At 41.4% G+C, this 70,037-nt stretch overlaps 2 protein-coding genes across 2 annotated transcripts in view; one reads left to right on the forward strand and one right to left on the reverse strand.

Moving 5' to 3' along the window:
• Positions 1–22,903: 22,903 nt before the first annotated feature.
• LOC111968115 (myomesin-2) lies at positions 22,904–60,351 on the reverse strand. Its single transcript, XM_023993669.2, has 36 exons — positions 60,263–60,351; positions 58,332–58,443; positions 55,444–55,501; positions 54,728–54,882; positions 52,889–52,975; positions 51,531–51,619; positions 51,003–51,053; positions 50,179–50,343; positions 49,897–50,058; positions 48,827–48,968; positions 48,334–48,533; positions 48,177–48,230; positions 47,038–47,165; positions 46,552–46,735; positions 46,102–46,276; positions 44,271–44,392; positions 42,535–42,722; positions 42,047–42,173; positions 41,560–41,741; positions 41,362–41,476; positions 40,012–40,174; positions 39,592–39,698; positions 39,179–39,223; positions 38,010–38,146; positions 37,395–37,539; positions 37,233–37,295; positions 36,458–36,525; positions 36,113–36,226; positions 30,186–30,273; positions 30,043–30,081; positions 29,396–29,501; positions 28,301–28,464; positions 25,594–25,630; positions 25,324–25,346; positions 25,173–25,228; positions 22,904–24,044 (listed from the first exon to the last, which is right to left on the reverse strand). Exons 2-36 carry the CDS (start codon positions 58,421–58,423, stop codon positions 23,583–23,585), a joined length of 4,293 nt encoding a protein of 1,430 aa, XP_023849437.1. The 5' UTR covers positions 58,424–58,443; positions 60,263–60,351; the 3' UTR covers positions 22,904–23,582.
• Positions 60,352–63,004: 2,653 nt separating this feature from the next.
• Positions 63,005–70,037, forward strand: part of LOC111968117 (ribonuclease T2) — an 8,892-nt gene continuing 1,859 nt past the window's right edge. The window contains exons 1-6 of the mRNA XM_023993670.3: positions 63,005–63,290; positions 68,938–69,021; positions 69,334–69,388; positions 69,521–69,570; positions 69,728–69,785; positions 69,917–69,981. Coding sequence (XP_023849438.1) covers positions 68,945–69,021; positions 69,334–69,388; positions 69,521–69,570; positions 69,728–69,785; positions 69,917–69,981 — 305 coding nt within the window. The 5' untranslated portion in view covers positions 63,005–63,290; positions 68,938–68,944. The remainder of the gene's footprint in view (positions 63,291–68,937; positions 69,022–69,333; positions 69,389–69,520; positions 69,571–69,727; positions 69,786–69,916; positions 69,982–70,037) is intronic.

Consider the following 70,037-nt stretch of genomic DNA (forward strand, 5'->3'; position numbering starts at 1 on the left):
TGCCTGCCTGTCTCCTGATAAAGCCATTGTCTGTTTATCTTTTGGAATTAGTTCCAAAATGGGCCTGGCTGAGGTGACCAATACGCAGTCACAATACAAAACTTAACTCCATGCCCCGAGGGCTGCTGGGACAGGAATTCCTCCAGCTGCCACCACACAAGAGTTGACGCTGAGTGTGTGCCAGCCATTAAATGGATCCTAATGCTGGGCGTGCTCAGGGGGATGAAGATAACAGTAGCATGCTAAAAACAACAACAACATAGGCAATGGCTTTGTGAGAGCTAAACTGTGTGTGTGGATATTTCCCCTCATTATTGTGCAAATTTTCACACATTTTCTCCCTCCATTTTTTTATGTCAATAATTTCTGGTGCACATCTGAAATAGGCAGCAGCACATTTAAACCGATGGTGTGTTTGTGGATAAATATTACAGCTGAATGAGGAAAAGGTTTTAGTAAATCAAATCATTTTAATGCAACATGAAAACAATGCATTTAACCATGTTGTATATAATCAAATACGGTGAACATTTTTCTGTCCTTTTTTCATTTCTGTCCATGCCAAATCATTATAATTTTCTGGGGCGCTCTACTACTAAGTGTGAATATACCTAGTGGCAAATCTTTCTGTCCAACCTGTGAGTGATCATTATCATTCATCTGTCAGTAATCCCATGTCAGAGGTCTTCATCACCACGACAGGCCGCCTATCGAATTCCAGTGGATAATGGGAAACCACCTCACACATGGTAAATAACTTGCTAACATCGGATAACATTCATACTCTATATTGGGAATCTCTGAAACTCACTTAGATAATTCCTTTAATGATACATCAGTAGCAATACAAGGATATAACATCTAAATAACAGACAGGAATGCCTATGGGCAGGTGTTGCTTTATATATGCTTTATGTTCAGAGACATATTCCTGTAAAGCTTAGAGAGGACCTCATGTCTAATGCTGTTGATATCACACCCTGATCTGTTTCACCTGTCTTTGTGCTTGTCTCCACCCCCCTCCAAGTGTCGCCCATCTTTCCCATTATCCCCACTGTATTTATACCTGTGTTCTCTGTTGGTCTGTTGCCAGTTTGTTTTGTTTCATCAAGCCTACCAGTGGTTTTCCTGTGCACCTGTCTTGCTCTAGTTTTCCCGGGTTTTGACCATTCTGCCTGCCCTGACCCTGAGCCTGCCATTCTGTACCTTTCAGACTCTGCTCTGGATTACTGACCTCTGCCTGGCCTTGACCTGTTTGCCTGCCCCCATGTTTTTGTAATAAACCTTTGTTTCTTCAAAACTGTCTGCATCTGGGTCTTCTCCTGAGCCTTGACAGTACGAACTGGCCATGACGGACCCAGCAGACTCGAACCAGCTCCGCAACGCCGTCTCCACCATTGGAAGGCACGAGGTGTTGCTCCGTGGTCTTATGGAAGGGTTCCACACCGTGCATTGAACACATTGCTTGAGCAATTCCGCGGGTTGTCTGTCAGGCAGCCTACCACGACGGTAACCTCCCAGCCCCTCAGTAACCCGGCTGTTAGCAGCGCCGCCACCCTGGTTTCCTGAAAACCCCACTTACCTCCCCCCCGTTTTATCGGCCCTTTCCCCATCTCCAAGATTATTAGCCCTTCTGCTGTTCGTTCCTTTTCATGTGTCTAGGATTAAACCTATGTCTCACAGCCCTTTGTCTCCTGTTTCAAGGCCCACCCCTCTCCCCCGTCTCAGACGGCCAACTGGCATACACGGTGAGGTGCCTCCTGAAGGTTTGACCGCAGGGCAGGGGATTCCAGTACCTGGTTGACTGGGAGGGTTATGGCCCGGAGGAAAGGTGCTGGGTCCCTGCTAGGGACATCCTGGACCCATGCCTTATTGCTGAGTTCCAACGCCGGCCCCCCAGGTCAACCAGGTATGCGCCCAGGTAGGACCCCAGGTTGCGCCCTTAGAGGGGGGGTACTGTCACACCCTGATCTGTTTCACCTGTCTTTGTGTTTGTCTCCACCACTTCCAGGTGTTGCCCATCTTTCCCATTATCCCCAGTGTATTTATACCTGTGTTTTCTGTTTGTCTGTTGCCAGTTCGTTTTGTTTCGTCAAGCCTACCAGCGTTATTCCCATGCTCCTGTCTTTCTCTAGTTTCTAGTTTTGACCATTCTGCCTGCCCTGACCCTGAGTCTGCCTGTCGTTCTGTACCTTGTCACACCACCCTGGATTACTGACCTCTGCCTGCCCTGACCCTGAGTCTGCCTGTCGTTGTGTACCTTTCGGACTCTGCTCTGGATTACTGACCTCTGCCTGGCCTTGACCTGTCATTTGCCTGCCCCCTGTTTTTGTAATAAACGTTTTTGTTACTTCGAAACTGTCTGCATCTGGGTCTTCTCCTGAGTCTTGACAGTTGAAGTGTTGTGGTTGCAGGTTCAAGTGCTAACAGTCAGTATCTGGATAATATGTGTGCAATGCTTGATAATGTGTGTGATGCTAACAGAGGTCTATTTTCTGGGTGACCTGAATATAGACTGGTTTTCATCGGGCTGTCCGCTCAAGAGGTGGCTTCTTACTGTAACGGGTTCCTGTAATTTGTCTCAGGTTATGTATGAATGTTATGTATGAATGAGTGTTTACAAGAACTACATCATCCATGTGTATTGGTCACATTTTTACAAATGCTTCAGAACTACTAAGCTAACATATGGAATTGTTTTAAGATGGTTATACCATGGATCTTTTAGCTACTTGATTTAGAATTTTTGCACCCCTGTAGGTATAAAACAAATATCTATTGAATTTGGCCTTTATTACTATAGCCCATATAAACAAAATGCGTAACACATTCATAAATGGCAAAAACGTATGATTATTTTTTGCCATGTCTGTCCTATATCTAGGAGATATAAGAAAGCTCAGGAAACATTTGTGTTTTTTTGGACACATATTTAACCCCTTATTTTTTGGGGCACAAAACTACTTAGACACTTCCATTCATTTGTATGGGTTACCTTCAGACAAGTCCATGACAATTGTGGGCACCATGTTCATGAGTTTCATCTTTCCATAATAGTCATATCAGTTTGTAGGCCAAACTGTTCGGACGCTACAGATGTTTATGTGAGAAGAACAATTTTCGGGATGTCATGGTCTGACAAACACCGTTGTAGCTCAGCCAACTTTGAGACGCAGCCCATGCAGAAAACATAACTCTAGCTTCAACGGACGGATTTTGATTGGGATTTTTTTTATTATGACTTAAGGATTTATTAACAAACTGACTGTTAGAACTGTTAAGGATTGATGAGGAATTTAACCATGTTATAGTTGAGAGAGATCAAGCAAAAGGAGTGGCTAAGTAAATTGAGAAATGATGTGACTAACCTGAACAAAAATAAGAAACTGTATGAAACTAAGAAATTATGTAAATTATGATGGAAAAAAGATTTGGAGTACATTAAATGAAATTATGGGCAGAAAGACATTCAAATCGTATTTCATTGAATCAGAAGGCTCATTCATCACAAAACCTTTGATATTGCCAATTTTAATGACTATTTGGTAGGTAAAGTGGGCAAACTCAGACATGAAATGCCAACAACATTGTGAGCTATCATATTCATGCATAAAAGACAGAATAGTTAAAGAAAACATACATTTTGAATTCTGTAAAGTTATTATGGGAGAGGTGGAAAAATGATTGTTGTCCACCAATAATGAAAAAACACCTGGTATTGACAACTTGGAAAGCAACTGAGGATGGTAGCAAACTATATTGCCACTCCTGTTTGTCATATCGTTAATCTGAGCCTGGAGAAAAGTGTTTTTCCTCAGACCTGAAGAGAAGCTAAAGTAATTCCGCTACCCAAGAATGGTAAAGCGCCCTTGGCTGGTTCTAACAGCCTACCAATCAGCTTGTGTTTGACCAGATACATGCTCTTAGCAAACTTTGGGGAAAAGTTGTTTGACCAGATACAATGCTATTTCTCTGTGAACAATTTAACAAGACTTTCAGCGTGCTTGTAGAGAAGGGCACTCAACATGTACTGCACTGACACAAATGACTGATTGGCTGAAATAAATTTATCAGAAAAAGATTGTGGAAGCTGTATTGTTAGACTTGAGTGAAGCTGTTGATATTATTGATCATAATCTGTTATCGGAAAAATTTATGTTATGGTTTTACATCCTCTACAACGGGTTGGTCAAAACAAGCATTGTGATTGGTTGAGACACGTTATAAGCCATACTATAAAAACGGTTTAGCACGGGAGTAAACATTTTTTTAACGAGTCAGATAATAAGTTGCATGGACTCACTCTTTGTGATATAATAGTGTTTAGCATGATTTTTGAATGACTACATAATTTCTGTACCCCAAACATACAATTATCTGTATGGTCCCTCAGTCAAGCAGGGAATTTCAAACTCAAACACAAAGAGCAGGGAGGTTTTCCAATGCCTCTCAAAGAAGGGCAACTATTAATAGATGGGTAAAAATAAGAAAAGCAGACAATGAATATCCCTTTGAGCACGGTGAAGTGATTAATTTCACTTGGTGTATCAATACATCCAGTCAAACACAGATTCAACTACAAAGACCAGGGCCTGGTGGCATACTGTAAAACATCTTAAGTGAATCCCTTAAGGGTTTACCTTAAGTAATGACTGTTGCATAGAGCCCCACAAACATTTATTTAGCTACGGGTATCATTTAAGGGTTTTACGTTAGTTTGAAGGCATTTACGGCAAAGAAAGAGTCTCTGGTTACCATGAAGATGATTTTATTCACTGAATGAATGTCTCCTCAAAGAATTAGCATTTGTTTTGGGAGATTGCAGGAGCTCGCCGCCCGGCCAAACTGAGCAATCGGGGGAGAAGGGCCTTGGTCAGGGAGGTGACCAAGAACCCGATGGTCACTCTGACAGAGTTCCAGAGTTCCTCTGTGGGGATGGGAGAACCTTCCAGAAGGACAACCATCTCTGCAGCACTCCACCAACCCAAGAAGACATGAGGCTGTAATCGCTGCCAACAGTGCTTCAATAAAGTACTGAGTAAAGGGTCTGAATGCTTATAACAATGTGAAATTTCAGGGTTTTTTTTTCAATCAATGTTTTTTTTTATCTAAAAACCTGTTTTTGCTTTGTCATTATGGGGTATTGTGTGTAGATTGATGCGGGAAAACAAATGATTTAATCAATTTTAGAATAAGGCTGTAGTGTAACAAAATATGGAAAAATTAAGGGGTCTGAATAATTTCCGAATGCACTGTGTATATATATATTATATATATATATATATATATATTATATATATTATAATATTATATATATATATATATATATATATATATACTGTATATATATGTATATACAGTGGGGAGAACAAGTATTTGATACACTGCCGATTTTGCAGGTTTTCCTACTTACAAAGCATGTAGAGGTCTGTAATTTTTATCATAGGTACACTTCAACTGTGAGAGACGGAATCTAAAACAAAAATCCAGAAAATCACATTGTATGATTTTTAAGTATTATTTTTAAGTATACATAAGTATTTGATCACCTACCAACCAGTAAGAATTCCGGCTCTCACAGACCTGTTAGTTTTTTCTTTAAGAAGCCCTCCTGTTTCTCCACTCATTACCTGTATTAACTGCACCTGTTTGAACTCGTTACCTGTATAAAAGACACCTGTCCACACGCTCAATCAAACAGACTCCAACCTCTCCACAATGGCCAAGACCAGAGAGCTGTGTAAGGACATCAGGGATAAAATTGTAGACCTGCACAAGGCTGGGATGGGCTACGGGACAATAGGCAAGCAGCTTGGTGAGAAGGCAACACTGTTGGCGCAATTATTAGAAAATGGAAGAAGTTCAAGATGACGGTCAATGAACCTCGGTCTGGGGCTCCATGCAAGATATCACCTCGTGGGGCATCAATGATCATGAGGAAGGTGAGGGATCAGCCCAGAACTACACGCAGGACCTGGTCAATGACCTGAAGAGAGCTGGGACCACAGTCTCAAAGAAAACCATTAGTAACCACTACGCCGTCATGGATTAAAATCCTGCAGCGCACGCAAGGTCCCCCTGCTCAAGCCAGCGCATGTCCAGGCCCGTCTGAGTTTGCCAATGACCATCTGGATGATCCAGAGGAGGAATGGAGAAGGTCATGTGGTCTGATGAGACAAAAATATAAATTTTAGTCTAAACTCCACTCGCTGTGTTTGGAGGAAGAAGAAGGATGAGTACAACCCCAAGAACCCATCCCAAACGTGAAGCATGGAGGTGAAACACATTCTTTTGGGATGATTTTCTGCAAAGGGGACAGGACGACTGCACCGTATTGAGGGGAGGATGGATGGGCCATGTATCGCGAGATCTTGGCCAACAACCTCCTTCCCTCAGTAAGAGCATTGAAGATGGGTCGTGGCTGGGTCTTCCAGCATGCAACGACCCGAAACACACAGCCAGGGCAACTAAGGAGTGGCTCCGTAAGAAGCATCTCAAGGTCCTGGAGTGGTCTAGCCAGTCTCCAGACCTGAATCCAATAGAAAATCTTTGGAGGGAGCTGAAATTCCGTATTGCCCAGCGACAGCCCCGAAACCTGAAGGATCTGGAGAAGGTCTGTATGGAGGAGTGGGCCAAAATCCCTGCTGCAGTGTGTGCAAACCTGGTCAAGAACTACAGGAACGTATGATCTCTGTAATTGCAAACAAAGTTCTGCTACCAAATATTAAGTTCTGCTTTTCTGATGTATCAAATACTTATGTCATGCAATAAAATGCAAAGGAATTACTTAAAAATCATACAATGTGATTTTCTGGATTTTTGTTTTAGATTCCGTCTCTCACAGTTGAAGTGTACCTATGATAAAAATTACAGACCTCTACATGCTTTGTAAGTAGGAAAACCTGCAAAATCGGCAGTGTATCAAATACTTGTTCTCCCCACTGTATGTATATATATATATACACAGTGCATTCGGAAAGTTATATATATATATATTCTGTAATGTTAATGTTTTAAATGTATGTAAATTGTAAAAAGTATTTTCGTCTGTAATGTGTTTTTTGTTATGTGTTGGACCCCAGGAAGACTAGCTGTCACCATTGGCGTCGGCTAATGGTGATCCTAATAAAAATCATAAGTGTAGTCACTCACAAACCTCACACAAACTCTTATCCCTCTGTTAGCCCTCTGAGCAAATGAAAAAGCATTAGCATGGAAAAGCCATCTCACACATTGCGGCTAAGCGTAGCCACTCACAAACCTAACACCTATTCATCATATCACATTGGCCCATTCCTCTTTGATCTCTGTAATGCCGTTTTACTTGAATCCTATAGAGACTACTGTCTCCAACCATTATTTTACGTGAAAAGCCTGCTAATAAACGCATCTGCTTAGTGTCTCAAGGTATATCCACAGCTGTTCTGCTCAGCATCCTGCCATGGTGGAGGGAGGCTTTTGTTTTGGATGTGTAAGTAGGACAACTGTGAACGGCTCATTTCAACACAGGTTTGACTGCCTTTTCCCCCCTCTGTGCTCCTGGCATATGAAAGGCTGCCTAGCTGATAGAGACGACGACCCACATTGTTTAATCCCCTGTATTGTGTAGCAGTGCTGGGAGGATTCGGAAAGCGGCAAAGCAGGGGAAACAATGGTGCAGGACATTCTCCATTGCTACACTCTTAGAAAAAAAGGTTCTATCTAGAACCTAAAAGGGTTCTTTGGCTATTTCCATAGGAGAGCCCTTTGAAGAACCCTTTTTGGTTCCAGGTAGAACCCTTTTGGGTCCAGGTAGAATAATTTTCAAATCAAAATGAATTGGTCACGTACACAGATTTGCAGATGTTATTGCAAGTGCAGCGAAATGCTTGTGTTTCTAGCTCCAACAGTGCAGTAATAATACCTAGCAATACTTAAATAATACGCTATTAATCCAAAAAAGCTATGTTCCCTTACTGATGTCACTTGTTAAATCCTCTTCAATCAGTGTAGATGAAGGGGAGGAGACAGGTTAAAGAAGGATTTTTATTTCTTGAGACAATTAAGACATAGATTATGTATGTTTACCATTCAGAGGGTGAATGGGCAAGACAAAAGATGTTAAGTGCCTTTGAACGGGCTATGGTAGTAGGTGCCAGGTATCGCTTGTTTGAGTGTGTCAAGAATTGCAACACTACTGGGTTGTTTGAGTGTGTCAAGAAAAGTCCCCCACCCAAAGAACATCCAGCCAACTTGACACAACTGTGGAAAGCATTGGAGTCATCATGGGCCAGCATCCCTGTGGAATGCTTTCGACACCTTGTAGAGTCCATGCCCTGACGAAATGAGGCTGTTCTGAGAGCAAAAGGGGGTGCAACTCAATATTAGGAAGGTGTTCCTAATGTTTTGTACACTCAGTGTATATATAATGGTGTGCATATACAGTACTACCTTTTTGTACTGAATTCAAGGTGTTATGTTTGGGGAAAATCCAATACAACACATTACTGAGTACCACACTCCATATTTTCAAGAATAGTGTTGGCTGCCTCATGTTATGGGTATGTTTGTAATCGTTAAGGACTGGAGAGTTTTTCAGGAATAAAAAGAAACAGAATGAAGCTAAGCACAGACTAAGTCCTAGAGGCAACATTACTTTAAAATGGCTGTCTAGCAATGATCAACAACCAACTTGACAGAGCTTGAAGAATTTTTGTAAGAATAATGTGCAAGAAAATATTGTACAATTCAGGTGTCCAAAGCTCTTAGAGACTTAGACATATTTACAGCCGTAATCGCTGCCAAATATGATTCTAACATGTATTGACTCAAGGGTGTAGATGTGTGAGAAAAAAACATATTTAATACATTTTGAATTCAGGCTGTAACACAGCAAAATGTGGAATAAGTCAAGGGGTATGAATACTTTATGAAGGCATAATTGGCCTGGCCTACTCCAAAATTAAACACATTTTAGTATTCGCCTTTCAGTGTGTACTGTATTATTATGCATACTGGATGGACTGGTTACCTTATGCTCCAATCTTTATATCCATGAGTCTGGGAGAGAATGTATAGGTCTACTGTAGGTGATACTGTTGGTTCCTTGGTTGTGCAAGGTGGCTTACAGTTAGTCTACAATTATAGCGAATTTGTATTTGATTTTGAATAGCCCAGAAATAGGGAATTTGTTATATTTTCATAACTAATAGGCTGACACATTACCTTTAGCAACAGAATCTCACCCTCATGAATTTCCATCTCCTCTCTCTCCTTCATTCCTTTCTCAAGCATGCAGAGAGAGGGGCTTTCAACATTTTAATTAAATATGTTTAGTTGTGAAAATATATTACTATCGATGTCCCTAACAGATCTCACTTGGTTTCCCAAATGAAGCACTGGGTAGCTGCAGAAACAAGGTTGGAGAGTCCATGGCATACAGAGTTTGGGCAGAATATCAGCTATCGCGCAGTGAGAGGCTGCATTCTCCTCAAACAGTGGTTGATGCATGGAGTAAAATAACCAGAGTAGCCTACCCAGCATGATTGAAAAACGAACAAGCGGGAAAGCGGCCTTCATTCGCTATTTGAGTGAATATGGCTGACGTCTTTTTTCCCCTGCTCCTGTCCATTTGATAATGGACCATTCTAAAACAAAACAAATTTTACATATTAGTAAAGACAAGATTCAATTGAGAATAGTCTGATGGGTAAAAATATGATCACCTGATGAGAGAACAGAATGTGCAGCCTGAGGCAAGGAACAGAGAGCAAGCTTTTTTTGTGACTTTCTCAAATCATCAGTAGCCTTCAGTCGCACCATGCAGCCCATATATGTTTTGATTTCTAAGACATTCTAATGTTCATGTCATTCACAACTAAAGTTGAGAAATAACTCTAAATCTAGGGTATAGGACCTGTTTCAAATGCTAACTTTTATGTTCAATATAGCCGCTTCAAATGCGCACTCGCTCCAGAATGGGAAAAATATCCTTATTATTTTATTCAGCTAAGTTCAATTATATTATTCTTACTATAAAATCACATAATATAAAATAATGGCACAGGACTTATAAGTATATCTTGTCTGCTAAATGAACAAGCCTACAACCTATGGCATGGCGCATAGCCAGATAGTCTAACATACAGTAGGCCAACTCATTCTGTTCTTCTGAAGTATATTTTCTTCATATCATAATTTCTTTAGACCTGCATGAATTCAATAATGGTTGTATTGTGATGGTGTATATTAAATTGATTTATTCAACTTTTTTTAATATAGATGTTCCAAAGGTTCGCATCAGTGCCTTGTATGCACGGAGGCCTGGAGATGCTTAATGTGTTTATGTTAATTAACAGTCATATAACGGACTCTTATCCAGAGCAACTTAAAGTAGTGAGTGCATACATTTGAATTCATACTGGTCCCCCATAGGTATCAAACCCACAACCCTGGCGTTGCAAGTGCCATGCTCTACCAACTGAGCCACACGGGACCAATTACCGTAAGACCGGCAGGCTTTTGCAAAGCAATAACTGGCTGACCAAATTTCATGACTGCCACAGCCGTACGGGTGAACAGGCCGTGGCTCAGGAGGCTGAGGTCCTTGATGATATTCTTGGCCTTCCTTTGACACCAGGTGCTGTGGATGTCCTGGACGGCAGGCAGTGTGCCACCAGTGATGCATTGGGTCACTGGAGAGCCCTGTGGTTGCAGATGGTGCAATTGCCATACCAGGCGGTGATACAGCCCAACAGGATACTCTCAATGTTGCATCTGTAAAAGGCCAAGGCAAATTTCTTCAGCCTCCTGAGGTTGAAGAGGCGCTGTTGCATCTTCTTCACCACACTGTCTGTGTGAAGGGACCATTTCAGGTCGTCAGTGATGTGCACGCCGAGGAACTTTAAGCTTTTGACCCTCTCAGCTGCGGCCTCTTCAATGTGCATGGGTGAGTGCTTGCTCTGCTGTCTCCTATAGTCCATGATTAGCTCCTTAGTTTTGTTGAGGGAGAGGATATTTTCCTGGGCTCTCACTTCCTCCCTGTAGGCTGTCTGGTCGTTAATCAGGCCTACCACTGTTGTGTTGTCAGCAAACTTGATGATTGAGTTGGCCACGCAGTCATGGGTGAACAGGGAGTACAGGAGGGGGCTAAGCACGCTCCCCTGTGGGTCCCCCATGTTGAGAATCAGAGTGGCGAAGGTGTTATTACCCACTTTCACCACTTGGGGTTGGCCCGTCAGGAAGTCCAGGACCCAGTTCTGCCGGCAGCCTTGCGAGGCTTAACACGCTTAAGTGACTTACTCACATCGGCCATGGAGAATGAGAGCACACAGTCCTCGTGAGCGACGTAGACCTGTGTTGGCGGTTGAATATTGTTTTCCTTGTCCGGGAGCGAGGCGTCAGTGTCCGCGACGTGGCTGGCTTTCCTTTTATAATCCGTGACTATCTGGACTCCCTGCCACATATGTCTCGTGTCTGAACCGTTGAATTGCGACTTCACTTTGTCCCTGTACTGTCGTTTTGCCTCTTTGATTGCCTTACGGAGGTCATAGCTGATCTGTTTGTAACCGTCCATGTTCCCAGTCACCTTGCCGTGGTTAAATGCGGTGGTTCGCACTTTCAGTTTTGCGCTAATGTTGCCATCTATCCACGTTTTTTGTTTTGGATAAGTTCTAATCCTCACAGTGGGAACAACATCCTCTATGTACTTCCTGATGAACCCAGTCTCTGGGTCAGTGTATACGTTGATACTATCCTAAGAGGCGACCCAGAACCTTTCCCAGTTTGTGTGATCAAAACAGTCTTGAAGCGTACATTCCAATTGGTCAGACCAATGTTGATCAGTCCTTACCACACGTGCTTCTTGTTTAAGTTTCTGCCTATAGGTGGGGAGGAGCAGAATGGAGGCATGATCTTATTTGCCATCCCTGAAGGGAGAGTAGCAATGATCCAGAGTTTGTTATGCGGGTATAGCACAGGAGATGTGTTGATAGAATTCTGGTAGCGTTTTCCTCAGATTCCCTTTACTAAAGTCCCGAGCTATAATAAATGTGGGCTCCGGATATGCGGTTTTCAGTTTGCACATACTGTAGTCCAGTGTAGTTCGTTGACCCATAAATGGTTCTACCTGGAACCAAAAAAGGTTCTCCTAAAAGGTTCTCCTACAGCCGAAGAACCCTTTTGGAACCCTTTTTTCTAAGTGTACACTTGTCTTCTTTCCTGCTGTAGATTGTCTCCTCTCGCACTGCTGCAATGTCTGTTCCACATGATGTTATGTCATTTGCTGGAGAGCAAAGTCAGCTTTTTTTTCATACTGTATAGATCATAAACAAATGCAAAGGCTGAGACTGAAGGACTTTATGATTTTCAACTTACATTTTAGTGAAACATAAGTACACATTAATCTATTACATTGGTGCTAGAAAGTTATTTTTCTTTATGACCCCTCAACTGAAGGAGAATTTCCAGATTAATAGCAAATAATCCCCCTATCCAAAGCCTATATATTACCACCACAAGGGAAATAGGCCTAAATCTAATAGAGGAAATCCACTTTGGTGGTATGATATTGTTTAATGCAATTACCATCATACTTGAAAACAAAGCATAATTGGTTTCTTTCATCAATCTATTGAACTGCAACAGTTTAATCAGTTGGGCTTTAAAAGTGCTGTAGTTGCTGATTCTTGAATTACCCATCTGAAATATGCACACTCCCAAAAGCCTAAAACACTGTCTGAATATTGGCTTCATCAAATCCTGTAAGGTTCTTTATAATACAGGGTCAATATGATGGGCAGAGTGAATGAGCTGATGTTAACAAAGAGTAGAAGAAAACATGAAAATACAATTATTTAATATCAATTACAGTATGATGATGACTCGTTTATATTCCGCAGGGGATTAATTAGATATCACATTTAAATAACTACAGGGATATTAACGTCTTCAGGTGTAGCTATTGATCATCCAGGCATATTATTGTCTCACAAAGGATTCCTTTTGTTCGTGTCTTAAAATGTTATTTTGGCGGAGGTCCGCCTGTCTGAATTTGGAGAATAAATGTGTCAATGACTCGTGAATTGTTGATTCGATTTTTCTCCACCCTGCTGTGTTGAACACTTTAATCTGTTGCTTTCACTTCTCAAGTCTCGCCTTTGGAGACCTTGGGTAGGTCTATTACAATAAGACTTTAAATAATTACAAGAAAAGCATTTAGCAATTTGTAAAGTCAAAGAATTTCAATGTTTTTGAGGACATTTGTTCTTCTCATCTTTGGATCAGAGAAGTAGTTGTAGTGGCTTAGCTAGAGAGGGTGAGTGTTACCTACCCCTTGACACTGATGGAACATGTCAGCAAAGTGCACTGGCCCCATCCCTGTAGGCGCTATGGTGCTGCCAAAGCTTGTTTGCAGTATGATGTTCAAACCATATTTGAACAATGTTTTGAGCAGACCTCATAAGTCTCTATAAAAAAAGTCTGTGTGCATTCCCTTTGACTGTAGCCTAGTTTATCCCTGTTTTTTACTAGATGTAAAGGTTCAAGCCAAGAAAATACTTTTTAATCTGGCACTTTTTTTCCCTCACCAGCCAAGATAACAACCCAATGAAGCTCACAGCAGGGACTGGCAGATGACTGTTAAAAGAATAAATAGGCTTACTGTGGCGCCCCTTCTGTTCGGTGGCAGAAAAGAGAGGTTAACGGGGAGGATGGGGCGACTGAACATCTCTGAGCAACAAAATAACAGCTGAGATAACTGCTCTCACTCCTACCTTTAAGGATACTGAACTTCTATGTCACCAGTAAGGAGGTGCACTTCTTTGACCACTTACTGTAGTTTCAGTTTCAGTATCATTTTCTCTTGTCTGCCAATTGTTCCCACCTGGGGGCGAAGATTAGATCTCCGGAATGTGGATTAACTTGCATCGGTTGTTCATCACACACCCCAACTACGGGAAGTTCAACTTTCTGGACAAACTCTCTACAGTAAGTGAACCGAGTTTGATGGTGTGTTTGGACCTCATCTTCCTGTAAGGAGCCTCTTTTGCCCCTGCCCCACTGTGGATCATCAATTTTTTTCTCAAAGCCTCTGGAACTGTCTCTGTACGTTTCAGCTGGTGCTGATATTGGTATCCCTGACTGCTCAAGTCCTTGTTACCTCATTAAACTAGTGGTAAAGCTGCAGTATTCAACAATGGTATTGAGCAATGGCTGAGCACACCATAAATAGTGATTTTCCCTCTTATAAACACCCTCAAACTGTCCTTTACTTGGAGGTGAACTCAAATGGATGCTGGGGTTACTGTTATCGATACACTGCAGATAGCCCTGCAAATTAAATGATCAACAGAACAAAAAACCTGGCCATTAGGCGTGTGTTTGCAGATGGTAAATCCCGGTCACCTGGTGTGTAGGCCTTTGTTCCTGGAGAGGAGGCACAGCGAGATTAGAAGTGCAGTAACCGTGGGAGACCGCTCTTTGCCAAGCCAGACATGATGTCAGCACGTCGCTGGCTGAGAACACTGTTAAAAATCCCTAGAGGTGGCCGCTTGGAGCACAGGACTGGAGGCTGTGTCAGGTTTGATTGGCTCTCCCCTGAAGGCGATGGTTGCATGTTACTTCAGCAGTTGCCGTTTGCACATTGAAGGGGAGTGTTCTGTTTGCCACAGCATCGGGTATCCACAAAACAGCACCACCCACCAACACATTATTTCGTGTTTATCTGTTCAGGAATCTTTACCTTTTCACTCCTATATGGCTGGGTAGAAGTTTATCTTTGTTGTTTAACTTTTGAGTAACATTTAAAGTGTAGAAAAAAACAGCTATAATGATTTACTGCGGACCATTAGAATCAGTATTTCTCTCAAGGTAAAAACAGAATAGGATCAATAGCTGCTAGCCATAAAGGTAAAAACAGAATAGGATCAATAGCTACTAGCCATAAAGGTAAAAACAGAATAGGATCAATAGCTGCTAGCCATAAAGGTAAAAACAGAATAGGATCAATAGCTGCTAGCCATAAAGGTAAAAACAGAATAGGATCAATAGCTGCTAGCCATAAAGGTAAACACACAACAGATCATAGCTTGCTAGCCATAAAGGTAAAACACACAACAGGATCAATAGCTGCTAGCCATAAAGGTAAAAACAACAGGATCAATAGCTGCTAGCCATAAAGGTAAAAACACAAACAGGATCAATAGCTGCTAGCCATAAAGGTAAAACACACAACAGGATCAATAGCTGCTAGCCATAAAGGTAAACACACAAACAGGATCAATAGCTGCTAGCCATAAAGGTAAACACACAACAGGATCAATAGCTGCTAGCCAATAGGTAAAAACACAACAGGATCAATAGCTGCTAGCCATAAAGGTAAACAACAACAGGAATCAATAGCTGCTAGCCATAAAGGTAAACACACAACAGGATCAATAGCTGCTAGCCATAAAGGTAAAAACAACAACAGGATCAAAGCTGCTAGCCATAAAGGTAAACACAAACAGGATCAATAGCTGCTAGCCATAAAGGTAAAAACACAACAGGATAAATAGCTGCTAGCCATAAAGGTAAAAACACAAACAGGATCAATAGCTGCTAGCCATAAAGTAAAACACACAACAGGATCAATAGCTGCTAGCCATAAAGGTAAAACACAAACAGGATCAATAGCTGCTAGCCATAAAGGTAAACACAACAGGATCAATAGCTGCTAGCCATAAAGGTAAAACACACAACAGGATCAATAGCTGCTAGCCATAAAGGTAAAAACAAACAGGATCAATAGCTGCTAGCCATAAAGGTAAACACACAACAGGATCAATAGCTGCTAGCCAAAAAGGTAAAAACACAACAGGATCAATAGCTGCTAGCCATAAAGGTAAAACACACAACAGGATCAATAGCTGCTAGCACATAAAGGTAAAAACACAACAGGATCAATAGCTGCTAGCCATAAAGGTAAACACACAACAGGATCAATAGCTGCTAGCCATAAAGGTATTGTACTCATGGTGGTTAAATGCCTCAGACTGGTTAAATGCAGTAACATCGGCTACTATAGGTTTGAGGAACAGTGAACTCATCTGATGTCCTCCTGAAACAGTCACCACAACACCACATCATTATAAACAGGAGTGCCCTAGAGTTACAACACCACACAGGAACAGTATAAAGCATTCCCATATAATATCATTGGTCAACTGAGAATCTGAGCACAAGTAAATCCTATAAATAATCTCGCAGAGAGGAATCGTTCTTGTCATGGTGACCATATGGCCAATTAATTATGAGATGCAGAGCATGTCTTAATGAGATAAAACCTTGGCTTTTCCTTGGGATATTCAAAAGCTCTAATACTTCAGATGCAACATCTCAATAGTGTTCGTTTTACTATGTCACCTTCACTTGAACATGTTGATTCTAGTTTCCCTAGAGGATATCTAATAATTGTCTCAACTCTTCTCCTGTTATTGCGTGTGTGTGTTGTTTGTGTTCTGTGACTATCCCTAACCTGAAATCGTTTCGAAAATATTACTCATCAAGATTTGCTACTCAACTTGTCAGTATGGTTCCAGGTCAGTATGGTTCCAGGTCAGTATGGTTCCAGGTCAGTATGGTTCCAGGTCAGTATTGTTCCAGGTCAGTATTGTTCCAGGTCAGTATGGTTCCAGGTCAGTATGGTTCCAGGTCAGTATGGTTCCAGGTCAGTATGGTTCCAGGTCAGTATGGTTCCAGGTCTGATCCTGTAGACTGGACCTGTATGGGTGTTTTAGGGTCCCAGTCTATTCTCAACAATCCCAGACACTAAATAGGAATCCCCAAAATGCAATCCATTATTCATGTGTACTGAACTATTGGGAATTTTTGTATTTTGGCCTTTTATTCTTTCCATTTTATCACTTTTGAAACCATGCATTGATACAGAGGAAGAAGCTTCAATCTATTTTGCCATAGCTCAAAGAACTAGAGCCATGTCACTGCTTGCTGGCATATTTCCATTAGCATGCAGGGATCAAATCCACTTGAATGGGTGAGGGGTGTGCACCATTGAAGCGCTGTTGAATCATTTAAATTGGTTTGAAATGCAACAGGGAACTCGCCAGTGATTCACCTCAAAGAAAACTTTGGTGAGTTGAACTACGATGACCTTGACTCATAGAGAGGTAACAGCATGTCCAGGTATGCAAAGCACAGCTCAATTTCAGCTTTGGAAATAAGAAACKCCGCCAAAAATATTCCAATGAAGTAGGTCTCTATTAACAACATCAAACATGATGTAATTTGTGGGTATGACCACAAAGCCACCCCAAGCACCAAGTGTCCCTGCACCCCTTGAAATTCCTGACATGTTGTTGAAAAAAATCTAATTATAAAATAATTTTGGTAATACCTCACTTGAAGTGGTCTGAAAGAGGGCATTTATAGCAACCTGACATGATCCTCTTATGTTAATACAAAGCATCAACGTTTCTGGTTTCCGATGAGCTTTCACAACGGTTGATGTGATGTTCTGGCATGTTAACAGTACATTACCTCTGTCAAAACAGTGAGGCGATGCGCCACCTCAAGACTGAACAGAATCCAAGTACCTTCGTCTGCATCCCTGCATCAGTCAACTCTGCTTCGGTCAATATATTGTCTTGAACAGTAACGTTCAGCAAAGACAACAAACTGATGAGAAAACATCCCATTGTTAGGTAGTGTGCCAGTGTCTATTGGTATTAAGAAGAGTGCAGATGTGTCACTCTGAGCACTCATTGAAACTGGTCAAAAGTCCCTCAACTTGATACATTTAAAAATAAATATATACAAAATTTACAAAGAATAAATGCAAAGATACTGACTTTGGCCATCAACATGTTGGTGCATGACACCGCTGGGGGGGTAGTGTATGAACTAAACTCAGTAAAAAAAGAAATGTCCCTTTTTCAGGACCCTGTCTTTCAAAGATAATACGTAAAAATCCAAAATACTTCACAGATCTTCATTGTAAATGGTTTAAACACTGTTTCCATGCTTGTTCAATGAACGATAAACAATTAATGAACATGCACCTGTGGAACGGTCGTTAAGACACTAACAGCTTACAGACGGTAGGTAATTAAGGTCACAGTTATGAAAACTTAGTACACTAACGAGGCCTTTCTATTGACTCTGAAAAACACCAAAAGAAAGATGCCCAGGGTCCCTGCTCATCTGCGTGAACGTGCTTAAGGCATGCTGCAAGGAGGCATGAGGACTGCAGAAGTGGCCAGGGCAATAAATTGCAATGTTCGTACTGTAAGACAGCGCTACAGGGAGACAGGACGGACAGCTGATCGTCCTCGCAGCGGCAGACCACGTGTAACAACACCTGCACAGGATCGGTACATCCGAACATCACACCTGCGGGACAGGTACAGAATGGCAACAACAACTGCTCGAGTTACACCAGGAACGCACAATCCCTCCATCAGTCCTCAAACTGTCCGCAATAAGCTGAGAGAGGCTGGACTGAGGGTTTGTAGGCCTGCTGTAAGGCAGGTCCTCACCAGACATCACCGGCAACAATGTCGCCTATGGGCACAAACCCACCGTCTCTGGACCAGACAGGACTGGTAAAAAAGTGCTCTTCACTGACGAGTCGCAGTTTTGTCTCACCAGGGGTGATGGTTGGATTCGCGTTTATCGTCGAAGGAATGAGTGTTACACCGAGGCCTGTACTCTGGAGTGGGATCGATTTGGAGGTCCGTCATGGTCTGGGTCGGTGTGTCACAGCATCAACGGACTGAGCTTGTTGTCATTGCAGGCAATCTCAATGCTGTGCGTTACAGGGAAGACATCCTCCTCCCTCATGTGGTACCCTTCCTGCAGGCTCATCCTGACATGACCCTCCAGCATGACAATGCCACCAGCCATACTGCTCGTTCTGTGCGTGATTTCCTCCAAGACAGGAATGTCAGTGTTCTGCCATGGCCAGCGAAGAGCCCTGATCTCAATCCCATTGAGCACGTCTGTGACCTGTTGGATCGGAGGGTGAGGGCTAGGGTCTTTCGCCCCAGAAATGTCGCAGGAACTTGCAGGTGCCTTGGTGGAAGAGTGGGGTAACATCTCACAGCAAGAACTGGCAAATCTGGTGCAGTCCATGAGGAGGAAATGCACTGCAGTACTTAATGCAGCTGGTGGTCACACCAGATACTGACTGTTACTTTTGATTTTGACCCCCCCTTTGTTCAGCGACACATTATTCCATTTCTGTTACTCACATGTCTGTGGAACTTGTTCAGTTTATGTTTCAGTTGTTGAAACTTGTTATGTTCATACAAATATTACACATGTTAAGTTTGCTGAAAATAAACGCAGTTGACAGTGAAAGGACATTTCTTTTTTTGCTGAGTTTATATGCCTCTAATGGACTGTGAGACTTTAGTATGCAGAGGCCCTGCCATGTCATTTCACGGTGCAGAGTGGACCAGCTTCAAAAAGTATAATGTGATTGCCATCCTCCCTGGACTGTCATTAAATCACCTTGGAAGTACACTACTGGTCAAAAGTTTTGAACACCCACTCATTCAAGGGTTTTTCTTAATTTTTGCTATTTTCTACATTGTAGAATAATAGTGAAGACATCAAAACTATGAAATAAAAACACATATGGAATCATGTAGTAACCAAAAAAGTGTTAAACAAATCAAAATATAGTTTATATTTGAGATTCTTCAAATAGCCACCCTTTGCCTTGATAACAGCTTTGCACACTCTTGACATTCTCTCAACCAGCTTCATGAGGTAGTCACCTGGAATGCATTTCAATTAACAGGTGTGCCTTTTTAAAAGTTAATTTGTGGAATTTCTTTCCTTCTTAATGCGTTTGAGCCAATCAGTTCTGTTGTGACAAGGTACGGGGGGTATACAGAATATATCCCTATTTGGTAAAAGACCAAGTCCATATTATGGGAAGAACAGCTCAAATAAGCAAAGAGAAATGACAGTCCATCATTACTTTAAGACACGAAGGTCAGTCAATGTGGAAAATGTCAAGGACTTTGAAAGTTTCTTCAAGCCCAGTCGCAAAAACCATCAACTGCTATGATGAAACTGGCTCTCATGAGGACCGCCATAGAAATGGAAGACCCAGAGTTACTTCTGCTGCAGAGGATACGTTCATTAAAGTTACCATCCTCAGAAATTGCAGCCAAATAAATGGTTCACAGAATTCAAATAACAGACACATCTCAATATCAACTGTTCAGAGGAGACTGTGTGATTCAGGCCTTCATGGGCGTTGACCAGAAGTTGACCATTTCTGTCTATTTTATAAAATATCTGTGAAATTATGTACTTGTCCTATAACACAAAATATGTTTAAGTAAAATTGCACGGTGTGAGAAAGTAACCTTCCATTGGTTTAATCAACGTTGTTTCCACATAATTTCAATGATATGACGTTTAACTAACGTGGATTAGACGTTGAACTGACATCTGTGCCCAGGGGGCTATGTTTCAGACGTGTGCAGCATTACAAAATTAACACTGATATGATTTATCTTCTTTATAGAGTATCAGTTCTGTAAGCCAGTTACTTCTATCAAATAACACTGATGTCTTTCCTGGCATGTGCCAAGACGAGGGCCTAAATCCTCCATTGTCTGTATCTATCCATCACTATGGATATTAAAAAAGGTTCTGGGACACTTATCGTAGAAGGAAAAAGGTATTAACCCTGGTGTCCTGGCCATATTCCAAACCAGATTTACTGACCACATAGTCATTCCCTGTGATGACTACACACAGTACAGCCAACTCCCCCGTGGGCAGGTGAACAATACAATACAATAAATCAATTTCACGTTTAAATACAATACATTGACGTATGCAGCAAAGCAAAGCAAGGCATAGAATTAGCTATGACTTTACATGTAGTCAGATCAAAAAAAATCTGGTCAAGTTCACAATATTAAGACTTATCATTTCAAAATAGTTTGTCGTTTTGCTGTTGTATTTATGAAAGACTGTTGGCAGCATTCCTTTGTTCTGTATAGAGAAAGTTAGCATATCATCAAAGGGATATCACCCACACTCACTTTATCTGAAAGTGAAAAATGCCTCCAATGATAACAATGGCAGTTTCTACTTCAAAGTAATCTCAAATCCTATTTTCTTTATTCTCATGTGCCGAGAACCAAGAGATACTTCTGTTCTAAACCGAACTGTATCACAGACTCAATATAAGTTACTACAGTAGATATGCTCTCTTTGTTTTGGGATATTAAGTCAAAGAACACATATGGCCATTTTGAAATCATTGATAATAACCAGTCATCAAAACAATTTAGTAGCACCAAATTGTATGGTACAGGAAGGACCAGGTATTTACTTGATTTAAATAAAATTAAGAAAATACATAATAAAATTGTAATTATACATGAATAACATGGATTATATATTTGTTTCTTTGGGATTGACCCAGCACTGTTTCGTTACAGGTAGTTACCAATTGTGTTGTAAAATGACCCAGAAACAACCCAGTGTTAACACATACTTTCCTAGTAAACACTTGGTAAATACCAATTTAAGCGGAACCATTAAGAATAAAGTGCTACCCACAATTCTTATAGATAATTCCCATATTCCCATATTTTTGGTCAGCAATCACTTGTGTTTGATGATTGTGTCTGTTGAAAAAAATAACCATTCCAAATGTAAAAATGTATGATTTAAACATTTATGATTTAATGTGCTTATCTTCACGTTTGTTGAATAGCCCCTTTGGGAGCAGCAATTACATAAATCCCTTGCTTTTGTGTGTATTTGGGGTGGTAATTTGTCCACAATGTCGTTTTGTAATTCATCCACCCACAGCAAATCGATGTATAAAAGTAAGCCACATGATTCAGTGTCTTGACTGGTGGCTCCTATCGGGTTTAGTGGTTGTACATGGGCTGTGACTGTATGAAGCACCAGTGTCACCATGTGGTCATGTGTAATGAAATAGCTATTCAAAACTGTATTTCAAGGAATGGCTACAATATTATACTGTATTTGACTTGAAATGCACATTTAGGTTATTGATGGGATTTAGAAAATACAGTTCTTCAGCTTGTCCATTTAGCCCGTTTGTGAGTAGCAATAATCAATATTATGAGCATTTCTCAGAGGACGACTTTTGAGTGATAGAGGGGAACTACAATACGTACTGAGTTGATTGATATAAGTTGCTATGGAAAACTATGATTTATATAGGAAATAATGTTCAGTGATTAAATATGTGTGATTTAATTCAAGTCACATGTAGAATGATTTCAAAAGCTAAATAAGACCAATTTCCTCCATTTTAATTATTCCAATCAAATCCCAACTCCAGTGTAATCATTACTGGAGCCAGTTTATCACTGAAATGAGAAAAAACTGTGCCGTTGAAAATGAACTTTTTGACAGAATAGGGCTTTGAAGTATGTCAAGCTGAAACAGTTTATCAACTATGAACTCGGAAAAAGCACACAACCCAGAAAGTGTATGATGCAAATAATTAATTGGCTTGCACTCATATTTGGCTTTTTGAATTGAACATACTCAATTAGGTTAGGAGTACACAACATGAATAAAGTGAATTCCATTCCTGCCAAAACTAGACATGTGATTGTGATTTATTAACAATATCCTTGTGGAGATACTTGATTAACAACTCCTATTGAATAGTGGGGAATCTGATGGCAAGTTGTCAGTGGGCAAACAGCCATAGGTGCTCCATATACATGAATTGATTTGTGGAGTTGAAAATGAAAGTGGGCAAAGAGGTAGTGAAAAGTGCTGATGTGATTCAGATCGGCCTATAGCCACTCTAATCGCTTACATATTTTACATTGCGACTGCATTCAGACACCTTGGGTGAGTGTACGCTGGAACCCAACAGTAAACAGCTCAGGGACCACACAGTGAGAAGTGATTTTTGCTCCTTTTTATTAGCACAAAAGCAGGCGGAGACATGCGGCGGCGAGAAGGGTAACGTGATTTATTGGGGACAGTGACTAGAATCGCCGCGCCTGCCGCTGTGGGCTAAGTGGAGGTCCAGCACTTTGGGGTTATCCATCCGTAGGGACAGCCAATACCTCAACATTGCACCAACTAATTGAAAGTGCAGCTTTTAAAACAGAGATGTAATAAACTAAACATCAAAGCTGGTCAATTTTTACCAAAGCGCCCAAAGTGAGACAGAGACAAGTTCATTCTAAGGATTCCAACATTAAGACTAGATATCTCTCATTTTTCACTGGGGGGGTTGTCATCAAGGTTTACTAAGCTGAATGTGCCTTCTAATGCAACATACATTTTTGGACTTGTAAATTAATGATATATACCTGATTCTCAATGAAAATAAATTATAAATGCCTCATGATATTAGTTTAACTGTCATAACCTATCAAAACCCAAAAGCTTGTTTTAACACTGTATAACCAGGCCCATCCCATAGCTTTTTACCAAAACAGAGACGGGGTGTTGCTATGTTATTGTTTCAATAAAGGATTCTAGCTTTAAATAAAGTTATATTTCATGACTCATGCAAAAAGATCAATCACTTTTCATTGTCTTGTCTCTCTTTGGAATTGAAGTGCTTTGGTTGTTTACTTTCTCTTTGTTGGGGTAGGGGACTTCATGCTACGAGCTGGGGTGGGAGACTTCAGTCCCTTAGGAGAGGTGGGGGACTTGGCACCGGCTGGAGAAGAGACATGGGAAGGAGCTGGGGAAGGGGCAGGGGTGACAACCTTGGGACCTGGGATCTCAATAGGACGTTTAGGTGSGATGATGGACTTGGGCGTTAGCGTTGGTTTGGCCTGTGGAATCGTGTCTCCATGCTTGTAGGCGCTCACAATGATATCCACGGACTCTCCTCCATATTTGTTCTGCACCGTCATAGTATACCTGCCACAGTCTTCCAGGGACACACGCTTGATGGTGAGACTGGCGAACTTCCCGGACTCGAGGGACACCAAGTACTGGTCATCGGTATACACCTCTGCYCCATTTTTTAACCAGGTGACTTGAGGTTTGGGGTCACCGCACACTGTGCAGGTCAAACTCAGMGTCTACCAAGCAGGGCAAAGGAATTGAAACACCGTTGGTTATCAACACAGATATAACAGAAGAAGATGGAATGTTGGAGTGCTGTTGTTTGATTTAATCAGAGTTTACTATGCTTATCGTGTCTTGTTAAATCCCTAGTCTCTCCCCTCTTGCAGCCCCAAGGTAAAATAACCAATCACACTACAAACAAGCGTGTGTAGTCACTTTGGAGAGAGGTGCAGTTACAGTGACCTTTACAAGTAGCTCTATTCTGCCATTATGCAAACCATATACCTCTATGACATGTCTACACAGTATTCCTATCATATACATCATGCTGCATGTGTTTCATAAGGACCCCAGTTTATGTTTTTCCCGCAATATATCATATGCTGTATGAAATCTGACATGAGGTGCTGTGAAATGCAATATAACAATCTTCCACCTAAGGGTGATTTTCCAGTGCTGTGCAGTGCTGTAAAGTACTTACCGTAAGTAAAAATACTTTAGAGTACCTCTTAAGTAGTTGTATTGGGTATCTGTACTTTACTATTTCAATTTTCGACAACTTTTACTTTACTACATTCTTAAGGAAAATGATATACTTTTTACTCCATACATTTTCCCTGACACCCAAAAGTACTCTACATTTTGAATGCTTAGCAGAACAGGAAAATGGTCCAATTCACGCACTTACCAAGAGAACTTCCCTGGTCATCTCTACTGCCTCTGATCTGGAGGACTCACTAAACACATGCCCCTGGCTATCCATAAATAATAAATAAACAAGAAAATGGTGCCATCTGGTTTGCTTAATATAAATAATTTGAAATTATTTAAACTTATACTTTTGATACTTAAGTATATTTTAGTAATTACATTTAAAACCAAAACTTTTTTACTTTTTCTCAAGTAGTATTTTGCTTGAGTAGTTTTCAATTACTTTGACTCAAGTATGACAATTGGGTACTTTTCCCACCACTGGTGCTGTGTATAATGCAACAGTAGGTTACAGTGGACATCAGCTGCGTCCATCTGGTTATGATAGTTGACACTGACCTTCGCGTGTGTTAAACCATGTCTGGTTACCTGTTCTAATGTTAAATATATTCCCATCATTGTATTAAATTGCAAAATAAAAGGTAAATTACCTTCTTCTCCATGATGGTAACAACATCAGGGAGACCGCCCAGCACTTTGCCACGGTCTAAAAATGAAGATATTATATAATCACAATATTGTCCGAATCAGAAAATTCCCACAGAGCCACAATCTAGCATTATGACAAGAGAATGTACTCACTGGCTTCAGCATATGCTTCCACCCTGGAAAACAAGAGAAAAATGGCAGTGAGTTCATTAGCACAGTGAGGCTTGGTATATTTCACCCCAAGACTGTGACTCCATACACATGCTCTGCATTACCACAATACATTAACACTATGTAGGAATTCAAGCTGTGTTTTAGCTGTATAGAACATTAAATGTATATAGTATTATTGACCTGCATACATGTGCATGAAATAACACAGAAATGAATACACTGAACAGAATTATGACGTGATTATCTTACTTGAGAGTTGTGAATTCCGCAAAGGCTTTATCGTAGGCTGTGAAAAAGAAAGAAAATATTGGCTTTTCATGCATGTAATAATTAAACCGCTCTAATTACATTATTTATTATTTATTATAGTTAATTAGCACGATGCAATGTGGAGTGCCTGSACACAGCCCTTAGCTGTGCAATACCGTGCAGCCATATTCATCGACCTGGCCAAGGCTTTCGACTCGGTCAATCATCGCATTCTTATCGGCAGACTCAACAGCCTTGGTTTCTCAAATGACTGCCTCGCCTGGTTCACCAACTACTTCTCAGACAGAGATCAGTGTGTCAAATCGGAGGGCCTGTTGTGCGGACCTCTGGCAGTCTCTATGGAGGTGCCACAGGGTTCAATTCTCGGGCCGACTCTTTTCTCTGTATACATCAATGATGTCGCTCTTGCTGCTGGTGACTCTCTGATCCACCTCTACGCAGACGACACTATTCTGTATACTTCTGGCTAACTATGTGTGTGTTAACTAACCTCCAGACGAGCTTCAATGCCYTTACAACTCTCCTTCCGTCGCCTACAACTGCTATTAAATGCAAGTAAAACTAAGTGCATGCTCTTCAACCGATCGCTGCCCGCACCTGCCCGCCCGTCCAGCATCACTACTCTGGACGGTTCTGACTTTGAATAAGTAGGCAACTACAAATACCTAGGTGTCTGGTTAGACTGTAAACTCTCCTTCCAGACTCACATTAGAATTGGCTTCCTATTTCGCAACAAAGGATCCTTCACTCATGCTGCCAAACATCCCCTCGTAAAACTGATTATCCTACCGATCCATGACTTCGGCGATGTCATTTACAAAATAGCCTCCAACACTACTCAGCAAATTGGATGCAGTCTATCACAGTGCCATCCGTTTTGTCACCAAAGACCCACCCGATCTGTATGCTCTCATTGGCTGGTCCTCGCTTCATATTCCTTGCCAAACCCACTGGCTCCAGGTCATCTATAAGTATTTGCTAGGTAAAGCCCCGCCTTATCTCAGCTCACTGGTCACCATAGCAGCACCCACCCGTAGCACGCGCTCCAGCAGGTATATTTCATTGGTCACCCACAAAGTCAATTCCTCCTTTGGCCGCCTTTCCTTCCAGTTCCCTGCTGCCAATGACTGGAACGAATTGCAAAAATCACTGAAGCTGGAGACTCTTATCTCCCTTACTAACTTTAAGCATCAGCTGTCAGAGCAGCTTACAGATCATTGCACCTGTACATAGCCCATCTGTAAATAGCCCACCAAACTACCTCATCCTCATATTGTTATTTATTTTTTGCTCCTTTGCACCCCAGTATCTCTACTTGCACATTCATCTTCTGCACATCTATCACTCCAGTGTTAATGCTAAATTGTAGTTATTTCGCCACTATGGCCTATTTATTGCCTTACCTCCCTAATCTTACCTCATTTGCATACACTGTATGTAGACTTTTCTATTGTGTTATTGACTGTACGTTTGTTTATTCCATGTGTAACTCTGTTTTGTTGTTTGTGTCGCACTGCTTTGCTTTATCTTGGCCAGGTCGCAGTTGTAAATGAGAACTTGTTCTCAACTGGCCTACCTGGTTAAATAAAGGTTAAATAAATAAATAAATAAATAAATAAATAAATATTGGCAATATATCACAAACCCCTGAGGTGCCTTATTGTTATTGTAAACTGGTTACCAATGTAATTAGAGCAGTTAAAATACACTTTTTGTCATACCCGTGGTATACGGTCTGATATACCACGGCTGTCAGCCAATCAGCATTCAGGGCTCAAACCACCTGGTTTATAATTAATGTTACACCATACAAAACCAATGTTGAAGTGTAGATGGAGTAACCTACTTTCTTTCTATTGCCGTTCTTACTGGTACTTGTCTTGGAGACATAACAGCAGAAACATATCGTACCTCATTATTGTAATGTTGTTCTGTTTTGCCTGAAATAGCTCATCCTCGCTCACTCATTACTGTTTCCAGCCCACACATCGCATGACCTGTCAGGGACCAGCCCTTGATTATGTTTGTCATCAAACAGTCTGTTGACTAACTGAAGTCTGAGCCAGGATTGCACCTTTGATATTGTTGTTCCTGTTATTTCATCCACCGGATTAGCCTAAATATGCTGCTTGCTTCTGTGTACCCAGCTGCAGAGATGCCCTTTTCTTTGTATTATKAATGTAGAAGTCAGTGTGAAACTGGACACTGCGTGGGTTATTCTAAGACTGTGGCAGGACAACAGTAGAGTGGCCAATAGTTGGAGGTGGTATGATAAAAACTACAACAGTTATTAGTAGTTGGTCATTTTGATAAAGATGCGCAGTGTTCTCATTACTGTGGTCCAGCTGAAGACTCCACCTCATTCATATACTGCCAGAAAAAATGGTAATGATATACAACCTCCGTTTTTTTCAACATTTAGATGTTAGGTACACACACTAATGAAGACTGGTCTGGGAATCCAATGCATACGAATGAATGTGAATATCTAAAATGATGAACTCAATTGATCAGGTGTATAATTTACAGGTTACCATTATCCTGGTATTGTTTTTGAGGTTCATACATGCTGAATGTGCTAATATCACTACGTTCGTGTGTTATGCTATTTGCAAGACTGAAGGAGAAGTAGGTTGTTAAAGTAGAAGTACGACGGCATATATACTGTCTATATCATCTGGCTTACCGTGTCCAGAGAGGTCGATGGTGCGAGTATAGGTCTTATCCGTATCTATTATCTGGATGTGGTAAAGACCCTTATCCCTGTCTGTGGGTTCAATGATCTCCATAGTGGCCATGGCTGGGGTACCTCCAATACGCACCTTCTCAGAGTGAGAGAGTTTCCTTTCCCTAAAATGGTAAAGGGGAGGAACAGATGGAGCATAATAATTATTGTTTTGGGATTGAAAAAACACTGCTATTGAAGGTGTCCATTGTGTTGGATTGAGTAGGCCCCTAAAGAGGAGTCAATGAAAAATTGTATAAACTCTAATTCACAGGTAGCTCAATGAGGACCTAATTAGGATCATACAAACATAACATGAAATTGTGATTGATTCTAATGAAAATGGTAGAATTTCCTAATTTCTCTCATAATAAGTGTCATTTTCTAGTAGTTTATCAAATAATGACCAGCTGCAGTTGCCTTTCTGGACCATTTGAGCATCATCATTATGTTATTTATGTGCCATGGCCCTCTTGGCAGGCAGGGAGGACCTGGAATTTGCCAAGCTCAAATTTGTGAGGAATCATGGGAAATGGTGAGCTTTGTTCAGTCATTGCGTGTGAAATTGTTGCCGTGCTGTGAAACATGCTCCCCTTGTCTATACCATGCACGCCAGAAGAAAGAAAAACCCGAAGCAGCTACTTCAAAATGTTCATACAGGGATTAGAAGACCCACGCATGGTTAGCTGAAACTGGTTTGCCTTACACAAGCTGCTGTAACCGATGACTTCCCACAAGTGTTTTTTATTATTATCCTGTAGCTATTCTGTTAGGTAGGCCTACTAAATATTTCCTTAGGACAAAGCATTAGTGACAGTTGATATTTGTTTTGTATTGTTTGTGTGTGAATAAAGGCTCTGCTCTCACTGTTGTTTTACATTTTTACTAAAGAGTCACAATTTTAGACAAAATCTAAAATCATGTTTACATGCCTAGCTCATGTTACGCCTTGGGATAAAACCTTGTGTGGATTATATTTACATGAACATTTCCATAATTTCAAATTCTCTGCATAATTTKAWTAAATAAATAAATAAATACATAGCATATGCTTACACGTGCAGCCAGTGAATTTTCATCTCCTCTGTGTAGTATTTCATGTGGCATTGGAGCTGAATGCCTGTTGCTGTGCAGTGAATTGCCAACTCAGCTGCAGAGGATCCTGGTGAGCGAAAAGGAAAACCCAAGCGTCCTTTAGTGTACATATGCTGACATATATGTTCTATACGTCTCTTAAATTAATAATATATCTTCTTAGATAGACACAACTTGGTGACTTGCTGTGGTTTACTAATTGGTTGGCCAGTGCAGGGAATTGGAAATCAGCACAACAAATGCTGTAATGGGGATATGATTTCAGGCTAGGACGACAGGTACAGATGTGTTACTTCAGCCCAGTTCATGAGGGTAGAGTAACAAGACCCTTGATATGCCCACTGGCTGTGTAATCCGCCTCATTAGTTTTGCTGCACTGATTTAGCTGCACCGAGAAAAACCACAGAACTGTGTGAGGAACACATTATCTGTAATCTAACAATCAAGTCCAACTGATTTATTGCCCTGGTTGAATAATGAGTAGAATAAACTGAAATGAGTTTTTAAAAGTATGCTAAAGTATGTTAAAGCATGTTAAGATATGCTAAGTATACTAAAGAAGGGAAGTGGCAATCAAGCAAGCTAAACTTGAAGATATTAGTACCTACCAGCAAGTTTAGAAAGCTTGTTGATAATTTCATCAAAAGCTGTAAGAGAGATGTTGATAGAACAAAATTACATTCAAAGTATGTTCACAGTAAGACAATATATTTCACATACAACATGGTATAATTTTGATAATAATATTTACCATGGCCAGATATTTCAATTTGGGACTGATCCTTTCCTCTGTCGTCACTGATGGTAGCTTTATAAATGCCAGTGGAAGCCTTGGAGAACTAGGTCGGATAAAAAAACACAATTTCAGGAATCAAATTAGAATAGCTATGTCTCAAATTAGTAGATATGTCTCAGTAGATAGGCCTCAAATTCGAATGCAGTAGATAGGCCTCAAATTCGAATGCAGTAGATAGGCCTCAAATTAGAATGCAGTAGATAGGCCTCAAATTAGAATGCAGTAGATAAGGCCCTCAAATTAGAATGCAGTAGATAGGCCTCAAATTAGAATGCAGTAGATAGGCCTCAAATTCGAATGCAGTAGATAGGCCTACCCTCTGTAACAGTAGCACTGACCACGTAAGCTTCATTAACTTCCTTACATTGAGATTGGAATTATTTTGCTTTAGTCAATTTCGGTTCAGTGTCTCTAACCACATTTCCATCCACAATGTTTACATGAGTAAAGTCAGACCGTATTTAAAAAAACAGCTGTGATGGAAACAGGAAGTTCCAGTACAATTTTATAAATGCTGACAGATCATTTGTTAGTTCAACATTGGTGCTTTCTTTTTCTGCTGGTAAAATGTACCACGCACAAAATGGCAGTGGAAACCCTTAATGCGCAAATATTGATATAATAACCATCATATCGAAGTATCATCACGTGATGATATGGTATATAGTCACCACTTCTCCCACTACAACTGGGGAAACCATGCAGTTTATTAGGCTACAGGTGAAATAAGTTATGATGAACTTCACAGGGTGGAGAAAGTGCAATGATGAGTTTGATGCTGCTTTCAATAAATACCAAGGGTCTTATTCTGATGAGATGGTATTGATGCTTGACTGCCATTTGATAAACACAAATATTCTCGTTCTTATCCATAATAATCTTAACATGTTGACTAGCCTACCCGCACAGCCTACCCACACTGTATCTACAAGCTGTTGGCTAGTGTGCACATGCCAAGACCAGAGTAGACACATTTGCTATTTAATGCAACAGTTTTTTGTGACAAAACTATCGCTAGAGTTGTAAATACAATGGAAACACATTGAACTTTACATTTTTATTTGGTACATGACAATTGAAGCTGACTTTTATCTGCAACGAGTCAGTTTGGTGGAAACACACCACAGGTGAAAAATATTTATTTCTTTATGCAGATTTTTGAATATTCGCATGAAAATCTATTGCCAATTGGATGCAAACCTAGCTATTGTCTCAATTTCATTTAATTTTTCTCACCACTTCTGGCATTTACATGTGGCCAATGTCAAACAGGCTATATATCAAGCACAGGATCAGAGTAACCTCTTCCATCTCATAGCTTTGTGAGGACAGAGTACGATTGCAGGGTGTGAATATTTATAATGACATAATTGGAAGTGACTGCTTTCTATGACAGTGGCGCTTTACTGAGGATCGAGCTGCTTATCTTCTTCCCCTCAGGGTTATTCCTCTTGTTTCCTATAAATGACTGGTGCCCCTAGGACCTCAAGTCAAAATTCACCTTGACTGCACCTCTTACTTCCCTTACATTACATTACATCACAGTACATTACATCACAGTATATTACATCACAGTACATTACATCACATCACAAATGTTTTGGTGGCTGTTTGTCTCTTGTCTTATTGTGTGAAACAGTGGAGGCTGCTGAGGGGAAAATGGCTCATAATAATGGCTTGAACGGAGCGAATGGAATGGCATCAAACCATGTGTTTGATTTATTTGATACCATTCCACTCATTCCGCCCCAGCCATTACCATGAGCATGTCCTCCCCAACTAAGGTGCCACCAACATCCTGTGGTATAAAGCGTAGGAACTGACAGCATGACTGTGTAGGCGGATAATACCCTCCTTCAACACAGACAAGGGTAATACAGAGTATTAGTATTAGTATGACTAACTTTGGCTTGGCCTGATTGTGTCTAGATGATATGGAAAGCCACAGGACTGCTCAGAATTCTACTCAACAACAATTCTGTTCTCAATGACTGCCTTCAGATTTCCAGCAATGAAGTCATAGGATGAATGTGCCTAACCCGGGTTTACCAGACTGCAAGGTCCTTTTACTGTAGACTATTATCAAAACTACTGGGTTTTCAAGAAATGTAATTGTGCTTCTGCCTATTGTCCACATACAGTAACACCTGCTATTATATGTACAGGTAACTGCCAAAATAATGGAAGCACTTGAGTAAATGAGTAATGCAAAGTATGTTGAAAGCAGGTGCTTCCACACAGGTGTGGTTCCTGAGGTAGTTAAGCAATTAAAAATCCCATCCTGCTTAAAAGCTCTTATGGTCAATCTGATGTCTGCAGTGGCTGTACAGAATGGTGTCACATCCCTCCAATAGAGTTCCAGACACTTGTAGAATATATGCCAAGGCGCATTGAAGCTGTTCTGGCGGCTCTGGTGGCTCGTGAGAGCCCAACACCCTATTAATACACTTTATGTTGATGTTTCCTTTATTTTAGCAGTTACCTGTCGTTTGTTCAATCTTTATACAACAGGTGAGTCTAATCCTGAATGCTGATTGGATAAAAGCGCATTCCAGCAGGTGTTATTTCAATAATTTACCACCGGCTAAATCTATGACGTTAAAATGGCAATATATATATATATATATTTTTTTTATGTTTAAAACATACAGTATACTTGCAGTGAAGCTGCTCAACAGCTACATCACATTAGTCATCTAACCGACTCCCACCCAGAGCAACACACAGAAGCAACCAGGGTGGCTGCTGAGGGGAGGATGGCCCTGGTTGCTTTTGTGTGTCGCTCTGGATGTGAGTCTGTTAGATGACTAATGTGATGTAGTTGTTGAGCAGCTTCAGTGCAAGTATATTYTGTGTTTTAAACATGGATCGATGGAACACTCAGTACTTTGTTAAAGCACCTTTGGCAGCGATTACAGCATCGAGTCTTCTTGGGTATGATGCTACAAACTTCGCATACCTGTATTTGGAGAGTTTCTCTCATTCTTCTCTGCAGATCCTCTCAAGCTCTGTCAGGTTGGATGGGGAGCGTCACTGACCAGCTATTTTCAGGTCTTTCCAGAGATGTTAGATCGGGTTCAAGTCCGGGCACTGGCTGGGCCACTCAAGGACATTCAGAGACTTGTACCAAAGCCGTTCCTGCGTTGTCTTGGCTGTGCTTAGGGTCGTTGTCCTGTTGGAAGGTGGTCCTGTTGGTCTGATGTCCTGAGCGCTCTGGTACAGGTTTTCATCTAGGATCTCTCTTGGTTTCATCAGACCAGAGAATCTTGTTTCTAATGGTCTGAGAGTCTTTAGGTGCCTTTTGGCAAACTCCAAGCGGGCTGTCATGTGCCTTTTACTGAGGAGTGGCTTCCGTCTGGCCACTCTACCATAAAGGCCTAATTTTTGGAGTGCTGCAGAGATGGTTGTCCTTCTGGAAGGTTCTCCTATCTCCACYGAGGAACTCTACAGCTCTGTCAGAGTGACCATCTGGTTCTTGGTCACCTCCCTGACCAAGGCCCTTCTCCCCCGATTGCTCAGTTTGGCCGGGTGGCCAGCTCTAGGGAGAGTCTTGGTGGTTCCAAACTTCTTCTATTTAAGAATGATGGAGGCCACTGTGTTCTTTGGGACCTTCAATGCTGCAGAAGCTCTCAGAGCTCTACAGACAATTCCTTCGATCTCATGGCTTGGTTTTTGCTCTGACATGCACTGTCAACTGTGAGACCTTATAAAGACAGGTGTCTGCCTTTCCAAATCATGTCCAATCAATTGAATTTACCACAGGTGTAGAAACATCTCAAGGATGACCAACTGAAACAGGATGCACCTGAGCTCAATTTCGAGTCTCATAGCAAAGGGTCTGAATACTTAATGTAAATAAGGTATTTCTGTTTTTCATTTTTTATAAATTTGCAAAAATATCTAAAAACCTGTATTTGCTTTGTCATTATGGGGTAAAGCTGTAACGTAACAAAATGTGGAAAAAGTCAAGGGGTTTGAGTTCTTTCCAAAGACACTGTACAAAGAAATGTCAATTGAAAAAAGGTCAAACAAAACGAAGTGCAGCTAGTTTGCAGTCTTTACAGCTTCAGTGTTTGAAGCTCGGCGTTACTCTGGACCCTGATCTCTCTTTTGACCAACATATCAAGACTGTTTCAAGGACAGATTTTTTCCATCTACGTAACATTGCAAAAATCAGAAACTTTCTGTCCAAAAATTATGCAGAAAAATGTATCCATGCTTTTGTTACTTCTAGGTTAGACTACTGCAATGCTCTACTTTCCGGCTACCCGGATAAAGCACTAAATAAACTTCAGTTAGTGCTAAATACGGCTGCTAGAATCCTGACTAGAACCAAAACATTTGCTCATATTACTCCAGTGCTAGCCTCCCTACACTGGCTTCCTGTTAAGGCAAGGGCTGATTTCAAGGTTTTACTGCTAACCTACAAAGCATTACATGGGCTTGCTCCTACCTATCTTTCCGATTTGGTCCTGCCGTACATACCTACACGTACGCCACGGTCACAAGACGCAGGCCTCCTCATTGTCCCTAGAATTTCTAAGCAAACAGCTGGAGGCAGGGCTTTCTCCTATAGAGCTCCATTTTTATGGAATGGTCTGCCTACCCATGTGAGAGACGCAGACTCGGTCTCAACCTTTAAGTCTTTACTGAAGACTCTTCAGTGGATCATATGATTGAGTGTAGTCTGGCCCAGGAGTGTGAAGGTGAACGGAAAGGCTCTGGAGCAACGAACCGCCCTTGCTGTCTCTGCCTGGCCGGTTCCCCTCTCTCCACTGGGATTCTCTGCCTCCAACCCTATTACAGGGGCTGAGTCACTGGCTTACTGGTGCTCTTTCATGCCGTCCCTAGGAGGGGTGCATCACTTGAGTGGGTTGAGTCACTGACGCGATCTCTGTCTGGGTTGGCGCCCCCCCTTGGGTTGTGCCGTGGCGGAGATCTTTGTGGGCTATACTCGGCCTTGTCTCAGGATGGTAAGTTGGTGGTTGAAGATATCCCTCTAGTGGTGTGGGGGCTGTGCTTTGGCAAAGTGGGTGGGGTTATATCCTTCTTGTTTGGCCCTGTCCGGGGGTATCATCGGATGGGGCCACAGTGTCTCCTGACCCCTGAGTTTTTCCTAGCCACCGTGATTCTACACCTGCATTGCTTGCTGTTTGGGGTTTTAGGCTGGGTTTCTGTACAGCACTTTGAGATATCAGCTGATGTAAGAAGGGCTATATAAATAAATTTGATTTGAAGTGATTGTGTTAGCTGTGTTGTTGGCTAGCTCCTCTGAATAACAGTGTCCTGAAGTGATATTATATTTTCTATGCCAGGCGAAACAGCACCTCAATAGCTCATTGTTATGGGTGTATCCAAATAAATGTCACTAGAAAACTGCTTAAACAAATGCAGCTACTTTTGTTATTATTTTTTGAACGTTTGACGTGACTCTAAGTTAGTTGTAGTTGGCTAGCTAGCAAGCAGTATGGCAATGGAAAATTTAGAACGAATGTCTGGGTCGTGTCCATAAATACAGAACAAAAAGACTGAACGACTGGGTCGCGTCTCTGGCAACCGAACCAATAGAATGAACAACCAGCCGGCTTGGGTAGCAACCCTAGATTTGTGTTGGGACTATATCTTGTGGAAGGATGAAATAGTATTCATAAATTAATCTAAATAACGTTTTTTAATGAAAATATGTCAATCATTATTTGAATATGTTGGTAACCTCTTGTATAAAAGTGATCATGTCCTTGAAGCCGGTGTTTGGAGGATATATTGGCACGGTTCGACTTCGTCTCGGGCCTGACAACACCCGTGCCAATATATCCTGCAAACACCGGCTTATCGGGCATTATCACTTAATTAGAAGGTGTGTGTCTGTGTGATACAATTACCAGGGAAATAGGAAGCTTGCAGGATCCAGATGCCAGATTGACTGGCCCTTCAGGGGTAATCTCAACGGCATCCTTAAACCAGTGCAGCGCAGTTTCCTTCTTCAGATTATCCACCTGCATTATGAAACAACAGAACCCATAGCCCACAGGTAGGTGAACCAGCCCAAACAAAGATGCATGCCTGCATTACAACAACACCATCTGTCAATGCAGGAGAACAACGACTGAGGTGAATCATGCTGACTGTGTTTGTCGTTTAGATTGGCAGTAGCGATAACTCATGCCATCATTTCCATTTAATCTCTTGGCTTAATCTAATTGTACTTTCAGTGAATGTTTAATTACCTTGCAGATGAGTGCCACAGAGCAGTCATCCCCGACATGGACTGACAAAAACTCACTGAAGTGGGGGCCTGGAAAGAGGGCAAGAGAGACAGAAAGGGTGGGAGGGAGAGAGGGGGGGGTAGAGGCAGGGAGGGGGAAGAGCGGGCATATGAAGGCCAGATTTCATCAATTGTTTTGCTAATAACACCCTCGTGTCCTTGTAATATCCTTGTAACAATGGGTGGCTTATGGATTTGCAGGTCTGATAACAGTGTGTGGCTGCCATAAATAATGTCAACCATTTTGAAGGAATAAATCATTTTAATATCAATTCATCATCTTAGTATTTGAAATTCATACCTAATTTAAATATTACTCTAAATAATTTCCCAAACACTAGAGGACTGCATATTGAATTTCCCAAACACTAGAGGACTGCATATTGAATTTCCCAAACACTAGAGGACTGCATATTGAAATTCCCAAACACTAGAGGACTGCATATGAATTTCCCAAACACTAGAGGACTGCATATTGAATTCCCAAACACAGAGGACTGCATATTGAATTTCCCAAACACTAGAGGACTGCATATGAATTTCCCAAACACTAGAGGACTGCATATGAATTTCCCAAAACACTAGAGGACTGCATATTGAATTTCCCAAACACTAGAGGACTGCATATTGAATTTCCCAAACACTAGAGGACTGCATATTGAATTTCCCAAAGACTAGAGGACTGCATAATGAATTTCCCAAAGACTAGAGGACTGCATATTTTGAAACACTGTTACCGTCTTTCACTCTGACGTACTCGCTCCTTTGGTGTTCTGCGTCAGCGAGAGCTGCCTTGAAATCTACAACCCAAACAAAGTGATACAGGGGATAAGTCCTGGATCCCTCATGGAGCCCTACCCTGGATTAGAGCACAACCCCCACAGCAGACAGGCTCTCACCAGCTCCGATAAGCACCAGAGAGGACTGTCCTCTGGCTTTGCCATCCTCGATCTGAACAGTAAAGGTACCCTCGCTATCCTCTGTGAAATGATCCAGCACAAACTCAATGATGCCAGCCTCCACGTCATGACTCGCATGATTTGGCTGAGAACACAGAAGAAGACACCAAGAAAGTTTACATGAGAGGACTCTATTAAGTGAATGTTGAGGAATCGTAATGGGCGAATCCAATAATGTGGTTATGTTGTGTAATCCACTCTAGTCTTGGCTTAAAAGTCTATTCATGCCATGACATAGTGATGATAGAGTAGAATGTCTAGTACAAAGAGAAAAAAAGTTGTCTGTGCAAGTCCATTGTGAGTTCAATTACAGTGTTGTGTCCGAAACTACACCCTATTTCCTGTATAGTGCACTACTTTTGACCAGAGGCCCATAGGGTCAGCCTCCTAGGCCTCTAGTCAGGAGTTGTGCACTGTATGCCAAAAAGGTGTCTAAAGATGTGCACTAAATAAGGAATGGGGGTCAAAAGTGTACTATGTAGGGAATAGGGCACCATTTCAGACAAAGACAGTGTGTCGGTTTAGAGTTGACAGGAATAAGGAGGAGAGTCTTACATTAGTCGGTGAGAGTTCATTGTTGTTAGCTAAGAACTTATAGGTGACAGCAGAGGAGATGTGCTCAGCCTGCAGCCAGAAGAGCATGCGGCCGCGCTCCAGAATCTTGTAGGCCAGCTGAGTCTTTAGAGGGATCACTGTGGAAGCAGAAACAATAATGGAAGAAGGTGATGCAAATAGAGGTAGGTTTTGTGATAGAAATGGGATTTGTTCAAAGGAAGACATTGCCCTTCTCAAAACATAAGAATAAGCTGTGATGAACCACATGCTAAAAACGTTGATGGAGCAAAGGCTGACAAAAACTATTTTCTGGGATTAACAGTTGTCTCCTCTATGTGGTTTACATGGAACTATATGGTTTACATGAACCCGCATCACCAGTCTACAACAGCACACACGCCCCTATAGTATATACCCATTATTCAAGCAAAACAAAACTAAGAAAATTGACCTTTTACCCTGAGCTGTGTATTCCAAATGGTTATTATTATTATTTTTTATTTTTTTTAAATAAATTTGATCCCCTTTTCTCCCCAATTTTCGTGGTATCCAATCGCTAGTAATTACTATCTTGTCTCATCGCTACAACTCCCGTACGGGCTCGGGAGAGACGAAGGTCGAAAGTCATGCGTCCTCCGAAGCACAACCCAACCAAGCCGCACTGCTTCTTAACACAGTGCGCCTCCAACCCGGAAGCCAGCCGCACCAATGTGTCGGAGGAAACACCGTGCACCCGCCCCCCTCGGTTAGCGCGCACTGCGCCCGGCCTGCCACAGGAGTCGCTGGAGCGCGATGAGACAAGGATATCCCTACCGGCAAAACCCTCCCTAACCCGGACGACGCTAAGCCAATTGTGCGTCGCCCCACGGACCTCCCGGTCGCGGCCGGCTGCGACAGAGCCTGGGCGCGAACCCAGACTCTGGTGGCGCAGAATAGCACTGCGATGCAGTGCTCAAGACCACTGCGCCACCCGGGAGGCCCCCAAATGGTTATTTGATGGGAACCAAAAATTCATGAGAGTGAAAATAGAAAATGACCTGACAAAGATCCAACTCTGATCTTTTTTGTGTGTCTGATTAAATCACAATGGGAACATACCAGAGTCGCGGACATTCCTTTTCTCTTTGAAAATAGAAAAGCCATATTAAATAATTCAGAACAAAACCTACCTGGGTGTCGAATACCATAGCTCTTTGCCAGCATTTTCTCCAGCTCTGTAATAGAGGTAAACAAGGGAGAGTGTATTTCAGTATTGTAATGATCCAATATCATCCACAGCGATTCCTTTTTACATGGAACTTCATCATACACTTCAACAGTAACAGTTGTCTGCACTGCACAAGACCAGACATGCATGTCCTGTATCACGTCATCATATCATATTTATGAATAACAGTGAAAGGCACCACTATTGTTTCTGACTCCAACATCTGCCGTAAAACGACATGCTGTTATGTTGATTTAGATGTACTAGTACAGTATGCATGTATGTATGGACTAAATCTATTTCATACCGTGATCCTGAATGAGGGTTATAAATAAGTAACCTCCTGTTTATGATCTACCCCCAGCCAGGGCCTACCGTCGGCATGGATTTCATGGCTGGCAGAAACACCACCAGTGTTAGTTACAGAAACGGAGAAGCAGCCCACATCCCCCTGGTCTGGGTGCTTGAAAATAAGCTTAGAGCTAGAAAGAAAGGAATAAAGGCACACCATTGGATAATATAGAAATAAAAACAGCCACACCATTGGATAATATAGAAATAAATGAATAAAGGCACACCATTGGATAATATAGAAATAAATGAATAAAGGCACACCATTGGATAATATAGAAATAAATGAATAAAGGCACACCATTGGATAATATAGAGTCCAGGAGATACTGAGCACATCAATGTGAGTATATTACACACTTCTGAATCACTACTGAGAACTCTTGAACGTTTTGTTTTGTTGAAATATATTTGATCTGTTGACAAGTTTTGTGCATAGCTTACATATTGCCCTCTGTTTTGATGACAATGCCTTTGGAGAAGTCAGTGATTTCCTTGTAGAATTTCTTCCACACAAAGTGGGAGCTCTCTGTAATTTGACAACTTTCAAATGACAGGATGAAGTCACCTGACTCCTCGTCCACTGTGCAGGTCATCTCCTGGGCACCTTTTGGAGTGACAAAGCAAAGAGTGAAGTTGACAGGCAACAGCAATAAACATCTGGGAGTGCAGCATCCTAGAGATGTGTGTTTTGGTACAGTCATAGTAGGGTAGTACAGCATCCTAGAGATGTGTGTTTTGGTACAGTCATAGAATAGGGCGTAGTACAGCATCCTAGAGATGTGTGTTTTGGTTCAGTCATAGTAGGGTAGTACAGCATCCTAGAGATGTGTGTTTGGTACAGTCATAGTAGGGTAGTACAGCATCCTAGAGATGTGTGTTTTGGTGTACAGTCATAGTAGGGTAGTACAGCATCCTAGAGATGTGTGTTTTGGTACAGTCATAGTAGGTAGTACAGCATCCTAGAGATGTGTGTTTTGGTACAGTCATAGTAGGGTAGTACAGCATCCTAGAGATGTGTGTTTTGGTACAGTCATAGTAGGTAGGTAGTACAGCACCTAGAGATGTGTTGTTTTGGTACAGTCATAGTAGGGTAGTACAGCATCCTAGAGATGTGTGTTTTGGTACAGTCATAGTAGGGTAGTACAGCATCCTAGAGATGTGTGTTTTGGTACAGTCATAGTAGGTAGTACAGCATCCTAGAGATGTGTGTTTTGGTACAGTCATAGTAGGGTAGTACAGCATCCTAGAGATGTGTGTTTTGGTACAGTCATAGTAGGGTAGTACAGCATCCTAGAGATGTGTGTTTTGGTACAGTCATAGTAGGGTAGTATGTTCATTATATGTTCAGAGACTATTTCTGCATTTATGTTCTGCATCCTCTGTTGAATGAATACCTAGAGAGTTGTGAAAATGACTTTTCTCTGATCTCAACCAGCCTTGTGCTTGAGTCGCTGATGTCCCTGTAGAATACAACACTGCCCTCTGCAGGTCGCCTGATGGTCTGCACCTTCTCACTTCAACAACTCTACCGAGCTCCATATGAGTCATCTATTTTTCTCTACTCCCACGTCGTCCCAATGTTCCTTATCGACAAGAAGCACAGACTACCCCTCCTCATAACCCTGTCTAGTGTACTACACACCCTGTGGTATTACTCTCCTAATCTAAGTCCCATTTTAATGGGAATCCTGACCCAAATAAACATTCTCTGTGGAACACACTGAACGAATGCTGCTCTGCTCTAAGCCACATTGAAGCGCAGCGTAGGGAATTGTGTCTGTCCAACAGTACCTTCCACTGCTTTGGCAACCACAGGGTTAGAAGCCAAGGAAGGCTTGCCGGCACCTTCAGCGTTTGCCGCGCGCACTCTGAACACATAGGACACTCCAACCTCCAGCCCAGTCACCTGAAAACGAGGAGGACTGTCAAACGTGCCAAATAGGCTGACACATTGTCATAACGCAGGTATTCTATGAATACTCTCTGTACCTTGTGGTAGCGGTGACTGACAGCGTGGCTCTCGTTGGAACAGTGCCATTCATCTGAGCCTTTTTTTGCAAAGTCAACAAAGTAGCCTGTGATCGGGCTGGTGCCAGTGTAGACGGGAGCCTTCCACTCCACCACCACAGAGTCATCACGGATCTCGCATAAAGTCATGTCATAGGCTGGACCTGAAATTCAGAGTGCAGTAAATGTACAAAAATGACAGACAAGCAGTTCTTTATGTCAGACGTAAGTCAGAGCACAGACGTCAGACTGTGTAATGTCTATGTGCTGCTGTTTTAACGATTGATGTTGGAAGTGGTACCGGCGATAAGCTTCTGCTTGAATACACCTATTCCATAATTATGAGATATGCATTAATGGTTTAATTATGCAACGGTATTTGCATGTAAAATGATCTTCACTTCTTTGAACTGTGCACACTTCATCTTTAAAATAGAAACTTGTTTTAGAGAGGTTTTCGGTACTGTACCTGGCTCGGGTATGGTCCAGGCATCACAATGGAAGGCCTTGCTGGGGGCAGAGGGGGCACCAAGACCAGCAAGACTTCCACCATACACCATGAACTCATAGACTGCACCTGCACTCAGATGTTCAACCTGTGGTTGTGAAGGAAAGTACTAAAACGGTTACAACTAATTGAACTGCATAATAGATTCCATATGATCCGACACTATCTACACTAAAGGTGCTATCTAGGACCTTAAAGGGTTCTTCGGCCGTCCCCATTAGGAAAACCCTTTTTGGTTCCAGGTAAAACCTTTTTTTGTTTCCCTCTATGGAAAGGGTTCTACTTTGAACTGAAAAGGGCATGGAACCAAAAAGGGTTCTGCAAAGAGTTATCCTATGGGGACAGCCGAAGAACCCTTTTAGGTTCTAGAAAGCACCTTTTGTTCTAAGAGTGTATAATCCTAACCATTACAGATGTGTTTAGCTGACAAAGGTCGGTCAGATTTGTACCTTGAACAGCCGCTCTTTGATTGGTGGGATGTTGATCTCTCTCCATGTGTGTTCTCCGTGCCTGTGTTTGTCAATGTAGTATTCAACCACCGGAGAGCCACCGGAGTGGACTGGGTGCTTCCAGTTCAGAACCATAGACTCTCCGTCACAGGCCAGCAGAGCGATGTCATATGGAGCAGAGGGAGTCGCTGCAAACAGAGTTTACAAGTGTCTTAAACATGTATCATGATTAGGGCCCTGTTTTTTGGTTAATCATGTCACATGACCTGGATTGGATATACAGTGGGGAGAACAAGTATTTGATACACTGCCAATACACTGCCGATTTTGCAGGTTTTCCTACTTACAAAGCATGTAGAGGTCTTGGCCATTGTGGAGAGGTTGTTTTAGATTCAGTTGAAGTGTAACAGTTGAAGTGTAACTATGATAGAAATTACAGACCTCTACATGCTTTGTAAGTAGGAAAACCTGCAAAATCGGCAGTGTATCAAATACTTGTTCTCCCCACTGTATAGCAGGGTTCTCTACACTCTTAGAAAAAAAGGTGCTATCTGGAACCAAAAAGGGTTCTTCGGCTCTCCCCATAGAAAAACTCTTTGAAGAACCCCTTTTGGTTCCAGGTAGAACCTTTTTGGTTCCACGTGGAACCCTTGTGGGTTCCATGTGGAACCCTTTCCACAGAGGGTTCTACCTGGAACCCAAAAGAGTTCTACCTGGAACCAAAAAGGGTTATCCTTTGGGGAAAGCTGCAGAACCCTTTCAGAACCCTTTTCTACGAGTTTAGGGTTATGGTTGTTAAGGCTTTCGGTAGCATGAATAATAAATACATTTTAGTGCATAATGGCGCCAACTAGCATGTAGCCTAGCGTTTCAGCACGTTGGGCCAGTAACCGAAAGGTCGCTGGTTCGAATCCCCGAGCCAACTAGGTGAAAAATCTGTCGGTGTGCTCTTAAGCAAGGCACTTAACCTTAATTGCTCCTATAAGTCACTCTGGATAAGAGCATCTGCTAAATGTAAATATGATCATTGTTGTTAAGAAACACTGCAATCCACATAGCTTGGAGTATCGTCAATGAGTTTAAAAATGTATGATTTGATGAAACAATCTGCAGTTGTTGGTTGAATGTCCCAAAGGAACTCTACGAACCAATGGTTTGTTTTTGACTCCGATTGCCTAAATTATTCACATCATTTGGACAAGGAGAAAAGTACACGATGACAGGCTCAAATCCAATAGGCTCCCAGGCTGTCCTGCTGAAACGTGTGAATAGGAAGAATGACGGTCCTCTTCATTTATTGGAGACATTTATTTAATGATACGATGCTTGTGATGATATAATCATTAGATATTCAGCCGACTTAAGGCATCAAAGTTAGATGCCTTTGTGTGTCTTACTTCTGGACAGCTACCAACGGCCTTGAAGAAAGTCTTGACAACATTGCTACAATTTATTCACTGTGATCATTCACAGAGAAAAGAGCCTCCAGCTAAGCACAGTGGGTCGCTAAAATTTAGTATTTGCAATTTTCTTCTTTGTTACTGTTGCTACTGCCATATTGAATGCAGCACTTTTTCCACCTGGTTGGAATCTCGACAAATGACAAGTATATTCTGTCTGCTGTGTGTGTGTGTGTGTGTGTGTGTGTGTGTGTGTGTGTGTGTGTGTGTGTGTGTGTGTGTGTGTGTGTGCGCGCGTGCGTGCGTGCGTGCGTGCACGTGTGTGTCCATACTCACTGAGTGCAGCTTTGACAGAGAGGGGGGAGGACTCCTGTGATTCATCACTAAGACCCAGCTCATTGATGGCTTGCACACGGAAAGCATATGTCTCACCAGTGGTCAAACCTTGAACCACAAACCTAATCAAAAATAGCAAATGAAGAAAAATCTCAACACATTATGATGAATGAAATCACACTTCAAATAATAAGTAGAGTGCCTTGCAAAAGTATTCATCCGCCTTGGCGTTTTTCCTATTCTGTTGCATTACAACCTGTAATTTGAATTGATTTTTATTTGTATTCCATGTAATGGACATACACAAAATAGTCCAAATTGGTGAAGTGAAATGAAAATAATTACTTGTTTCAAAAAATTCAAAAAAATTCAAAACTGAAAAGTGGTGCATGCATATGTATTCACCCCCTTTTCTGTGAAGCTCCTAAATAAGATCTGGTGCAACCAATTACCTTCAAAAGTCACATAATTAGTTAAATAAAGTCCACCTGTGTGCAATCTAAGTGTCACATGATCTAAGTATATATACACCTGTTCTGAAAGGCCCCAGAGTCTGCAACACCACCAAGCAAGCGGCACTATGAAGACTGAGGAGCTCTCCAAACAGGTCAGGGACAAAGTTGTGGAGTAGTACAATTCAGGGTTGGGTTATTAAAAAATATCCGAAACTTTGAACATCCCACAGAGCACCATTAAATCCACTATAAAAAAATGGAAAGAATATGGTACCACAACAAACCTGCCAAGAGAGGGTCGCCCACCAAAACTCATGGACCAGGCAAGGAGGGCATTAATCAGAGAGGCAACAAAGAGACCAAAGATAACCCTGAAGGAGCTGCAAAGCTCCACAGCGGAGATTGGAGTATCTGTCCATAGGACCACTTTAAGCCATACACTCCACAGAACTGGGCTTTACGGAAGACTGGACAGAAAAGAGCCATTGTGTTAAGAAAAAAATAAGCAAACACTTGGTGTTTGGTGTTCGCCAAAAGGCATGTGGGAGACTCCCCAAACATATGGAAGAAGGTACTCTGGTCAGATGAGACTAAAATTCAGCTTATTGGCCATCAAGGAAAACGCTATGTCTGGCGCAAACCCAACACCTCTCATCACCCCGAGACACCATCCCCACAGTGAAGCATGGTGGTGGCAGCATCATGCTGTGGGGATGTTTTTCATCGTCAGGGACTGGGAATTGAAGGAATGATGGATGGCGCTAAATGCAAGGAAATTCTTGAGGGAAACCTGTTTGTCTTCCAGAGATTTGAGACTGGGACGGAGGTTCACCTTTCAGCATGACAATGGCCCTAAGCATACTGCTAAAGCAACACTCGAGTGGTTTAAGGGGAAACATTTAAATGTCTTGGAATGGCCTAGTCAAAGCCCATACCTCAATCAAATTGAGAATCTGTGGTATGACTTAAAATTGCTGTACATCAGCGGAACACATCCAACTTGAAAGAGCTGGAGCAGTTTTGCCTTGAAGAATGGGCAAAAATCCCAGTGGCTAGATGTGCCAAGCTTATAGAGACATATCCCAAGAGACTTGCAGCTGTAATTGCTGCAAAAGGTGGCTCTACAAAGTATTGACTTTGGGGGGTAAATACTTATGCACGCTGAAGTTTTCAGTTTTTTTGTCTTATTCTTGTTTGTTTCACAATAAAAAATATTTTGAATCTTCAAAATATTTGGATCTTCAAAGTGGTAGGCATCAAATGATACAAACCCCCAAAAAGTCAATTTTAATTCCAGGTTGTAATACAACAAAATTGGAAAAATGCCAAGCAGGGTGAATACTTTAGCAAGCCACTGTACATGACAGAATACATACTTGTTGTTCTTGTGAGGTTTGTGGTTAGCTGAAGCCCAGTCCTTGGAGCCTTTTACACACACATCGATGTAGTAGCCAATAAGATTATTAGGCTCCTTGGGTTCAGCCCATTGGATAAGAAGAGATGTATCAGTCTCCCTTGTGGCAACCACCTGACCAGGAGCGGAGGGGACCCCTACAGTAGATTAATAAGGCATGGTTAATGTCTAAGGCAAAAGGTCAACTATCTATAACTTACTTTAAATGAAGGACAATTTTTTTTGTTGCTAAACCTGTAATATGGGCGCAAATGACTTTTTGAAACATTTTCCAGAGTAACTTTTTTCAAATTCTACCCTTGACTATTGCTATGCTTTGCAGGGAGTTTGATATTTAGAGAAAATACTTGAGAACAACCTTGCAGAGGACTTTAAGAGACAGCTATAAAGCCACTGAAGAGGACCTTCTTACCGCGCAGCTCTTGAGTCTGAATGGGCTCTGTGGGCTCAGAGGCTTCACTGGTGCCGTACATGTTTGCAGCCAGCACGCGGAACAAGTACTGTTTTCCTTCAGCCAAATCGAACACGGCATAGCGAGGAGATCTCACGGGTACCTGAGTGTTCACCCTCTGCCACGCACCGCTCTCGGCCAAACACTGTGAGGGAAGAGCCCCAAAGACAACATTTACACTCTGTAACAACATTCACAGATACTGTCAAATGCAATGGAGAAGAAGACGTAACCCAAATTCATTCCGTTGACTTCAACCATTCATTCGATTTGAATCATGACCCTACTTGTAATTGCCCTTGATTATTCTATTGAAGTGGGATCCCGGAAAGATTTAATGTGTTTTAGAGGACACAAATCTAGTGATTCCATGTTGAAATGTGTCTCTATTCTGTTGCTGAAAAGTCTGGGTAAAAAAGAAAGGTGAGAGAGCAGAGAGAGACCAACCTTCTCAATATAGTACCACACTGGGGCCTGGCCCCGATAAGGAGCAGGTTTCCAGCTGAGGACAACATATGTTCGGTCGGTCTCTGAAGCGTGCAACTTGGAGGGGGTTCCTGGTACTTTCTTCCCATCTACGGACACAAGACATCACAAATAATTCACAAACAGTTTTTTGCCCAAGTGGGAGCATTCCCCCGAGTTGTCTATACACATACAGTACCAGCCAGAAGTTTGGAAACACCTACTCATTCAAGGGTTTTTCTTTATTTTGACTATTTTCTACATTGTAGAATAATAGTGAATACATCAAAACTATTAAATAACACATATGGTATCATGTAGTAACCATTGTTTCGGTTACTACATGATTCCATATGTGTTATTTCATGTATATACATTTCAAAAAAATATATTTTTTAATTAAATATTAAAACATACAGTCTACTTGCAGTGAAGCCGCTCAACATCTACATCCCATTCAGTCATCTAACAGACTCCCATCCAGAGCGACCCACAGAAGCAGCCAGAGTCAACTCAAGGGCACGTCGTCAGATCTCCCATAAGGTTAAAAATGGGGACCAGAACCAGCGACCTATCAGCCACCGGCCCAAGCTCCCAACCGCCAGGCCACCAGCCCTCCKAGATCCCCCCCKCAATKRCCCCCCCCCCCCTCGAGAAAAATATAATTAAATAATTCCATTATTGCTAAATATTGAGACAGAGAGCAGCTGATGAGTAGCCTAGCGGTTAAGAGCATTGGGTCAGTAACCAAAAGGTTACTGGTTTGAATCTCTGAGCTTACTGGGTAAAAAAAAACAGTCAATGTACCCTTGAGCAAGGCACTTAACCCTAATTGCTCCTGTAAGTCGCTCTGGATAAGAGTGTCTGCTAAATGACTAAAATGTAAAAGAGTAATGTCACAGTTGGTGTACAGATGTTAGGCATGGTACAATGTGAGGGCTAATAATATGGCAATATTGTAAAGAGGGAGTTGGACCTCCTTTCAGTGTCTGATGAGGTATACAGAAATAAGCATAGAAAATTAATATCATGACTTCTTAGAAGAACATCAAAGATTTTTGCATCAAACTAGTTGATCGAGATTCAAGGATCCCCATACGTCATAGAAAACCATTTAGTACCTTCAACGTCATCGTGGTAAATTACAACGTCAAGTTTTCCACCCAACTTGATGGCTGTCAAAACAAAGATAAAAACATAAAAGTATATACATTTAATTTGATTCTAGAGAATACATGAACTCACAAGGTAAAGTTTAAGATGTCATCACCACATTACCATGGAGTGTTTCAAATTCAGTGGGGTCCAGGGCGGCGATGGGGTCAGACATTCTGGAGGGCTTGCTGATGCCGTGTGAGTTTATTGCCCGCACACGGAAATAGTAGGAGTGGCCCTCGAACAGGCCAGGCACAGGGTATTTACAGATCTTAATGGGGGAGTCATTGCACTGCACCCAATTTTCAGTTCCAGTTTCACATCTGAAACAAAATGAGGAAAATTGGTTCATCTCCCCAAATCCATCTCTGAAGAGGACATTTTGGCTGATATAGCTACATTATCCTGTCACCAGCTATGAACAGTGGTGGAAGAGTATAGGTTGTAATTTTCAGATTTGTCTCCAATTTGGAGCCTAGATTTTATGTGATTATAAGAAGAAGAAAAATGAAAGTTTATAACGAGTTCCTGATGTTTTTCCTGATCAGATCATGGCATCTGTAAAAAGTAGCTGGAAATATTCACATTTGATTCCCATTTCAACACCTTCCGTTACCTATCTACAAAGTATCCGATGATGGGGCCTTCAGTGGTGGTGTTGGGAGGCTTCCAGGAAACGATGACATAATCTCTGTTGGCGTCATGGATCTTGATGTCCATAGGGGCACCTGGAGCTCCAGGCACTGGGGGAGGACCATCTGGCACAGGGACACAAAGCAAGTCACATCTTCATACTCTGTCAAAGTACATCATGCCATAGCCAAGTATTAAGGTCGTCACTAGTTACTATATCCACAAATGGCTAAACACTGCTTATTTCTACAGTTTCTTTTCTTTAAATCTGACCTAACCCTAACATTAACCATAAGCCTAACCCTAACCTTCAATTAAGACCAAAAAGCAAATTTTTTTATTCATGAATTTTTACAATATAGCCAATTTTGACTTTGTGGCTGTTGTAACTACTGACAACCCTGTATTTAGAGAGTTGGGCCAATGCGGTTTATGAATTGTGATGCATTTACATGACACTATAAAACATATATGGCAGCCATGTTAGCTACCCATTGACATTACATGGGGAATATTTAAACAATACTAACTGAATGTCTAGAACTAGAACAACATTCAAAGTTCAAAAATTCAAAATTTATATTCCAAAAGTTGGCTTCACTCTCTATTCTAAAAGTTGGCCTAACTGTAAATATATGGCTTTGAATCACACAATACCTGAAACTCCCTGTGAACAGAACCATCAAAGGACCAAATCAGCTTTTTTGAAAGATATCAGAATATTACTGACACTACAGTTTTTAAAGTAGCTGCATTGCTGGTACACACAGAGGGGGTATAGCTACAAACAGGGGCGCAACTTTGGTTTTAGATATATATATTTTTCTATCCAGTTGGATAAACACTCCAAACAGCCTACCTGACCGCTTGGAGGCGTCCGCATGGTCCTAAAGCAAACCATTGCCTAGTTTTGTATCACATTCCAATGATAAAACTGGGGGGGCCAAAAATGCAATTTCAGAATGTGGGAGTGACATGTCCCCCCCCCGTCCCCCCGTCCCCAGTGAAAGTTGCGCCCCTGGCTACATTTCTCAAAGTTAGTTGTTGTTTTACCTGCACAGGAAACAAATGCACTGTGGACAGCATCTCCCCCCTTTGTAACCATACGGAGTGAGTAGACACCCTCATCATCCTTGTTCAGGTGAGGCAGGGTCAGCTTGGTCTCGCCTCTAGCAGACTCTATCTTCACCCACTTGGAGTCTGACAGCCGATGATCTGACACAAAAAAAACAGCAACATTAAAAGTGAGGACCTGTCCGTAGCTGAAGTTACAAAACTGGCCTAGTAAATCGTCTGTTATTGAGAGCGTTATGATCGTAAGAGAAAATGTGATACCGTCTCTGAACCATTGAGCTTCAGGCTGCAGATTGGCTAGGTTAGGAGTAGCGGTCATTGTGGCGGCCAAGGTGATCGTGTCTCCCTCTGTTCCAAAGACCGAGCCAAAAGTCTCCAGGAAGGTGATGTTGATCTTGGTGTATTTGATCTCCGGCAACATGGGAACTGCAGAAGACAGTAAAGGAGGACATACTTACAGTATTATGACTCTATTTCAGTAACATCATTATAGAGCACCATGATCACAATTATATTCTGCAACCATGCAATTATATACACTTTGATAGAGAGAGAGCGCTCTGAATTATTTTGAAGATATTGTGACAGTCTGACAAAAACGATCTATGTACCTCAGCATATTCATACCACTTAAATAGCACTCTCTGTCTCCTATTCTCTTTTTTAAAAAGACAAAAGTGCAACTGATGTTGTGATTAATATATACCAGAGGAGGCTGGTGGAAGGGGCTATAGGGTGACGGGCTCATTGTAAAGACTGGAATGGAATTAATGGAACGGTATCAAGCACATCAAACATTTGGAAATAAATCAAAAACAACATTCTTCTCATGCGTTAACAAAGCATGTTTGTATTGATATACCTCCTACAGTAGTTTATGTTTGTCTCTCACTATAGTACAAAACATTGTTGTGTTGAGTACATTGATTCATATGTAGGCTACATCTTTACAATTCAAGAAGAATTAGGCCCTATTCAAGCAATCCCCAGTGATTGGATTTGACTCAACGGTGCTCAGAATCTACTCAGAGGATAAATTAAGTATCAGAGAGAATACACAGGACAGTTGTGTTGGGTGGACTTACTTGTGTAAGGAAGCCATGCATAGGAAGATGAATGGCCTTCTTCTCTGATCCCTGCAGAACAGACATATTATACACACACAATCACTATACAACAATACACCATCATGTTGTATGATTATGGTATAAATCAAGTAATTACACATACTCTTTCCATTTAAAGGGGCAATCAGCAGTTGCTACATACATTTTTGGGCTTATAAGTTATATAACTTCTAACTGCCTCATGAGCTTAGTTTAACTGTCGTACCCCATCAGAACCCAAAATATAACCTTGTTTTACGCCAATGTTTCAAAACGTGGTTAAAACTATAATTGTGATATCATGGATGTTCAGTCCTTGCATCCATAGCTCTGTCTATGAATTTGAGATATTACATTTCTCCAGCCCCATCCCTCAACTTCTTAACGCAACAGTAGTGGGGAGTATGCTTTATTATTGTGTCCACTGCTGATTGGCCGTTTAAATAAGCCTTATATTAAAAACAATGCACTGACAAAACATGTATGTTTTTGCCTTGCCAGACTTACTCTTGACAATGACAGAGGCTTGAGTAGAGACCTGTCCATGAATGTTACCAGCCACAGCAGTGTACTGCGCAGTGTCATCAGTTTCACACCTATAGTGAATACCGGAAGAATACATATTGGAAACTGTACATGAACAAACATAAACATCTCAGCAATACTTAAGGCTTAGACTTTTATCTATTTATTTTTGTATGTGGATTTATTGACTAACCACCAAACATAATTTCATGAGTTGAATTTACAGGATGGTAAACTTTCAAAGGATGATAAATGATGTAGATTATGCAAATTGCTGTTGACTAAATTAATACTGTGAAATATCAAGACACAATCCTCATTTGAAATGTTGTTATGGCTCTATTAATGCACAATATTGCAAAGCAAATAAATACAGAACATTTAAATACTTTTCTAGCGTCGTATCTTGACCTCGAGAACCACACACTCAAGATCATGGCACACATTATCAAACGTTTTGAACTCAGGACAGGAGAATAATTCTATGCAGGGGATGAAGAAAAAAACAAGTCCATGAATTCTTCAGGAGATATTCAACATGAGAGGCTTTTAAATATGAATGGCAAACATCTGAAGATTCAAGGGGGGAGAGAAGGCTGAGAATAGTGACAGATATCAGACCTTGACCCTGCACACACTATTTTAAAGCTGTCCACACTCACTTTCCCTCTCTGTCTCCAAACCACGGTTGTTCTCTTTGAGTGTGAAAGGGTTTGAACACTGGGAGAATACAGAGTGGCATTTCTTTATTGAGACCTTTCATTTTGATTTGGAGAGGCAAAAAGTGCTTTGAGACTTGAGAGGGGATCTAGCCTTGGTGCCCCTGACACTCTGACAGCGAGGGGATGCAGGGCTCTTTAAGGAGCTCCAAGATCCAATGACACAGAGCTCAGCACTTCGCTATGAACAGCTGACGAGTCCTCAAGATGAGGGCGGCGCCCAGGAGGGCTTTTGACTAAATTGGAAAAGCTCCACCGCTACAGCTCCACCATTCACAAGAGTCCCTTTTGTGGGCACTCGTGTGTTAATTAAGTTAACATTAAACACTGGGATTGTCAGTGAAATGCAGGGAGGCCACAGTGAAAATCCCCAATGTTCCAGGAGCAAAGTCATGATATTGTATCAGATTTTTTAAATGGCCGTGATAAGCTACCGTGATGGGATAATGTTTTGTGGACAAATGGATCTAAATAATAAACAACTCAAATCAATGAGAACATATTCCTTCCCTCATTGTTTTACCACTGACGGTGTGCATCCATTGTGCCTCCTAATGTCTGAAACACATAGACTAGCTATAGCTAGTAAACCAAAAAAATCCTACCATGAGAATAACTTACTTGGCAATCTCCAGGGTATGAATTCCGACATTGTCCTGCACATTGTATTTAATTGATGACATGTCAATGCTGACACCATCTTTATACCTGGAGAGAAATCAAGTAGAAGTGGTTGATGGTGAATCTTTCAGTTGGATGTGGTAACACAAAAGTGACCACGTGTGCAGAACATTGTGATCAGACTGTGTATTACCAGAGAGGCTAGCTCACTGAATATGCTACTCTGGAAATTCCTTTGGTTTCTACTGAGTTAGGTACATCAGTTTTTAGTTTTTCTTGCATCTTATTTGTGGAACAATCTTCTTAAATGTGATGCTCTGGTGCCTCTAGGGTGATTCAGAATGCTGATTGAGGACCTTATTACTGATGAATGTGATGTTCTGGTGCCTCTAGGGTGATTCAGAATGCTGATTCAGGACCTTATTGCTGATAAATGTGATGTTCTGGTGCCTCTAGGGTGATTCAGAAGGGTTGACTGAGGACCTTATTACTGATGAATGTGATGTTCTGGTGCTCTAGGGTGATTCAGAATGCTGATTCAGGACCTTATTGCTGATGAATGTGATGTTCTGGTGCCTCTAGGGTGATTCAGAAGGTTGACTGAGGACCTTATTACTGATGAATGTGATGTTCTGGTGCCTCTAGGGTGATTCAGATGCTGATTCAGGACTTTTATTGCTGATGAATGTGATGTTCTGGTGCCTCTAGGGTGATTCAGAATGCTGATTCAGGCCCTTATTACTGATGAATGTGATGTCTGGTGCCTCTAGGGTGATTCAGAAGGTTGACTGAGGACCTTATTACTGATGAATGTGATGTTCTGGTGGCCTCTAGGGTGATTCAGAATGCCTGAGTTCGGACCTTATTGCTGATGAATGTGATGTTCTGGTGCCTCTAGGGTGATTCAGAAGGTTGACTGAGGACCTTATTACTGATAAATGTGTTTGTTTTTTATGACCATGTTCTACTTTCTGCTTGCATTTTGTATTTATATTTTGATGTGTGTATTTTCTGTCATTTGTGTAATTCATGGCTCATCTGTAAAAGAGACCTTGGTCTCATCATGACTCCCTGATCAAATAAAGGTTAAATAAATAAAGCTGGTAAATTGGGAGCATATTCAGTGTGCAGGCCTCTCTGTTATTTACAAGTTTACTTCTTTAGCCCAGCACCTACGTTTTTAAGGATGTTCGTAAGACCACAAACATTTCTATAGACTGTGTAATCAGTCTGTACCTTTGTCATAGCAGGTACCTATAGCAGGTACCTAAAGTGGTAGCAGGTACCTATAGCAGGTACCTAAAGGCACCTACATTTTCACCATGTTTATCAATGAGTCAAATGTCAGGAATGGAGAAGAAAAAACATTTCTACAGAGACAGTGACAAGTTTAACTATGCTGACATCTTAGCCTCAACTGAAATCAAACACCATCAATCATCTGTAAAACGTTGACCATTATTTCACTCCCATAGAGGGAATGAGAGAATAGCACCAGAGGAACAGTTCTCCCTTTGTGCTACACTCTTAGAAAAAAAGGTGCTGTCTAGCACCTAAAAGGGTTCTTTGGCTGTTCCCAGAAGGAGAACCCTTTGAAGAACCCTTTTTGGTTCCAGGTAGAATCCTTTTGGTTCCATTTAGAACCCTTTCCACAGAGGGTTTTACATGGAACACAAAATAGATCTACCTGGAACCGAAAAGGGTTCTACCTAGAACCAAAAGAGGTTCTCCTATGGGGACAGCTGTAGAACCCTTTTGGAACCTTTTTTTTTCTAAGAGTGTAGACCAATACAATAACATTTGATACCCATAGATAAACCACTTAGACTGAATCCTTACCATTTCACAAGTGGGGTAGGGTAACCCTCAACCGTACAGTATAGTTTCACAGGAGTGTGCTCCCAAACGGTATGGGATCGGAGTGTGGTCAGGAATTGAGGACCCCTGATCATAGACTCCTCACGAACGTACTTCTCAACCATCTTCTTCCGCACCTGAAGACAATATGGACATGTAACATTTTTACAGTATATGAAACCTCATTAAGTTTTCGTCAATATCCTTTTCAATATACTGAGCCAAGCCGAGCTGAGGCGACCTGTACTGCGCTGGCCTGGTTATGCATCCAACATACAGATGTAGGATCTTAATCTGAGCCAGTTTGCTACAACAGGAAAATAATCCTGCAGCAAAAGGACATTTTAATTATTACGTGGATTATAATTAATGGATGAAAAAAATCATAAGGGGAAATCAAGTCAGCAAATTGAAATTACAAACTTCAGAAGTCTTTTTAAACCTAAAATACACTACAAGTTTTACATTTCCTGAAAATTCTCCTGCAACAGGGTGATCAAATTAAGATCCTACACCTGTAGTTGCTCGAACCGTGCTAGAGAGGATAATGTGAATAGAAAATATCGGAGCCTGTACAGTACGGTTTGGCTCAATACGGTGTCTTTTGCAGATCTGATACTAAATATTTCCGCTCGTCTTTTTCAAAATACATTTATAATTATGGTGACATCTCCCAACAAGACAGATAAGGACCTTACCACTCCCTGGATTCTTGTTTCTTGTTTGTGATGATAATCGTCCTCCACAACCTCAGAGCTATATAAACAAAACAGACATAGTCAAAGCATAATTTACAAAAGGTAAAAGCAATTCCAAGTTCACTATTTGTTGGGCGTTCACGAAGTCAACATAAACAAGTGTAAGCAGCTAATTATGTTCAAGCAAACAAGCATTTAGGACCAAATCTACATTAAGTAAGGCTCACCGCAGTGAAAAGCCTCTAAGCACCACAAAAACATCTATGTTAAGTCTAACCATAACAACCATAACAACTAAAGGATGTGCCATACATACAGTAAGCATCTTCGCTACATTTTAATAATCAGCTCATTGCTGAGTAAATATTGTTGTAAAGCTAAAAAGCACTTCATTTGCATCAAAAGCCCTCACTCTAATAAAATCTAATCACATATTTAGCAGATGTTATTGCGGGTTTTGCAAAATAGCTTCATGTTGACAGTATTCTGATTACATTTCTGTCAGAATATCTAGTGTACTATTTCTTGGGGATGAATCATCAGTCTGTGCATACCTGACAAAATAATCATACAAGTGTCCACAGGTAATATAGACGATCAGAGATTAAATAGATGAAACAGGGTACGATCCATAGACTGTATGGTACAGATGTAGGATGTGAATTTGAGCCAATTTATTTCGGCAGGAAAATAATCCTGCAGCAACAGGAACATTTTAATTATTATGTGGATTATAATTAATGGACATTTTTGTATAGGTTGATACATTTTTCGTAAATCAAGTCTGAGACATTACATGACCAAAAGTATGTGGACACCTACTTGTCAAACATGTCATTCCAAAATCATGGGCCTTCCCCAAACAGTTGCCTCAAAGTTGGAAGCACAGAATCGTCTAGAATGTTGCCACTATGCATTGGGGCAGGTAGCATTCTCCTGGCTTCTGCCAAACCAAGATTCGTCTGTTGGACTGCCAGAGGGTGATGCGTGATTCATCACTCCAGAGAACGCGTTTCCACTGCTACAGAGTCCAATGGTGGCAAGCTATACACCACTCCAGCCAACGCTTGGCATTGCTCATGGTGATCTTAGGCTTGTGTGCAGCTGCTCGGCCATGGAAACCCATTTCATGAAGCTACAGATGAACAGGTCTTGTGCTGACGTTGCTTCCAGAGGCAGTTTGGAACTCGGTAGTGAGTGTTGCAACCGAGGACAGATGATTGTTACGCGCTACGCTCTTCAGCACTAGGTCAGCACAGTCCCGTTTTGTGAGCTTGTGTGGCCTACCACTTCGCAGCTGAGCTGTGGTGCCACGTTGAAAGTCACTGAGCTCTTCAGTATGGGCCATTCTACAACCAATGTTTGTTTATGGAGATTGCATGGCTGTGTGCTCGATTGTATACACCTGTCAGCAACAGGTGCAGCCAAAATAGCCAAATCCACTATACGTTTGTATTTATACTGTGTTTCAAAGAGGAAATTACAAACTTCAGAAGCKTTTTCAAACCTCAACTACACTGCAAGTTTTAAATGTTTTGCATTGGAGGAAAGTTCTCCTGCAACAGGGTGATCAAATTAAGACTCTACATATGAGTGTCCTGTCTCTAGTACTGACATAGATTTTTTTTTACATTTTGTCATTAAGCAGACCCTCTTATTGCGAGCAATTTACAGCAGTGAGTGCATATATTTTCTTACTTACTTACTGACTTTATTGTCCCCGTGGGGAAATTTTGTTGCAGTGTCATGTACACGTTTAAAGTGGCGTTTAAATACAAAACAAAATTGACAATACAGCTTTCATAACAGTTACATACCAATAAAACATAAAAAAATTTAAAGCCTGCTGGCCTTACTGAGTCGTTAGGAACATTAGCCCGAGCTATTTAGGAGGGATATCACACCTGGCACAAATGATTGTCTAGTTCTGTTTTTCCTGCTGAGGGGTGCCCTGTATCTGCGCCCAGAGGGGAGTAGTTCAACGTCTGGGTACAGGGGGTGGCTTGGGTCTAAAATTATTTTGTGAGCCTTGGGGTACCAGCCTTACTGGTACCCCAAGGGAATCAAACCCACAACCCTGGCGTTGCAAGGACCATGGTCTACTAACTGAGCCACTGTTGATCAATACACAATGCACAAATAAACACACCCCTCGTTGAAGGCAAATAAGTTAAAGGTGTATTACAGAGAAAACCGTTCATTGTACATTGGCAGCTGCATTAGCAGCAGCTAATGGGTATCCATAATAAATACAAATACAAATTGTAAGACAGTGTAGCATGTGTCTCCAGTTTACAGAAGAGAATGTGATCCAGTGATGTAATAGCAGTAGGATGGTTGCATAGTTACATGAGATTAGGCAATTAGCAGGGAACCAACCTGTTAGTGAGTTACAAGTGCTCTCTCCAGGTGTAAACTTACCCACTGTTAAAAGCCCAGCTGAATACACTAACTGCCATTTGAAACTGTACACCCAGGGCCAGATATACTTTATGTATTTACACCAGTGCTTTATCCTCAGAGGGGAATAAAGACCCGAAACAAATAGTAGAGGAAAAACAGTTAACTGTCTTAATTTACATTGAATCTAAATATGCTAAATAAGCTCTACAATTTAAATGCATTATTCACTCTGGTAAATAGCAGGTGCAAATTATACTCCTGTGCAAAAAATGTGTAAATCTGGCCACCAATTTCCAAACCACATGGGCTACATTTACACAGGCAGCTTAATTCTGATCTTTTTTTCACTAATTGTCTTTTGACCAATCACATCAGATCTTTTCACATCAGATCTTTTTCAGAGCAGATCTGATTGGTCAAAATTGAGTTGCCTGTGTAAACGTTTCAAATGAAGCACAGGATTCCTATGGGCCCATCTTCCTTACCTTGTATACTGCTTTGCTACAACCTTAGACTGTGCACTGTGGTAGTCGTGGCTGATGTGCACGTGCTTGTGTCTGGCAACTGTTGCAGCCATAGTTGATCACTTTTAATGACCTGTGATTGAAAGGACGAACACACATACTGTATTATATTAGCTAATAGTAATATAATGGCTACCCATAGACATATAGTAGTTGTATGACAGAAACAAACCATGTGAATGTAGTTTTACAATGCAATGCAACGGATCCATAGCTCCTCTGGCTTTTTGATCCACTGATGCATTTCAAGGCACAATATGCAGTACAATATGCAGTACAGTATGTCCTTAGGTATTAGCACAATGATACAGATATTCACTAATTTGTTCCCATTGGAAACAACAGGCTGTGGTCTATCTTGGTTTAGTTGTAAAAATATTTGGTATTAGTGCCTGTGAGGTTACAGACACTGGGGGTCAAATGCCATCAAACCTGCAGTGCAAGGGGAAACATTGTGCCTGTTCTCATGTAATGGAACAGTCTGAGTTATGGGTAGGAGAGATAACACCTGTTCTGATGTAATGGAACAGTCTGAGTTATGGGTAGAAGAGATGACCCCTGTTCTGATGTAATGGAACAGTCTGAGTTATGGATAGAAGAGATGGCCCCTGTTGTGATGTAATGGAACAGTCTGCATTATGGGTCTGTCTGCATTATGGGTCAGTCTGCATTATGGGTAGAAGAGATGTCCCCTGTTCTGATGTAATGGAACAGTCTGAATTATGGGTAGAAGAGATGTCCCCTGTTCTGATGTAATGGAACAGTCTGAGTCTGGGGGGGGGGGGGGGGGTCTTAGAGCTAGTTAACGGCAAATAAAGGTTCCATGAATGTTCAGTTATTCCAGTTATTCATACAATACAGCAATCTGAACGTCCTTAAGACACTTATAACATTTGAAGGGGTTCAATGTATATTTCACAAATGATATGGTGATAAATAAAAACATACAAACCCATGAAGCCTATTGCTGTAGCAGATTGAATATTAACAGACACAAGAACAATCTGAGCACTTGCAAGTTGTTTAAGTGGCAGGACATAAACTTATGCCTCGATCACACCGACAGTGTCATTGCATTTTGGTACCCCAGAAGTACATTCATTTCCAATGGGATGCTGCGTTTGCCTTGCAGCATTACGCTGCAGAGGCAGTTGCAGTGCGTTCTGTGTGGTGCATACATTGGATGTATCTAACGTATGCGTCAAACTGTATGCGTAGATGGCTTGACAAGCAGAATGGTAGCAGGTAGCAGAAGCAGAATGTTGAACGTTAGTTTTGAATAAGTTCTTTGAATATGGACATAGTTGTAATATTCTATAGGCCTATGGCAGCCTTAAATTCCCACAGTCATACACAGTTGCATAATGCATCTCAACAATTGGAATAGGTTTACAATCAAATAACAGGAATTAGCTTTTTGACTTTTCTATCCTATTCCCTATATTCATGTATCTGCCAGGTTGAGCTAATTTATAGAATACTTCTCAAGTATAAAGCAAAAGTGCTTAACATCAGACATTCAAGCACCAGATATATCAACCCCTTGACACTTGAACTCCTGAGCCACATTTCTCTGCATATAGCAGACATATAGTCAGCTCTTTTTTATAGAATGAATTTTAAAAGTCCATATAAACTGATTTATTAGCATGCCATCAGAGCAACATTATGAGATCAATAATATAAGTCCACAAAAATATTAAAATGAATATTGCTAGATAATATCCTTTTATGTCACGTCAGGGTCTAGGCAGTAGGCACTAATTAGGTAATTGGACTAATACATCTCCACATTCTGATATAACCAAGTCCCAAGCGCACATTTATCAAATCAGCACCTGTCAGAAAAATMAAGGAATCTGTAAGGGAAGGCGATAATAGGCCTGACTTACCCCAAGAGATTACACGAGTTGAAAGCAGAGGTGGGTCAGCCGTAACAGGCTTGGAAGTCACTCGCTGATGAAAACAAAAAATGACCCACAGAGTGCAGCAACTCTCAGCATCCCATTTATGGATAGGCATATGACTATATATAGCTTTTACATCAACCCTCAACATCATTTCTTACTTGCAGTAGGCTAGGCTACATATCATGCAGTGTCGGTGCTTCTTTGCTCACTGTATAGGTTATTAAACATTTATTCCAGTTTGCAATATTTACAAAATTTGGCCTGAGCACAATGTGTCCAGTTTACTTCATTTAAATAATGMCATACTTCTTTCAACTCTAGCCTCTATTTAAGCAAGAATGCATTTTACGCTACAATTTTAAGAATTTCAAATCATTTTAGTATTTGTTATTTATTTTAGCGTTAGGCTATCTTAATGCATTATTGCTTTGCTCTATGCTCAACTGAAGGAACCAAGACGGAATCTTAAGACAACCCCTGAAACCTGAACTGTAGCCAGCACTATTTTTAACGGGAGAATGGGTTAGGAGTCAACAGTGTATATTCCTAGGCTAGGCTATTCCTGCCAATAGCCCCAGAGCAGAGGCAATGTCACACAGATTGTTAGCTTTATGCAAACATTATTAATCTATTAGTTAGCTTAAATGAAAACAATAACGGCTCATTCATAGCCTTCTGTCATAAATAACATTGTAAAAAATGTGTGCAACGCCTGCCCATTTGTTATAGAAATATTAAAGAGATACATGCAATTGCAATAAACATTCAAACGTTTTTGTTTGTTGTTTTTAATTCAACTGTGTGGCCCAGTGTAATGTCATGATAGAAGTCTGTGTTTAATATTCATGGCGAGTATGCGCGCCTGTGGGGTATATATGGTTCATGGCTAGATGGATTACAGTTTATTTCAAATTGACGTCTAAGMTTTACTTGTTTTGCATTTTAGCTAACTCTAACATTTTTCCTAGCCTTAACCTAATTATCCTAACCTGCTGCGTAAATTCTCCTAAACAGTTACGAAAAGTAAAGTCTGGTGAACTACCATACAGGCTGCCTGCTACAAAAATACGTGTAACGCCCCACCAAGCAGACTGTCAACCAAGTTCAGGTTGTCATGCTGCGTCACAGAGTTGCTAAACTAATCGTCACGCAAATCCCTTCTCAAAGTCAGGTTATGAGTCGAAAAACTTTCCTATTTTCCTCTAAAGTACATAATCTCACGTTTCCAAAGCTATGCGGCATTACATAGAACACATTAATTATCTCACAACTCGGAAAAGATTTGTAATGTTGTATTTCTTGTTCACGAAATGCGTGCTAATGTTGGGTTTTTGAGTTTGCGCCAATTGACTCCATTAACTCCTTGAAGGGGTGTTCTTGTCCCAGCATGCACCGCGCGGCRCATTGACGACGCATGTGAAACGTACACAATGAACCCTCTAATACATTTCTAATGGAGTTGCCCATCTTCTCAAAAGTATTGTAACGACCCTGGGGTTACAAACGTGGATATCAACTCTGCCGCTTGAGTATGCTTTTTTGGGGCACAGTCGATAGCGCGCTGGATTTCGGACTAGAAGGTTGAGGGTTCGAGACCTGCTCCTTGCTGTTTCATTACATTGGTGTCAGGTGTCAGAAGCTGCTTGCTACATTGCATTTCTCATATGATCTTGCGTGACTCAATTTTCTACACGAGACTGCTCGGGACACTCTTTACACGACACTTCGATAGGAAGTGATTTTTGTAGCATTGGAAGGATAGCATTTTCGCTAACCCTAAACCTTTTCCTAAATTTAACGCCAGTCTCCTAAACTTCTACATTCATTATCATAACCTTCCTCTTAAATTCTTCTAACCTGCTACGAAAAAGTAATTTCGGTATCGAAGTGTCGTAAAAAGAGTGTTTCTCCTGACAGGAGACCGTAAGACCAGTTGTCATTATTGAGTTAAAGTAGATTCCTTAATAGAAAATGACTCGAGTAAAAGTGAAAGTCAACCAGTAAAACACTACCTGAGTAAAAGTCTAAAACTATTTGGTTTTAAATATACTTAAGTATCAAAAGTAAATGTATAAATAATTGAAAAATCCTTATATTAAGCAAACCAGACAGCACAATTCTCGTTTTTTTATTGATGGGTGGACAGGGGCACACTCCAACACAGAGACATAATTTACAAATAAAGCATTTGTTTGTAAATTAGGGATGACCAGGGATGTTCTCCTAATAAGTGCCTGAATTGGACAATTTTCCTGTCCTGTTAAATACTTTTGGGTGTCAGGGAAACTGTATGGAGTAAAAAGTACATAATTTTCTTTAGGAATGTAGTGAAGTAAAAGTTGTCCAAAATATAAATAGTAAAGTAAAGTACAGATACCCCAAAAAACTACTTAAGTAGTACTTTAAAGTATTTTTACTTAAGTACTTTACATCATTGCGTGAGACTCAGCTCTGTTGCAGGAAAAGAATTTCACACTTTCATTATTGTAGGCTACTACCAGAGACAGTAGAGAAAGCGAGACATCCACACATTTTTTCAGTTCAGAGCGTGGCTATTCTGGTCTACTTATTGCCCCTGCCACCTTGAAGGGCTGCCCAATATCTCACTGGCAATTTTTTCTGGTCGGGCGGGGCGGGTGGGGTGGGGAAAGCTGGGAAAGGACAATAAATAGACCAGAACCATTGGTCTTACACGGTAAAGCAAGCTCACGTGAGAGAGGGAACGCCTACTTACAGAGACAGGAACCGTGAAAAAAATGTACAATGGTAAACTGCCTGAGTAAGACATCTTCATTTATCCACCATCTCTTCTACCTCCAGACATCGAATCGTAGTGGCTATCTAATTTGAAACCATAAGTGATACTAGTGAGATGTCATATTGCTAATCTATAAAACAATATAAATATTTCCTCATCTAAATGGTCCTTCCAAACTTCTAGTTGGGTATACGCCAGGTTACTGTAGCAGGGTTTTACATCGATCCACAAGAACAAAAGAACAAAACACAGGTAAGAACTTGTTGTGTCACTCGTAGACTATATTGAAAATGTACCCAATAGTCTAGGCTACGTGTAGCCAGCTGGAGACAGTGTTTYTAAAATAATGACAGTAACCCATAACCTTCTATTGTGCGAGCTCAAGTTGCGCTCCCCCACAACGACGGTTTACACGGAGTTATTTGATTATTTGTCTTGACAGCAAACCGTGGCGCTGATGGGCGCAAATATCAGCTCAATAGTATCTGGCAAGCACCAATGTAAGAATCACACCATTTAAACCATTGTAGCCTATAACTGTTATTACATATGCTATATAGACTAAAATTAAACATTTATATAATAGGCTAAAAACATTTAAGTCAAGGGCGAAATTGTGGTGTAGGTATTGGGAGGGTGGGGTGTTGGGTTAAAAAGCATTTCCTGTAATTCTGCACAGTTTGACATGACTTATCATGCCTCTCTTGAGGGCTATGGAGGGGTATATGAATGTGGTATTTTGAAAACACAATATAAGTGGAAGGCGAAGTAGTCACCATCAATAATGAAGGTATTTCAAGGCAAATATTAAGACGTAAAATATGAAGACTGAGTTGTATTATAATGATCTTGTAAGGACCGACGCTGGAGTAGAGAAGCGGGWACGGGGGAGTCAAACATTCAATTGGAACAGACATGGAACAAGACAGGACCAGCATTAGCACAAGGACATATGACAATCAATGCTGAATCGGGGAACAGACAAATAGGGGAAGTAATGACAGAGGTGATTGAGTCCAATAATCGCTGATGGGCGTGACAGGGGAAGGCAGGTGTGTGTAATGATGGTGGCAGGAGTGTGTAGTGCTGGGGAGCAGGGGGAGGGGGGAGAGCGGGAGCAGGTGTGACACACATGCATATTACTTTATTTTAAGAAGAAACAAAAGATGAAGACTGAGTTTTGTTATAGTTGAAGTTCGTCTACCTACAGTTGAAGTCGGAAGTTTACATACACTTAAGTTGGAGTCATTAAAAGTCGTTATTCAACCACTCCACACATTTCTTGTTAAAATACTATAGTTTTGGAAAGTCTGTTAGGAAATCTACTTTGTGCATGACACAAGTAGTTTTTCCAACAATTGTTTACAGACAGATTATTTCACTTATAATTCACTGTATCACAATTCCAGTGGGTCAGAAGTTTACATACACTAAGTTGACTGTGCCTTTAAACAGCTTGGAAAATTCCAGAAAATTGTCATGGCTTTAGAAGCTTCTGATAGGCTAATTGACATCATTTGAGTCAATTGGAGGTGTACCTGTGGATGCATTTCAAGGCCTACCTTCAAACTCAGTGCCTCTTTGCTTGACATCATGAGGAAAATCCAAAGAAATCAGCCAAGACCTCAGAAAAAAATGTAGACCTCCAACAAGTCTGGTTCATCCTTGGAACGCCTGAAGGTACCACGTCCATCTGTACAAACAATAGTATGCAAGTATAAACACCATGGGATCACGCAGCCGTCATACCGCTCAGGAAGGAGACMCGTTCTGTCTCCTAGAGATTAACATACTTTGGGGGCGAAAAGTGCAAATCAATCCCAGAACAACAGCAAAGGACCTTGTGAAGATGGAGGAAACAGGTACAAAAGTATCTATAMCCACAGTAAAACGAGTCCTATCTCGAAATAACCAGAAGGCCGCTCAGCAAGGAAGAAGCCACTGCTCCAAAACCAACATAAAAAAGCCAGACTACGGTTTGCAACTGCACATGGGGACAAAGGTTGTACTTTTTGGAGAAATGTCCTCTGGCTGATGAAACAAAAATCAAACTGTTTGGCCATAATGACCATTATGTTTGGAGGAAAAAGGGGGAGGCTTGCAAGCTGAAGAACACCATCCCAACCATGAAGCACGGGGGTGGCAGCATCATGTTGTGGGGGTGCTTTGCTGCAGGAGGGACTGGTGCACTTCACAAAATAGATGGTAGGAAAATTATGTAAACATATTGAAGCAACATCTCAAGACATCAGTCAGGAAGCTAAAGATAGGTCACAAATGGGCAATGACCCAAGCATACTTCCAAAATTGTGGCAAAATTGCTTAAGGACAACAAATTAAAGGTATTGGAGTGGCCATCAAAGTCCTGACCTCAATCCTATAGGAAGTTGTGGGCAGAACTGGAAAGTGTGTGCGAGCCAGGAGGCCTACAAAACGCCAGCTCTGTCAGAGGAATGGGCCAAAATTCACCCGACTTATTGTGGGAAGCTTGTGGAAGGCTACCTGAAACCTTTGACCCAAGTTAAACAATTTAAAGGCAATGCTGCCAAATACTAATTGTATGTAAACTTCTGACCCACTGGCAATGTGATGAAAGAAATACAAGCTGAAATAAATCATTCTCTACTATTATTCTGACATTTCACAATAAAGTGGTGATCCTAACTGACCTATTTTGACAAAAGTTTTTTTTACTAGGATTACATTTCAGGAATTGTGAAACTGACTTTAAATGTATTTGACTAAGGTGTATGTAGACTTCAACTGTGTGTGTGTTCGTGCCTTCAGAAAGTATTCAGACCGAACAAACTGTCATGGTCCAAACACACCAAGACAGTTTTGAGGAAGGTACGACAACACCTTTTCTCCCTCAGGAGACTGAAAAGATTTGGCATGGGTCCCCAGATCCTCTAAAAGTTCTATAGCTGCACCATTGAGAGCATTGTGACCGGTTGCATCACCGCCTGGTATGGCAACTGCTCCGTAAGGCGCTACATACTAGGCAGTGTTAGAGGAAGGCCCAAAAAATTGTCAGACTCCGGTCACCCAAGTCATAGACTGTTCTCTCTGCTACCCCACGGCAAGCGGTACCGGAGGGCCAAGTCTAGGACCAAAAGGCTCTTTAAGAAATTCTACCCCAAAGCCATAAGCCTGCTGAACAATTAATCAAATGGCCACCTGGACTATTTACATTGCAAGGGGTCAGTGCCCGACCCCTTTGTTTTTACACTGCTGTTACTCACTATTATCTATGCTTAGTCACTTTACAAATGACCTCGACTAACCTGTACCCCCGCACATTGACTCAGTACTGGAAACCCCCTGTATATAGCCTCATTATTGTTATGTAATTTTCTTGTTACTCTTTGATTATCATTATTAATTTGTGGTAACTATTTTCTTTACTCTATTACTTGAAATGCATTGTTGGTTAAGGTGCTTGTAAGTAAGCATTTCACAGTAAGGTGTGTTGTATTCGGCGCATGTGACATAACATTTGATTTGATTTGAATTCAATTGATTGGACATGATTTGGAGAGGCACACACTTGTCTATATAAGGTCCCACAGTTGACAGTGCATGTCAGAGCAAAAACCAAGCCATGAGGTCGAAGGAATTGTCCGTAGAGCTCAGAGACAGGATTGCTCTGGGGAAGGGTACCAAAACATTTCTGCAGCATTGAAGGTCCCCAAGAACATCATTTTTAAATGGAAGAAGTTTGGAACCACCAAGACTCTTCCTAAACCCGGGCGCCCGGCCAAACTGAGCAATCGGGGGAGAAGGGCCTTAGTCAGGGAGGTGACCAAGAACCTGATGGTCACTCTGACAGAGCTATAGAGTTCCTCTGTGGAGATAGGACAACCATCTCTGCAGCACTCCACCAATCAGGCCTTTCTGGTAGAGTGGTCAGACGGAAGCCACTCCTTAGTAAAAGGCACATGACAGCCAGTTTGGAGTTTGCCACTAGGCACCTAAAGACTCTCAGAACGCTCAGGACCTCAGACTGGGGCGAAGGTTCACCTTCCAATAGGGTCATTGCACTAAGCACACAGCCAAGACAGCGCAGGAGTGGCTTCTTAACAAGTCTTTGAGTGGCCCAGCCTGAGCCCGGACTTGAACCCAATCAAACATATCTGGAGAGACCTGAAAATAGCTGTGCAGCGACGCTCCCCATCAGGATCTGCAGAAAAGAATGGGGAAAAACTCCCCAAATACAGGTGTTCCAAGCTTGTAGCATCATACCGAAGAAGACGTGAGGCTGTAATCGCTGCCAAAGGTGCTTCAACAAAGTACTGATTAAAGGGTCTGAATACTTATGTAAATGTGATATTTCTATTTTTGTATTTGTAATAAATTTGCTAAAATGTCTAAAAATCTGTTTTTGCTTTGTCTGTATGGGATATTGTGTGTGTATATTTATCAGGGGGGGGGGAAACAATTTAGTCCATGTTAGAATAAGGCTGTAAAGTAAAAAAATATATATAAAAAGTCAAGGTCTGAATACTTTTTGAATACCAATATGGGTGTCCACATTCCAAATGAGTGGATTTGGCTATTTCAGCCACACCGTTGTTGACAGGTGTATGAAATCAAGTACACAGCCATGCAATCTCCATAGACAAACATTGGCAGTAGAATGGCTTTACTGAAGAGCTCAGTGACTTTCAACGTGTCACCGTCATAGGATGCCACCTTTCCAACAAGTCCGCTTGTCAAATTTCTCCCCTGCTAGAGCTGCCCCTATTAACTATATGTGCCGTTATTATGAAGTGGAAAGTTCTCGGAGCAACAGCGTCTCAGCCGCGAAGTGGAAGGCCACAGAAAATCACAGAACGGCACCGCTGAGTGCTAAAGCACGTAGCGCATAAAATATCATCTGTCCTCGGTTGCTGTAATCACTACCAAGTTCCAAACTGGCCCCGGAAGCAACGTCAGCACAAGAACTGTTCGTCGGGAGATTCGTGAAATGGGTTTCCATGGCCGAGCAGCCGCACACAAGTCTAAGATCACAATGCGCAATACCAAGCGTCGGTTGGAGTGGTGTAGAGTTCCCCGCCATTGGACTCCGGAGCAGTGAAAACGCGTTCTCTGGAGTGATGACTCGCGCTTCACCATCTGGCAGTCCGACTAATCTGGGTTTGCCCGTTGCCAGGAGAACACTACCTGTCCCAATGCATAGTGCCAACTGTAGAGTTTGGTGGCGGAGGAATAATGGTCCGGGTCTGTTTTTCATCGTTCAGGCTCCTTCGTTTCAGTGAAGGGAAATCTTAACCATACTGCATACAATGACATTCTAAATTATTCTGTGCTTCCAACTTTGTGGCAAGTTTGGTGAAGGACCTTTCATGTTTCCGCATGACAATGCTCCGTGTACAAAGCGAGGTCTGTACAGAAGTGGTTTGTCGAGATTGGTGTAGAAGAACTTGACTGGCCTGCACAGAGCCTTGACCTCAACCCCATCGAACACCTTTGGGATGAATTGGAACACCAACTGCAAGCCAGGCCTAATCGCCCAACATTAGTGCCCGACCTCACTAATGCTCTTGTGGCTGAATGGAAGAAAGTCCCCGCAGCAATGTTCCAACATCTAGTGGAAAGCCTTCCCAGAAGAGTGGAGGCTGCTATAGCAGCAAAGGGAGGACCAACTCCATCTTAATGCCCATGATTTTGGAATGAGAGGTTTTATTTTAAATACATTATTGTGGGGGACGAATCAACCTTTTCTGAATATCCCCTGTGGTAATTCCACCTATGTATATGCCACTTAAATCAATTGAAGTTGTAGGCGTTATAATTGTAAGAGTTAGCCTACCAACAAAGATATTAGGCCTACAGATCATGTCAATCCAGCTATGGTCCAAAATCGACCTATCCTAATGGTATGTTTTTTTTGTTTCAGCGTAAACATGAAATCTTTGGCGCTTGTTGTCCTGCTGTGCCTTGCCTGCGGTCTGATGTCTTCCTCATTCGTACTCGCGTCGCCGTAAGTACTGGTAGGCCTGTCTGTCTGGTTAATGCACTGGTAGGCGTATCTGTCTGGTTAATGGCCTCTGTATCAAGCCATTCATTCCAATGTAAGTATTCTTTTTGAGACACAACAGCTCATAGGTCAGCGTGAGGCAGCTAGGATCGATTCCCCCAACCTTCCAAACCCAGGACACTCTAACCACAGGGCCACTGAGTTGGTGTCATTCCGTAGCAGGTCTCAATGCAAATTAAAGGCCATTAAATGAGTGAGGCACTTTGATCATGCTAATGTTACTATTTTATTGAATGTAACTCTGCTTTATTTCAGGCATATGTGGAGTAAGTTGATCCTAACTCAACACTGGCCAAGCACATTTTGCAGTGTAAGCTACTTTATGGTTTCATAGCATAATAAACTCTACGTATCATGTGTTGATCTGATTGTATAATTGATAGTGGCCATAAGTTTCCAGATGTGCCACCTTGTATGACAAAATAAACATTTTGACATGCAGATGGAACACTGTGATCCCAAATTTGACTACTGGACTTTGCATGGACTGTGGTAAGGATGACTTAATAATATTCAGTAAAAAATAAAGCKCTGAAGATGCTGCCTTTGCCCGCAACCCAATCATCATGGTTTCTGAGTTTGAGTGACAAGAAACTGTCATGTACTCTGTTATCTTTGTACACATTTGACCAATGTCTGTGTCTTACAGGCCAGATAAAGGCCAGGAATGCAATTCATCTTGGCACTTCAATGTAACTCTAATCCAGGTATGTTCTGCTGGGGGAAAAGACATACATTTTGCTTATTCGTGACAAAAATAATAATTTTGAAGTCAAAAGTCAAGTGTTTATAATTAAAAAAATTAAGAGAAATGTTTGATCGTGACTATGTTTTACAGGACCTACTTCCAGATATGCAGAAGTGGTGGCCGGATCTTAWAACTCCAGCYTCCTCTGAATTCTGGTCTGTTCTAATTTTCTATTTTGTATAAATACTTTACTCCAGGTCATTGTTATATT

This window comes from Salvelinus sp. IW2-2015, linkage group LG8 (genome assembly GCF_002910315.2).
Source record: "Salvelinus sp. IW2-2015 linkage group LG8, ASM291031v2, whole genome shotgun sequence".
Taxonomy (NCBI): Eukaryota; Metazoa; Chordata; class Actinopteri; order Salmoniformes; family Salmonidae; genus Salvelinus; species Salvelinus sp. IW2-2015.